Source organism: Lepidochelys kempii, chromosome 5 (genome assembly GCF_965140265.1).
Source record: "Lepidochelys kempii isolate rLepKem1 chromosome 5, rLepKem1.hap2, whole genome shotgun sequence".
In the NCBI taxonomy this organism is placed as follows: Eukaryota; Metazoa; Chordata; order Testudines; family Cheloniidae; genus Lepidochelys; species Lepidochelys kempii.
In genome coordinates, this window is record NC_133260.1 from 44,257,002 (window position 1) to 44,329,090 (window position 72,089).

Below are 72,089 nucleotides of genomic sequence, written 5' to 3' on the forward strand. Positions count from 1 at the left end.
CTAAGATTGTTGAAGAATAACGAGTGGGATTGCAGCCCTCCAATCCATCCATGGAGCCCTTCTGCAAGCAGGTCGCCATCCTCCTGTTCCAGGGCACCATTCCCCTCCTCCTCTGCACCCCTTGGAGGCCGTTGTGTGCGTCCAGGGTCAGTGCTGAGAGAGGAGGAGGGGCGAACAGGTGTGGATAGGCAAATGGGGTGAATGTTATCTCCCCTCAAAGCTCCCTGGAGAATCCCAGGAAAACACACCCTCTGTTTGATGCTGCCATGGCCTTGTGATAGTACATTCTATTGCAGCATAACTGTTTAAATAAATGGTCAATCGATTGTTAAATAGTCCAGCAGATCAGTAGGTTGCTTATAACAATTCATAATGCATTCTACTGATATGCTTATAACCATCTATTATACATGCTACTCATGTCTGTTACATACTTACAGGAGCTGTTAATCACTTATTAACCCTCTATAAACCACTGATAAATGAAGCCTTAATATTAATTGTGACTTCAAAGCTATATGGAGCACACATTCCATATCATTCTTCAAATACTGCAGTGATGAATGCTGTAGAAATGTCTATAAATAGATAAAATAAAACATGTTTGTATGTGTGTGAGAGAGAGAGAGAGAACAGAGGGAGTGGGAAGCTACAGATGGTCCATATGTGCTATAGATTCCAGGTAGGGTGACCAGATAGCAAGTGTGGAAAATCGGGAAGGGGGTGGGGAGTAATAGTCACCTATATAAGATAAAGCCCCGAAAATCAGGACTGACCCTATAAAATCAGGACATCTGCTCACTCTAATTTCAAATCCTGGCTCTAACAGGTTCTGCAGCACAGAGGTGGGCTGGAGCTGTGTGGTATGACTGAATCCTACAGCCAGAAACCCTCTGCTAAGATCCTTAACTGGGAATATCACCTTCCCAAGGGCTGGCAGCAAGTGGCTATGTGAAAACCCAGGCTTGCCCCTTCCCCAGAGATTGAATCTATGACTCAGGCTCGCCACAGTCAAGGCAACCTTTGAGGGGAAGTGGGTGGGTTTTCTGCTTAGTGTCTCCCTCTGGAGGCCTGATTTTAACCTGTAACCTTTACTCCTGTCCCTGTGTCTTCATTTATTGTGGCCTTTATTTACTTGTGGCCTGGGTTCAATGGCTCCTCCACCTCAGTTGAGGGGTTGGGCCTTTAGTTTTGGGCAGGCTTAGGTCTGCCGTCTCCCAGTAACTGCAATAGGTCCACAGTCAGGGCAGTGGAGGTAAACTGCTTCTTCCCTGGAGAGTGACAGCTGGGAAGACTGAATTTGCAATGTGGCCTAGGGCCAGTGTTCCTGACTAACAGATTTAAAACAGTTGTATGCAGTGTTGTAGCCATGTTGGTTCGAGGATATTAGCAAGACAAGGTGGGTGAGGTAATATCTTTTACTGGACCAACATCTGTTGGTGAGAGAAACAAGTTTTCAAGCTACACAGAGCTCTTGAGGTCAGGTAAACTCAAAAGCTTGTCTCTCTCTCACCAACAGACATTGGTCCTATAAAAGATATTACCTCACCCATCATGTCTCTCTGAGATTTGAAATAGAACTGTCAGCCATGGAGGGGCCCTTTGAGAGTGAAGACTGAGGAAGGCAGATGAGCGGGAAGAGTCTCCTGTGCAACTTCCTGAGACACCACGATGTGCTTTTATACAATTCTGTTAGAGTCCTCCACACAGCAGATCTGCAGAGGTTGCTGCAGCCCTTTATGGCATTGAATGGGGACAAAAAGGCATCACGATCTACAGAGGATTGCTCAAAGGTTTGGGAAATTCATTATTATGTGTTCTCTTGCCCTCCTAGTGGCTCCTTCTTACTAGGATGTGGGCCAGGAACCCCTTTACCTCCCATTCACACTATTTGACTATCTAGGGCCTGCTTATACAACACAGAGAGGCTTTTATAAAAAATTGGACCTGAGGATTTGACCCGCATTTAAGAACTATATTATGCAGACTAAAAAAACATACACAGTGTGTGCTTTGTGTGTTTGTTGCGGGGTAGGGGCTTTAATTAAAAGCAGGTGTATTTTATAACAGTGGCTGTATAAGTATTACAAAACAGCAAGGATAACATTTTCTCTCTTCACTAATTTATCAGGCATGTGCAGGGGTGAAAGTAAAATGCAGATTTTACCGGTACGGGGCCACTCTGGCCTCCCCGAAAGGGGCGAGGCCTTGGGCAGAAGGGGTGGGGCTGGGAGTCAGCATCCCCCAGCCAGTCCATCTGTGCTCCTTGGCCTGCACCGCCCGTGGCTCCAGCAGCAATTTAAAGGGCCCAGGGCTCCGGCCGGCGCAGCCGCGGTAGCGGCAGAGGTAGCCGGAGCCCCTGGTCCTTTTAAATCGTGGCCCCAGGGCAGCTACTTCTTTTGCCCCCCCACAGTAAGCAGCCGGGGGGGGCGGCAAAGGGGCAGCAATATTAAAGCACTGCCGCGGCAGCTTTTTAACATCACTGCCCTTTTTGCGCCCCCCAGCCGGGTCGTCGCTGCCCCTTTTGGGCCCCCCCATTGGCAACCCTGCTGGCAGGGACCCAGTGGGGGCGCAAAAGGGGCAGTGACATTAAAGTACTGCTGCTGCAGCGCTTTAAGCCGCGTTTTAAAGTCAGTGGTACGGGCTGGTCCTGGAGGCTACCTTTTACCAGTCCACCGTACCGGCCTGTACCCCCTTACTTTCACCCCTGGGCATGTGGCATGCACTCCTCAGTTTAAATTTAACAGAGTGCAATCTTTAACCAAGGAAAGCTCCCCTCAAACCAATTCAGCTTGTGAACTCCTTGAACTTTTAAAGAAAGAATGGGCTAATCTTCCATTTATTTTGTACCCTGCGATCCTTCCAAACACCACACTCTTACAATGTATCTCCTTCCCAACTCCCGTGTTTCCAAACTGTATTCATTCTATTTCTCACCTTTGTCTGATGCATGTCTGACAGATGTTTTGTAACATATGCCAGAGTTTTAGGAGTTATATATCATCAGGAGTACAATGATCCAGAATCCAGCGTTACAAGGATTAAGTTGCCATTCACGCTATGGTATATTGGTTGGGGTGAAACTTTGATAGTACCTGAAGAGATTAGAGGTTTTATAAGGGAGTTTGTTGAAAAGGCATGTTAAACGTGAACTATCTTCCAATAGCAATATGAAAGAAATCACACAGCATATAGTTTCACTTTTATAAATGCATTGGAATGAAGAAAACATTCAGTCCATAAAAACCTTCCCTTTTATTCACAGTTATCTCATCTTCCTTCAATGCTAAACTTTTAACCCTTTTAAAAGGACTTTTCTATTGAGATTTCTTCACTTTTTTTTGTTATACATTGTGTGTAGTACTTGCGATATTAACTGATGCATTTGAAATATGGAATCAGGTGAGTAAGTGGAATAGGTTTTAAATATTGATTTACTCTCTAGTTATCATTTCTAGAGGCTACATTTTAAGATGGCTTCTGGATATGTGCCCATAACATTGCGTATTCGTCCATTTGTATATGCAAAAGCCCCATGCATGTGCACATGCATGTGCAAAGGAATACACCTACAAATATTATGGTTACATTTTTGAAAGCTGCCTAAAAATCCATCCCCTAGGCCCTGAACCAGCAAAGCACTAAGCGCAGTGCTTAACTTTAAGCATATGAGCAGTCCCATGTCAGTAACAAAGTATGCATGGATGGGCAATTTGGCTCTGATCCAGAAAAGCATTTAACCACATGCTTCATTTGATTTTGGTGGGACTACTCCTGGGCATGGATCAGGGCCTAAGTGTCCATGCAGGTACAGTTAGCTAGTGACATGGCACTCATTTTTTTAAAAAATTATATTTCATTTAAACAAAATCTTTGCAATTTACTTTTAATTATTCATGGTTCTGATTGATAAGAGGAAAAAGCTGCACAGCAAAAAATTTCTTGAGAAGAAATAAGGTCAGTGGGCACTGTAAGGGATGTTATTAAGACAGACTGTGCTATCAGGCTAGTAACAGTGCTCTGATTCCTCGTGCCAGCCTTTCCATGCTGCAGGAAATGGTTGTGCTGTGGAGACACCAAGCTTAGCCCTTTTCTAAAGGAAGCATGTGACTTATAGTGCCCAACAGCAAGCCTTTAGGCCAATTAAGATTCAGCATCCATGGCTGCTTCAGGATTCCACCAGAGAAAGGTAATCCTCAGGTGGCAAGCAGCCACTACAATAGCTCCTACACATCCCCACCCCAATCACCAGTGCAAAAGGCACAGCCAGGCAAAGGAAGTTTAGCTGGGGTTTCCCTGTGACCTGGTGATTTCTGGCTTCTGGAATGCCTCCTTGAGCCTCTGTGACATCAGCATAAATTAGAGTAGCCTTGAGTCTGCTCTCATTTACAGTAAGAGCAGGCCTGGTGGCCAAATGGCTCCAGAACTAGGGCAGTACATCTTGTACACGTACCCGTCCTGAGTTGTGTTCAGCTGCAGCTCAGGATCTGGGCTGGGAGGTTAGACACTGGAGGATACTTGGCAAGGTCTCCAGCATCAGGCAATGGTTTCTTTAGGCCACATATGTTGGATTTTGCCTTTCAACACCTCACTGTAACTTTATACACGCTGTCTGGGTTTATTTTAAATCCCTGTATTACGGAGTGTAGTTTATAATAAGCTGTCCTAAAACTAATTTCCAGGAAAGGATTCTTACTATGTATCACCCTGCACCACTTCCATTGCTGCAGAATGTCTGTTAAGGTCATGATGCCAGAGCTCAAGCAACAAACATGTATTGCAAAGAAGCTGAATTCTCCTGTTATTTGCACTGGTGAGAAAAGCCAGATGTGCACGTGTCAAAGTCCTCTTACAGTTCACTTTCCTACCTCCACCTTTTCAGAGGAAACAAAGCATGCTTGATATGAGATTAAAACCTCATGCTGAACATGGCATCTAAACCCAGTGGTAATGGACACCTTAGAAATATGAATAGGAGGGAGGTTTTCAAAGGCACAGTTGAGAGTAGGATACCTAACTGCCCTTTTGCCTTTGAAAATCATCTCTAGATAGACTTGGTGTTGCCACCTTTCAGGATTTGCTTGCCAGTCTCTGATGTTTTTCAAAGAGCCCCAGAATCTGGAGTCATGTAGAAATTGGTGAACATCAATTTTAATTTTTTTAAAAAAGTATATTTCCATGGTTGCAGAGCAGAGCTTGAAAACCTGACCAAAGTGCCCCCTAAATGTTCAAAAACCAGAAGGCAAATAAAAGATCTCTGTATAATATATATAATATATATATATATATATATTAAGTCTGATGATTTTTATGCCAGCATGCCTTGACTCATGATTTGTTAATATATGGGGCTGGCAATACTATAAACAAGATTAGCTGGAACAAAAGCTAAAGGCATAATGACAAAAACACACTGCAGACTAAGCACAACAATTTTCCTTGTTCATCTTTAAACGTACCACTCACTGATTAGAGTCAATGGGCCTTATTTTCCTTTCACTTGTAAATCAGAACTAATTCCATTCAAGTCAACAAGGCCTCATGGGTGCAAAAGTGTTATAACTAAGAAGAAAAGGAGGACTTGTGGCACCTTAGAGACTAACCAATTTATTAGAGCATAAGCTTTCGTGAGCTACAGCTCACTTCCTCAGATGCATATCGTGGAAACTGCAGCAGGCTTTATATATACACAGAGAATATGAAACAATACCTATTCCCACCCCACTGTCCTGCTGGTAATAGCTTATCTAAAGTGATTTCCAGCACAAATCCAGGTTTTCTCACCCTCCACCCCCCCACACAAATTCACTCTCCTGCTGGTGATAGCCCATCCAAAGTGACAACTCTTTACACAATGTGCATGACAATCAAGCTGGGCTATTTCCTGCATAAATCCAGGTTCTCACATCCCCCCCACCCCCATACACACACAAACTCACTCTCCTGCTGGTAATAGCTCATCCAAACTGACCACTCTTCAAGTTAAAATCCAAGTTAAACCAGAACATCTGGGGGAGGGGGGTAGGAAAAAACAAGAGGAAACAGGTAGCAGCTGTTTTTTCCTACCCCCCCCCCAGATGTTCTGGTTTAACTTGGATTTTAACTTGAAGAGTGGTCAGTTTGGATGAGCTATTACCAGCAGGAGAGTGAGTTTGTGTGTGTATGGGGGTGGGGGGGATGTGAGAACCTGGATTTATGCAGGAAATAGCCCAGCTTGATTGTCATGCACATTGTGTAAAGAGTTGTCACTTTGGATGGGCTATCACCAGCAGGAGAGTGAATTTGTGTGGGGGGGTGGAGGGTGAGAAAACCTGGATTTGTGCTGGAAATCACTTTAGATAAGCTATTACCAGCAGGACAGTGGGGTGGGAATAGGTATTGTTTCATATTCTCTGTGTATATATAAAGCCTGCTGCAGTTTCCACGATATGCATCTGAGGAAGTGAGCTGTAGCTCACGAAAGCTTATGCTCTAATAAATTGGTTAGTCTCTAAGGTGCCACAAGTCCTCCTTTTCTTTTTGCGAATACAGACTAACACGGCTGTTACTCTGAAACCATAACTAAGAAGAGAATCCAGCCCAACGGATCACATTTGGCAGTGACATAAATGGTTGCGTAAGTGACTGTCCGGTGTAAGTTGAATGTGGCTCTTAGTGGCAAAGTAGTACAACTCACAGTGATACCTAATTCTCATTCTGGCCAAACTGTGCTCTGTGCTCTGCACGGGACTTGGGGAACAAAAATGGCTTTACCACATTTGCATTCACCAATCCTGGGGCGAGACAGGAATCTCCAGTAATGCCAGCTTTTTAGCTGCTTCAGACTCCCAGGCTGGTGAAAAACAACTGAAGGGAGGGTTGAGTATCTGGTTCCCAGTATTCATGTTGGGCTTCCATAGCTCAACTCATAAACAGCCTAATCTCTCTTTAGCTGGGAAAAATGTATATTCCTCGCAGAGACCCAGAACACCATCTCTGAGCTCCTGTTCCACTCTCCCCTGTCTAACATCACAAGCCCCTTCTCCCCAGAGTTCCATCTGTGGAAGGGAGCTAATTCTTCCGGGGACCAGATCAGTAAGACTGGTAAGGCAGAAACCCACTAACATCTCCACAGTGAAGAAGTCTTACCAAGTCTGACTGGCACAAAGCCAAGTGCCAGCCAGCCATGGAGAGCCTCATAGCGCCAACTTGTTTAAACGTTTTTAAAATAAATGTTGGTCAAGGCAGGACATGCTGCCCTGATGTGAATGGAAAAGGACCCACCCTGGGAGGAAACCAGATATTTGAAAAACAGAAGCTTTTGCCAGGTCCCTCAGCCAAAATCAAGCACCTGACTGGTGATTTGCAGGTGCGGCAGGCAGTTCATTTAACTTTTGACAGGAGTGCGCTTCAGCTCTCAAAATACGAAACTGTTTGAAGCTGAGACTTTCCTCCCATTGCTACCAAGTACAGTCCCACCATTCTACTGATGTGCATGAACAGACCAAACTGACAGCAAGATGGGGGCGCAGGTACCCACACGCACACTCCCACCTTGAAGCTGGAGTAGATTACCCTTGTACTCCTTCCTTACCCCCCCCCCATTTGCACTGTTCCAGAAGCACAAACTGGGAGGGAAGAAACTAGTTGCAACTCCCCAGCTGGTGATTCCTCCAGTGCTGGGCAGTCCCCTGCTGGTGTAGAGTACAGTCGGCAGCTCCTACGCCGCCCCCTGCATTCTGTAGTGTTGGGGGCATGTCAAAGTCCAGAAGCTGCTCTAAACTCTGCCAGTGTAAAACTGCCTGAGCGACAGTGACCCACACTTGCGCCTCTGACACTCTCTCCTCATCTGCACAGTGCAGCCTGAGTCTAGCGTTGCCAACTTTCTAATCGCAGAAAATTGAACACCCTTGCCCCGTCCCCTGCCTTGTCCCTGCCCCCCCCCCCGCTCCTTCTCTGAGGCACCGCCCCCACTCACTCCATTCCCCCCCTCCATTGCTCACTCTCCCCTGCCCTCGCAGGGGCAGGAGGTTGGGGTGCAGGATGGGGTGAGTGCTCCAGCTGGGGGTGCAGGCTCTGGGGTGGGGCCAGAAATGAGAGGTTCAGAATGCAGGAGGGGACTCCGGGCAGGGGCAGAGGGTTGAGGTGTGGGGGGGTGAGGGCTCCATCTGGGGCTTCGGGCTCTGGGGTGTGGCCAAGGATGAGCGGTTTGGGATGCAGGAGGGGGCTCTGGGCTGGGCCAAGAGGTTCGGAGTGTGGGAGGGGGCACTGGGCTTGAGCAGGGGCTTGGGGTGTAGAAGGGGGTGAGGGGTATGGCATCCAGGCAGCGCTTACCTCAGGCATCTGCAGGGAAGCAGCGACATGTCCCTCTGGGTCTGCACGCTGCCCCCTGCCCACAGGTGCTGCCCATGCAGTTCCTATTGGCTGTGGTTCCCGGCCAATGGGAGCTGCAGAGCTGGCGCTCAGGATGGAGGCAACATGCGGAGCCAGAGGGACATGTATCCGTTTCCCATGGCCCCTGTGGCCACTCCTACGCCTCGGAGCCAGAGGGACATGCCAACAGCTTCCCAGGAGCCACGCAAAGCCAGGTAGGGAGCCTGCCTGTGCCACCAACCGGACTTTTAATGGCCCAGGCAGCAGTGCTGACTGGAGCAGCCAGGTCCCTTTTTGACCTGGTGTTCTGGTCAAAAACCGGACATGTGGCAACCCTACCTTAGTCCAGTGGAGAATGTGGGCAACTGTCTATGAGGGAAATAGAGAAAATGAGAGAAAAATGTGTGACAGTGCTCCTGTGGTTTTTACACTCATGCTTAGGGCTTTACAGACAATTGCAAGCTCAAGTCCCTGCCTTGAGTAGTCTAAAAAGACAAAGTGCAGGTGAAAGAAGGGGAATGGGGTGCAAGGCGACTGACTGAACAGCGCAGCTAAGCACACGTCTTGTTAGTGCCGTGTTTTTGGTAACGATTTTTTAATGTCTTTCACTCTCAGTCTCATGTACATTTATATGACACTCAGAGGAGGCTCAGGGTTTAGAAGGCCTCCTGGATAAAAAAGTGTGTTTTAAAGGAGCCCGGGTGGAGTGCTGGCAAACAGGGTCAGTGATGCGTCTCAGACATAGCAAGTGGTGTGGAAGAAGGCGCAGATGGTTACATAAAGGCTTTATTGGCATGAGTTGGGGATGATCTTTATAACTCACTTGTGACTTACCACTCATGAGTAACATGGCCAAATGAGGGCCAGTAAAACATTTATGCCACCACAAACCATCCTGGCTTTGGGTTTATACCGCATTTGAAGGAAAAACTCTTTTAGCAATTTAAAACAATATATTTTTCATATCCACCTAAAGCCAAGCTGCTTTAATACCAAGCATCCTACTGTACAGGCACAGAGGGAGAGAAAAAAATGTACTAATGAATTTTTAAAAGCTCTAAAAATGATATAAAGCAGTGTGATTTGTAAGCTCCATCCCCCTGTTTTGGGTGGGGCTAGAAATAAATGCTTTATGCCATTAGAAAGACAGTGTTGGGGATTCCCAGCTCTCCAGTGAGATGAGGCGTGAGTTTCTAGCCCTGAAGGCTCATGAAACCTAGGACTTTAAGATGTTCCCTTGTGTAGAGCTGACTGCCTCAGTATTGGACCTCAGACCAATTTAATTTTCACATTTTATGGGAAAGCAGGAAATATGTTTGTCGCAAATACATATATTCTGGGCCAATGGGATGGGGACACAGGGAGAACTCAAGGTATTTAGACAGGAGGCAGCTAGAATCTGGCAGCAAAATTCTGAGGCATGCAAAAATGAGGGGAGAATGAGTGAGGCTAGGTGCTTGCCAGTGCTCCATGCTCTGCCCCATTTTCCCTCCTCTGCAATGACACTGTCCCCCGAGCAGCTCTCACTGCACTATTTAAAGTGTGTTCTTCCTATAATGCCTCCCTGTGCAGTGCTCTGGCACTGAAGGCACTGCCTGCTTCTTGCACTTCCTGGCTCTGAAGAGCCATTATTTAGTCCTTATTGTCTCAGACTGAATGGAAGTGCAGGCCTGAAGCATAAAGATGTGATTAAAAACAAGCTTGAGAATTTAAAATCCCAACTTCTGCCCAATGCCAAATCAAAACGAACTGGTTACCTTGAACAGCATTGTGATCTCTAACTTAATGTATGTGTATAAACTGGCTTTACTGTCTATTGTCTAAGCTGCCCTGGGGTTGTATAATTCACAGGTAATTAAGTTTGGTAGAGGTTATTGAAAAATAGAAAATGATGCCAGCCTACCTCCGTTTTATTCTCTTGGCAGTAACACCAGGGTACAATTTAAAAGGTAGCTTGGGAACTGTCTCTTACAGACACACACTGAAGGAAACTTTAGGTAAACCAAAAACCTAAAGGGACCCTGCCCTCCCTACCCCTCTGAGTGAACTGTATCATACCAGAAACCTGTCCAGAAATTCTCGAAAGCATGATTTATTGTAATTAAAGGAGCTCAAGAGCTAAGAGCTCAATCCTAAAGTCATTATTTAGGTACAGCTCCTATGAAAGTCAACTGGAAGAGTTCCAGGACATTTTTAAAGTCAATGGAAGTTTTGCCTAGATAAGAACTACAGTCATAGAGCACTAATTCTTTGATTGGATACTCGCCGGGTAAGGTACTACTCAGTGTGTTGAAGTGTGGCAGAATCCTGGCCAACATGACTTGTGCAAGACCACACTATAGATCAGTGGCAGAGCTGGTTTAAGAACTCAGGATTTGTTAGTTCAGTCTCTGTGCTCTTAACTACTAGCCAACACTGCTGCCTATCCTTTCCTAATATTTCCCACTCATATTCAATCTCGTTTTTCTCTGTTGCAGCTCAGTTCCATTACTTCCTGTTCTGACCTCATTGATTCCTGACAATAATTGATGCCCCAGCTCTCTCTAGTTTTCCTACCTATTTGTGGCCATCTAGGGTGACCAGACAGCAAATGTGAAAAATCAGGATGGTGGTGGGGGGTAATAGGAGCCTATATAAGAAAAAGACCCCAAACTTGGGCCTTTCCCTATAAAATCGGGACATCTGGTCACCCAATAGCCATCACTTAGCACATACTCTTTGAGAGCTCTGCACTGACCAGAGTGGCTTGAAATTTTCCTAACTTTGAATGTGGCAATGTTTTTCTTTGACAATTCGCTATTCAATGGAAAATAATTTTTAAAAAACTGATGAAAATGTTCATCAAAATGTTTCAGTTTTTTCAACCCACTATAACGCTGTCTGGGACTAAAAAAATTCACTGAAATTTCAAGTTTGAAAAATCAGTAAAAAAAAAAATCAAAAAATCCTGTGAAAAACATTTATAGTTTGTTTTTGTTTTTACCAGTTCTGGTGGTATTGAGGCCCAATAGGTGATTTAAGAAAGGAGCATGAGTCTTCAGTTTGAATTTTCTTACTTTAATATTTTTATAGTCAGAGGTAACCTTACTGTTAATTTCACTTTGTTTTGGGGATTTTCAGTGCCTCAATCTTTCCCTCCACCCTCAAAAAAAAAAAATTAAAAATACATTAAGAGTCTAACTTAGATGCATAAGAGATTTGACAAAATGAACTAGTGTACTTGTAACTGTGTACATGTAACAGGGTTGGCTTTTGCCAATTTTTGTAATGTTTGGCTTTTGTAATTTTGCAATTTGCTTTTGCCAAGTTTAAAAATAACTATTTACTCAGTAAATCTGAAAGTGCATTGTTCGTGACATACACTCCTGTGCAAAGAGCTAGCACAGGGTCTGCGTACGACCTGAGTCCTGCTTAAGGAATGGGCAGGCCCTGCACAGGATTGATTATCATCTTCTGTGAATAAAAAGGTATCTTTTAAAAAAACAGACTAAATACTCAAAAATCCAAGGCCTGATCTCCACTAGACAGGTGTAATTCCAGAATAACTCCATCAAAGTCAATGGAATTAGTTCAGATTTATCCCAGTGTTGCTGAGATCAGAATCTGGCTTTAAGTTGTGAACAAAACGTGTTGGCATTTTAAGAAAAATGCATCTGATTTACATAGACTGCCTGTTACAGCCTACCAATGAATGGCAGGGAGCCATCATAAGGCTAATATCTCTATACTGTGTGGCTCTTTAAAATGATCTAACAATAAATGACTCAGTAGACAGTTTTCAAGTCTTAATGGGCTGCTTGTTTTAAATTAAATTAAATTAAATGACATCAGGGGCCCAAGTCCACATCAGAGGCTATGAGCATGCAAAATTTAATTTAAAATATGAAGTCACTTTGAGTTTCTGTTTATGAAAATCACACACACATCAGCAATCAGAAATCACAGCTTCTAGTATGTAACGGACAAATAGTCATGGAAATGTGTACACAGGCCACAGCTACCCACCTGGAAAACTCCTTATTAGTATTACAGTAACAGAGGTCGGCCTGGGGTGCAATATTCTGGGGCAGTTATAGCTATGGGGTCAGAGTGAGGGTAGCAGGCAGAGATGGAGGATGGCACCGAAGGAATCAGGTTTGTAAAGTATCCAGTACTGCCAACCCCAAACATTTAACAGTCTTAAGCTAGGTCCTCCAAAATCAAGAGATTGGCTTAAAAATCATGAGGATTTGGGGGGGAGGGGAAGTTGGGTTCTTTTTATTTGCCTTTTGTTTTTGGAACCTGGAGAATGCACTTGAGTCTCTCTGCCAACATGAGGTCTAGAAAACGTTTTTAATGAAAACTGAGATTCTCATGTAATCACATGTCTCAGGGGAGAAATTTAAGTAAAACCTCAAATATCACAAGAGTTGCAACATGGTCGTGAGAGATGAACACTGCAAGAGCAAGACATTAATACAGCAGGTAGAATCTGGAAAGAGATTGACAGGCTTTTGAAAAATCTCTTTATTCATCAATATTATTAAGCAGCAAATATCAGCTTGGACTCCTTCAGTCTCCTCTGATTGTATTTCACCTGTCGCTTTTATCATCCCTTTGCACACTGACTTATCTAGCTCCCATTGATGTCCCTGAGAGTTTTGCCATTGCATTCAATAAAGCCTTGATCCAGCAGGGACTTAATCGCATGCATAATTTAAGCAAAGGAGCAGTCCCACTGAAACCAAAAAAATTATGTTTAAAGTCTTGTACTTGCTTAAATGCTTTACTGGATCATGGCTTAAAAGGAGGAGCAGGTCCCTCACCTAATGAAAACACATCTATTTTTCAACTTAATGTTCACTGAAAAGAACCCAAGCCTGTCCTCTGCACCCCACTGGGTAACTCCTGATGCAGCTACAGCATCCCATCGTGGTGACGTGTACAACAGAGGAGAAAGAGGCTCCCTGATCAGGTATTGGAGTACCCTGACTGGTGTATGCTTTCCTTAGGCCTGTCTTGAACCTGCAGCTTGTATGAATGTGCCTTGACAACATAAACACCTTAGTTCAAATTCTCCTGAGTTATACCAGTGTAACCCATTGTCTTCAGTGAACTGAAGCAGAGAATCATGTGACTGAGCGGAGCATTTGGCTCAATTCCTGCTTTTTGCCTGTTCAAAGGTGCCGAATAGGCAGGACTGTTTTTCACAGAACGTTCATTAAAAGAGTGAAAGCATAGCTAGTAACCAGGCAGCAGGGAGCTATGTGTCAGTCTCTACGCATAGCAGTGAATCCCATAACCTGAATGTATCTCTTTTGTTCTTTGTTCGCTGATAAACTAATTCTCTACTGACTAGGAAGAGGCAAACTGATTTGAGCCTGGCTTCCTGCCCTGCCCTACTGCAGAACCTTTGCCATTTCTTAGAAACAAATCCAGTTTATGGGAGTTTGGAAACATTTGGATAAGTATTTATTCAATGCAAGCTTTTAGCTGGGACAGGGCCTGGAAGTGCCAACATGCCCCAGGCAAAGTTGTTCTCATAACTTTTCCAAGTAGTGTGGGAGGCAGAAATATTATGAGACCTCCAGCCCAATTTGTCTGTCTCAATGGAGACAGAAAAATTAAAACAAGGATGAGTCTGACCCTAGATGGTTCAGATAAGCAACTACTTATCCAAACTGAATCCAAATTCTGAATCTCCCGATGTTAAACCATCCCTGTTCATAAAGTCAGCGCTTGAATGCAGCCTAAGTATGAACATTTTTCAAAAAGTGTTTGGCAGATTACTGAACTTCGGAAAGTTACAGTGCCAATGTAGTGAGACTTTTTAGCACTATTTGGCGTTTCCTGAGGGATACAATATTCTCTTGATTCATGGGCACATAACTCCCATGAACATTAATGGGAGTTGCATGGTCACACTGAGAAGTGAATATCCCTGGCATGACTAAATTAGAAAGGTTCTTTTCTTCAGATTGTGAAGTGAGTCAGTTTAATATAAGGGAATAAACTTTTAAATTTTTCAACATAATGTCTGTCAGTGTTCAGCTCTAAAAAATTTCTTTCTGTAAATTTTAGTGAAATCTTGCCCAGTCCCAAATGAAGAATGAAAAAATTCCCATCTTCCAATTGTTGCACAGAGGAGTTTACAGTACAGTGCTTTACTTAAATGTCCCTTTCAGCCAGAGAATTCACAAATTAGTGTCTGGGCACTACATGTCAATTTCATCCATAGGAATCATTAATGAAAAAAAAATTCTTCTAGTTGTTCAGCCAGTGGAACGCCAAGGCTAGAGGCTAAAATAGTGGGCCAGGTTTTTTTCTTAACACACACACACATACACACACACCTCTCCCATTGCAGACAAAGGACATTATGTGCACATTTCAGAGGGGAGAATTTATAGGCCGAATCCTAGTGCATAGGTTTTCAACCTTTTTTTTCATTTGATGTCCCTACAAAATTTTAAGTGGAGGTGTGGATCTCTGGAAATCTTAGACATAGTCTGCAGACCGTCAGGGGTCCACGGACGACAGGTTGAAAACCACTGTTCTATGGTAACAACAACCTTGTGTGGGTCTGGTCCTAATTTGTGCTGGGCTGTAACAGCTACAGGGGGGCTGAAAATTCAGCCAGGATTGATATAGCACAGGGGCATCCTGCCCATACTCCCTTTCCTCCATCCACACCCACTTTTCCCCACGACACTGGCAGCAGAGGAACTGAGTTCTGTAAGAGCTTCAATGTCGGCTGTATGGCCCCTGAGAATGAGCCTCACACTAGGATGCTGCTCCCAGGGCTGGGTAAACCAGATTTAGAGTCAGTTTACACCAATGGTGTAGCTCAGACCAGCTTCATTGCACTGAAATACCTGACACAAATGACATAAGAGAAACCAGTGATTTAGTTGTAGGGGTAAGCCACCAAAATAACCCACACATCTGTATCATCTGTTTTGCTCACTTTGACCATTTAACTTCCCAGCCAGCAGTGTAGGTATTCTCCGCTCCTCTACATGTCTGTAATATGTAGTGCCTTACTACATATTATTGGCTAAATTGCTTCTGACATACTGTTTTAGTCCCAGTTGTATCTTCAAAACTTTTGTGTGACTTCTTTCTAAACAAGAAATAAGAAGAAAACCCTTTTTCCCTGGTGATGCAGCGCTGAAAATCAGTCACAGCCAGAACACTAGTTACAATGAATAATATTTCAGTTCAGATGGGGTTATGCACTGAAATATTCTGGATTATTTATTGCTTTAAATCTGCAAGAACTGTATACATCAGGAGTTCACAGTAACAGAGGAGGTGGGAATTTAATATTTCAAAGAATCTAAACATTTAATTGTTTCATTAATATTTTACATGACTACCAATCTTTAGCCACCTGTTAGCAGGAAGTAGACAGTTCTTGTGGTTGGGGTCAACCCAAAAGTACTACAGCGCTTAGCATTCGATGCATTGCATGTGGTAAGGAGTTTAGATAAAGCTGTAACATTGCTACCACAGTCATAAATCTGCAACAGAAGGATTTTATTTTAGTCAAAGACATAGAAATGGAAGGGTTCAGTACATGCTGTACTAACGGAAAAATCTAAACCATGCCTCTGTGGCCACAAAAGTGTCCCTGTGGTAAAACTGGTGCAGTTTTACTGCATGAGGGAGGAGACTGGATTGTGTGGGGATCCTTGCACTGCAGAACTAAGGGCCTGGGGTGGGGGGCATGACCAGGCCAGGGGAAGGGCCGGCCCAAAGAATCTAGGACTGTACAGATCCTCCAGCCCTTTCCTCCCATGGAAGGGGCGTGATAACAGGCATGGAGGCTGCTCTAGTCAGATGGCTGAAATAGTCTCCATGGGTATACTCTGCAGCTTTTACGCAAAGGATTCTCTCTCCAATGTGCATTTCCTCTGCCCAGCCCAATTACTCACTCTGGGCACTGCGGTACAAGTTGTCCATGCTGCACAAATGGCAGCTGCCCAGATTGCACATATTTTTGTGCTTTGGTTGTAGTATATACACGTAGCTCTTCTCTAAAGTGTGCATTAGAGGAGGGAATTGTAAAAGGGCTCGCATAGCTTTTAGACTCCATGCCCCTCCTGAGCATGAACTGGAGAGGTGGGGCCAGATTCTCCAGTAAGAATTTTGCCCTGTGTGCTTCCATTCAACCTGTAAGATATTTCAAATGACTTGCTATTAGCAGGTACATAACCTTCCAAATATGCGCCCATTGATAAAGGAAGATCAAATACTGTTCATAGCAGTATTCTGTGTCACATTAGGCACGCTTATCTCAGGAAGAAAATAATGCCATATAATGCTGAAACTCCAGCCACCTTCGATGCTGTCAATCATACACCATAATGGCCAATATCCCACCTAGAGAGTCTTGTTTGCAGCATCTTGCTGAGCTATAATCTGTCCAGAGGTGGGATTTCCCAGGGTTTTGCCGGCTGAGCACTCTGGCTTATTTTAACCAGTCTGATTATCAGCAAATGCACTTTACAATAATAATGAGACAGCAGTTAACCCAACTTGGCAAGTCTGTAGGTAGTCAGTCACTAGTGACAAGCTTCACAGGAACCAAGACGGTATTGAAACAAGCCTCTCTTGTTTGGTGAGGATGAAATGGAACTTTTCGTTAAAGTCCCTTTTGTTGAAGCCTGAATGCTCTAGCTTGGGGTGGGATTCATAAAACACATTATGAGTCATAAAAGGATCAACGATTCCCTTTCAAGTTATTAAAGCAACTCATGCTGCTTATGGAGACTCTTTTTTTTCCCTCCCTCCCTCACCCCCCAGCTTCATGAACTATGTTCAGTTCACTTGAAGGGTGAAATGAAGCTGGATGCTGTTCAAGGAATAAAGAGGAAGGCTTAAACTCCAGAAATAGGCTGCTGTCTAGGAAGGGAAAAGAAAAACCCACCCTAGGGCAATCCTTCAATTCTTAAAGATTAAAAATAATGGCACAGTAAGCAACTCACTTGGGTTGTTGTGGACAATGATTAATGTGCTTTAACCTTTGTGCCCCCATGACCCCAAAACCTGATCCTATGGATTTCCTTTTCAAAAAGATTGGTACCTTTGTTTATTCTTCTCCAATTTCTGAATAGTGAACCAGTATTGTTATCATCCCGCGATTCATATTAATCAGCTAGTTATGCAGCGATAGATCTTTGTGAACAGAGGTGGGGAGTGTGGAATCAGAACTGGCCAGACAATTAGAATATCTGCTCCAGACAAAAAGCAAGTTTCTCCCATCTGCATGCAATGTTTACACTGCATTCTCTAGTCAGAACATGTGACCGTGTTACTGCATGCAAAATGGGGGAGTTTTGTAGTTGGTTCTATTTAACAACAAAAATAAAAGGTGCTTTTATTTCTTTGAAAGGCTTCTTTTTTATTTTGGGTGGGAAGAGATAAGGATAAAACAGCACAGATTTATACTGAGCTGCTCCACAGGCTGTTTCACTTGGGACATTATCCAACTATTCATTGACCTCAATGGGATGTCTGAGGTTTCAAACACAGCTCCACATATAGGCCCACATTTTATTGCTCCCCTTCCCCTTTGGGAGATCGTATGTCCCAAACGGCAGCAGAAATGGCATGGTAGGACCAAACAAGAGAGACCTGCATCCTCTCAGAGCTGCGGAGCTGGGTTCCATGGGGCCTTCTCCACAGAAGTATGGAGAGGATTTTGGAGGGAAGGCACAAAGGGTGAGGCAGAAGCTGTGGAAATACTGCTGGCCAGAAGTCCAGCTCTCCTGGTGCTGTGTGGCTTGAGGGTAGGATAGTTTGTCGTTACTAAAAACCTCTGTTTAAAGCCATTTACTCTTGTTTTGCATAGATGGGTGATATTTGGCCCAGAGTGTAATACCGGTTATGAATAGATGCTTTGTGACTCTTTATGCTCCATTAAAGAAAACAGCTATAAACATACCCAGGATTTACCAAAGATTGTGGTGCATTCTCCATCACCACTAATTTTTAAATCAAGATTGGATGTTTTTTCTAAAAGATCTGCCCTAGTTCAAAAGAGAAGCTATTTCAGGGGAGGTTTACGGCCTGTATTATACAGGAGGTCAGACTACATAACCATAGTGGTCCCTTCTTGCCTTAGCATCTGTGAATCTATGTCCTCACCCATTCCACACAGCACGTTCTTGAAGCCGTGCAGCTACCTCTGCCAGTCACCTACCCTACCACTGGTGTAAGTTCTCTCGCATTTGCTTCTGTTTATTGCCCCCATACTCAACTGTGCCATCGCTCTGCTCGATGCAGCTGAGTAGAGGTGGAGGCAAAAAAGGTTGTTCTACGTTAAACTTATTTGTAATGACCCCGTAGAAGGCATTATTCTGGCTTGGGATTTCCAGAGGTCAATACACTCTACCCACAGCCACCTGTCCTGGGGACCTTTGCAGGGATGTCATAGAGCTAAGGAAATCCTTGACCCTTTGTGCCAAAGGAGTGGTGATAAGGGGCCTCAGCATGGGCCAGGATCTGTCCCATAACTTTTTGCTTTGATAGTAAACTTTTTGGACAAGGATTAGATCTTTGTGTGTTTGGACAGCAGTAACATGGTGTGGAAGCTACTGGAATACGGATTATGCCACTCACATTCATATGGCACACTACATTACACATCTCCCGCTCATACTTTTTGTATATCTGCCAACAGGTGTAGATGTACTGTTGTTCCAGGTACCACTGGCTCTTAATTTAGCCCTTAAACTCTCTGTGTCACTGTGAAATCACTGGACCACATACTGCACTTGCATAGATCCCTTCAGTTCCACTAGAATCAGTAGCATTGAATGGGTATGCATCAGCACAGAATCTGGGTCAAAATCTCAGAGGATTCAAATTTACAATTTTATGTTTAAACTATCTAGTTATTTGATTTGAAAATGGACTTTTGTAACTATTACTAGAGCTTTTCTTTACTGGTCTAGTTTTAAGAAAAGGAGTACTTGTGGCACCTTAGAGACTAACAAATTTATTTGAGCGTAAGTTTTCATGAGCTACAGCTCACTTCATCGGATGCATGCAGAGGAAAATACAGGAGCAGGTATAAATATATGAAAAGATGGAAGTTGCCTTACCAAGTGTGAGGTAAGTCTAATGAGACAATTCAATTAACAGTAGTATACCAAGGGAGGAAAAATAATTTTTATACCTGCTCCTGTATTTTCCCCTCCATGCATCCGATGAAGTGAGCTGTAGCTCACGAAAGCTTATGCTCAAATAAATTTGTTAGTCTCTAAGGTGCTACAAGTACTCCTATTCTTTTTGCAGATACAGACTAACATGGCTGCTACTTTGAAACTGGTCTAGTTTTGACATTTTAAGAAATAAAAAGCCACTTATTACAATTTGAAAATCAGTATATTCAGATCCCATTGATAAACCTGCTAAATTCAATGTGGTGTCCTAGTTCACGCTATCCCCAGTTTAGCGAGGACATCTGTTTTCTGGACTGCCTGATACTTAACAAAATGAGTCATTTGCCTCCAGTCATTTTGAATGGATTGCATGTTACACAGCCTAAATCTTACAGCAATCTCCAGGCAATCTGTTCCGTATAACCAGAGCTTATTTTTTTCCATAATTCCACAGTCGGCTGAACCCTCTCTCCACAGTAGAATCTTTCTCCACGCATTTTCAGCCTCCAGAGCCATCTCCCTCTATGCCCAGGCATGTTCTACCTTCCAGCCTTGTCAGAGACTACACATTGCCCATCTCACATTATCTTTATGTGACTCTTCTGGTCTCTATAGTAATACCAGACAGGAAGCATCCATTAAAGGCTGTGCAGCGACCAACTCTGCACAAGAGACAGAAGGCAGAGTGTGAGGGCTTGCATGGTATAGATCCCTGCAGGCTGAAGAAAATGACAAGAGAGGAGAGGGAAGGGTGGGCTTGGCAGAGAAGGATGGAGGGACGGGATGACAAAGGGGCAGGGGTGGGAGAGCCGGTCTTTAATATATTTCTGCAAAGGAGCATTTTTGTTATTTTTGTTACTTTTTTATGATTTTCTTAAGAAGAAGATCAATATTCCCTTCATGGTTTCATTCATATTTATGTATCAACTACTCTAAAAATGATTCTAGGGTGTTATAGGAGAATATACTGCGGACTTTTAAAATCCTCTGCGCTGCAGAATTCAATAGTGCCTGAACTAGAAATGAGCCTCCAGGTGCTGTTGTACGCTGAAAATATCTGTGGCTTTGCTTTAGAGCAGGACTGCACCCTGATGGCATTTAATCACGTGCTCAAAGCCCTGGCATGCAGATATCCACTGTGGGCTCTGAGGAAAATATCCTTTTGTGTCTCTGCACTGGCTATTCCAGCCAAAGCAAGCCCGCCATCCTGCAAAGATTTACACATGTGCTTAACTTTTAATCCCATTGACGCCTTAAATCTTTTCAGGATCAGCACCTATGTCTACACTACAAAATTAGGTCGATATTATAGAAGTCGTTTTTAGAAATCGGTTTTATACAGTCGGTTGCGTATGTCCACACAAAGCGCATTAAGTCGGCGGAGTGCATCCTCACTACCACGGCTAGCATCGACTTACGGAGCGGTGCACTGTGGGTAGCTATCTCACAGTTCCTGCAGTCTCCACCACCCATTAGAATTCTGGGTTAAGCTCCCAATGCCTGGGTTAAGCTCCCTGATTGTCGCGGGTGGTTTTGGGTACATGTCGTCAGTCACCCCTCCCTCCATGAAAGCAATGGCTGACAATCGTTTTGCACCTTTTTTCCGTGTGGACACCATACTGCTTTCAGCAAATGGTGCAGTAGGACTGCTAACCGTCATCATCCACCGCTTCCACTGCAACTGTGCTCTGCTGCTATTGTCTCAGTAGCAAATTTCTCCATGTTGTCTGTCATGGGCTCCCGGGTACGTGTGTTCTTCCTTGGGAAATGTGCACAGTGCTAACTGTCGTCATCCACCGCTTCCACTGCAACTCTGCTCTCCTGCTCTCATGAATCCACCTTGCAGGTCCTCTCATCGTTCTCTATAAATATCTATTCTCATGGCATCCATCATCAGCCACTGCTTCCCCTGCAACTCTGCTCTCCTGCAGACGCCATACCATGGCAAGCATGGAGCCGTCTGAGATCACCGTAGCAGTTACGACCATTGTAAACACCTCGCGCATTATCCTGCAGTATGTGCAGAACCAGAACCTGCAAAAGCAGGCAAGAAGGCGACGGCAGCGCGGTGACGTGGGTGATGAGGACATGGACACAAATTTCTCTCAAAGTACGAGCCCCGGCAAATTGGACATCCTGGTGGCAATGGGGCAGGCTCATGCCGTGGAACACTGATTCTGGGCCTGGGAAACAAGCACAGACTTGTGGGACCTCATAGTGTTGCAGGTCTGGGATGATTCCCAGTGGCTGCAAAACTTTCGCATGCGTAAGGGCACTTTCATGGAACTCTGTGACTTGCTTTCCCCTGCCCTGGAGCGCAAGAATACCAAGATGAGAGCAGCCCTCAGAGTTCACAAGCAAGTGGCAATAGCCCTCTGGAAGCTTGCAATGCCGGACAGCTACCAGTCAGTCGGGAATCAATTTGGAGTGGGCAAATCTACTGTGTGGGCTGCTGTGATGCAAGTAGCCAGTGCAATCACTGAGCTGCTGATATCAAGGGTAGTGACTCTGGGAAATGTGCAGGTCATAGTGGATGGCTTTGCTGCAATGGGATTCCCTAACTGTGGTGGGGCTATAGACAGAATGGATATCTCTATCTTTGGACCGGACCACCTTGGCAGCCAGTACGTAAACCGCAAGGGGTACTTTTCAATGGTGCTGAAAGCACTGGTGGATCACAATGGACTTTTCACCAACATCAGTGTGGGATGGCCAGGAAAGGTAGATGACGCTGCATCTTCAGGAACTCTGGTCTGTTTGAACAGCTGCAGGAAGGGACTTACTTCCCAGACCAGAAAATCACTGCTGAGGATGTTGAAATGCCAATAGTTATCCTTGGGAACCCAGCCTACCCCTTAATGCCATGGCTCATGAAGCCATACACAGGCACCCTGGACAGTAGGAAGGAGCTGTTCAACTACAGGTTGAGCAAGTGCAGAATGGTGATAGAATGTGCCTTTGGATGTTTAAAAGCATGCCGGCGCAGTTTATTGACTCGGTTAGACCTCAGCGAAACCAATATTCCCATTGTTATTGCTGCTTGCTGTGTGCTCCACAATATCTGTGAGAGTAAGGGGGAGACATTTATAGCGGGGTGGGAGGTTGAGGCAAATCGCCTGGCCACTGATTATGCACAGCCAGTCACCAGGGTGATTAGAAGAGCACAGCAGGACACGCTGCACATCAGAGAAGCTTTGAAAACCAGTTTCATGACTGGCCAGGCTACGGTGTGACAGTTGTGTTTGTTTCTCTTGATGAAAACCCGCCCCCTTGGTTCACTCTACTTCCCTGTAAGCCAACTGCCCTCCCTCCTTTGATCACCACTTGCAGAGGCAATAAAGTTATTGTTGTTTCAAAATCATGCATTCTTTATTAATTCATCACACAAATGGGGGATAACTGCCAAGGAGGGGTGGGGGAGGAGGGAAGCACTGGATGGGTGGTAGATGAGGGTGGATGAGGGTAGGAGGGAAGGACAAGGCCACACTGCACTTCAAAACTTATTGAATGCTAGCCTTCTGTTGCTTGGGCAGTCCTCTGGGGTGGAGTGGTTGGGTGCCCAGAGCTCCTCCCCCCCCCCCGTGTTCTTGGGCATCTGGGTGAGGAGACTATGGAACTTGGGGAGGAGGTAGGCAGTTACACAGGGGCTGTAGCAGTGGTCTGGGATCCTGCTGCCTTTCCTGCAGCTCCACCAGACACTGGAGCATATCAGTTTGATCCCACAGTAGCCTCAGCATTGCATCCTGCCTCCTCTCATCACGCTGCCGCCACCTCTCTTTTTGCTCATCCCTCCTGTCCTCGCATTCATTTTCTGCTTTCCTGGACTCTGCCATTGTTTGCCTCCACACATTCTGCTGAGCTCTTTCAGTGTGGGAGGACTGCATGAGCTCAGAGAACATTTCATCGCGAGTGCATTTTTTTCCCCTTCTTATCTGCACTAGCTTCTGGGACGGAGATGATAGGGGGAGCGTTGAAACATTTTCAGCTGCGGGAGGAAAAAAAGGGAGAGTAGTATTTAAAAAGACACATTTTAGAGAACAATGGGTAGACTCTTTCACGGTGAATCAAGCTGTTAATATTACATAGCACATGTGCTTTTGGTACAAGGTTGCATTTTGCCTCTTATATTGAGGGCCTGCTGGTTTGGTGTGAGAGATCACACATGCAGGGCCGGGCAACAGAATTTGGCTTGCAGGCAGCCATGGTAAGCCACAGTCTTTCAGCTTCTTCAACCTTCATAACATGTGGAAATGGTTTCAAAGAGCAGTGCCCTCCTTTCCCATACCAAGCACCCGTTGGGTTGGCCATTTAACAGGAGGGGCTGCGGTTCTCGTGTTAATGTGCAGCACAAACCCAACTAATCCCCCTCCCCCAATTCTCTGGGATGATCGCTTCACCTCTCCTTCCACCACATGACTAGTATCAGGGAAGATCCCTGCCAGCCAAACATGAACAGCTCAGCGTGAACTGGCCCTACCCCACCCCACCACTGCGTGGCTAAAAGCAGGGATGATTTCTTGTCAGCCACAGGCAAACAGCCCTGCAGGAACAGCCACCTCTGAATGTTCCCTTAATAATGTCCCTGGAGGATTTCTGCTCCATCCCCAGGCATGTTAACAGACTTTTCTAGTCGCTGCACTGGCCGCGAATGCATCCCAAGTCATCAGGGCAAATTAATCATTAAACACGCTTGCTTTTAAACCATGTATTATATTTACAAAGGTACACTCACCAGAGGTGCCTTCTCTGGCTTCATGGTCCAGGAGCCCACCTTGAGAGGGTTGGGAGGGTTTTAGCTCCAGGGTGTTAAACAGTTCCTGGCTGTTGGAGAGAACGGTTTCTCCACTTGCCTGTTGCGTGCTATCCTCCTCATCATCATCATCTTCCTCATCCCCAAAATCCTCATCCCTGTTGTGTGAAACTCTCTTGCAGGTGTTCACGAACAGGGGTGGGGTAGTGGTAGGGGTACCCCCCTAGAATTGCATGCAGCTCATCATAGAAGCGGCATGTCTGGGGCTCTGACCCGGAGAGGCTGTTTGCCTCTTTGGTTTTTTGGTAGACTTGCCTGAGCTCCTTAATTTTCATGCAGCACTGCTGCGGGTCCCTGTTATAGCCTCTGTCCATCATGCCCTTGGAGATTTTTTCAAATATTTTGGCATTTCATCCTTTGGAACTGAGTTCTGATAGCATGGATTTGTCTCCCCAAACAGCGATCAGATCCAGTACCTCCTGTTCAGTCCATGCTGGAGCTCTTTTGCGATTCTGGGACTGCATGGTCACCTCTGCTGATGAGCTCACCATGCTGGCCAAACAGGAAGTGAAATTCAAAAGTTCCCGGTGCTTTTCCTGTGTACCTGGCTAGTGCATCTGAGTTGAAAGTGCTGTCCAGAGCGGTCACAATGGAACACTCTGGGATAGCTCCCAGAGGCCAATACCATCAAATTATGTCCACACTACCCCAAATTTGACCCAGTGATGTCAATTTCAGCGCTAATCCCCTCATCGGGGAAAAGTACAGAAATCGATGTTAAGAGCCCTTTAAATCGATAAAAATGGCTTCATCAGGTGGACGGGTGCAGGGTTAAATTGATGTAACGCTGCTAAATTTGACCTAAACTCGTAGTGTAGACCAGGGCTAAGGTGCACAGGAACTGGTACAGTGGTGCTCTGCCAGTATGAGGAAAGTGGAAGGCCAGCCTCCAGAGTCTGCACTTGTAGCTCATTACTGAATTTAATTTAATTTAATTATTTAGTCATTCATTATTTATATTGTGGTAGCCCCCAGTGTCCCCAATCAGGATCAGGTCCCCAGTGTTTGGACAGTGCACTAAAGTTAGGTAAAAGAAAGATGCTGTCCCGAAGGGCTTACGGTCTCAAGCCCAGATCCTACAAACACAAAGGGATCATAACCCAGATCCACACAGGTACTCAGGTGCCAAAAATCCCAGCTGGGATACCCCACGCAAATTCTCTCTCTTCCTCCAGCAGAGGGGGGAATTGAACTTGAGTCTCCTACTCCCTGGGTGAGGACACTAATGGTTAAAAGGTTACTAGCACCCCTTCCTCCTGCAGGTACCACCTCATTCCCACAAGAAATGCTTTGTGCATCTCAGCTGCCTGACGCCAGGTGGTGGGTTCCTGTTCATGGATCGCTGAGCAGATGTAGGTGCCTCTCTGCAGCTGGGACTTAGGCATTTATCTCTGTGAGAGGGGAGTGACTAAGGAGACAGCCCACTCAGTGGCATTTCCCATTGACTATGATAGGCAGCTCCTCACATGATGGCTTTTGTGGCTTGCTTTCTCTCCCCATTCATTTTACAGGGAGCTGAGGCTCCTAACTCAGGCTTTGTAGATTGCAGTGTTGGGCCTGAGTTTTTCTCGGTGCCTAAAAGTTAGGTACTACGACACTCAGCATTGCAAACTCCTACGTCTCGTTGTGGACTCAGACCCACGAGCTTACAGTTACAACACCTCCCACTGTATAAATGTTTGCAGGATCAGGACTAAAATAAAGACCAGCTGTTACAAATGGGAGTAGCACAGAATGGGGCAGGTGAAGGGAGGGGGAAGACAAGGGTCACAGGAACACATGGTTATACAGGCTAGCTATATGCATAATTCATAGAGTTCAATTTTGTATGGTGTGTCAGAGAAAATAGTAGAGCTATGAAATATGGAGGGGATCCATCTGCCAAAGTCTGAGGAGAGATTATGGGGGTGTGAGTGGTGAATCTGTAATTGTGCAGCTTCCCCTACAAACTGGGACTCTGTATAGGGTGGAGCAATGAAGTGCTGCAATTCAGCGTGCAGAAAGGATTCTTCCCACATCCCTAACACAGTAACACCCTTGAGCAAGCCAGGCTTGGAACAGGGCAGCAGACTGGGTCCTAAGGAAAGAATTTAACTGATCCTCCAGGAGCAACACTTACTCTTGTTTTGATCCGCTCCTATTTTAGCCATAGCAGCTCTCCCATCACTCAAAAGGTAGCCCAAAGGGGAATTACCATTTCACACACATCTTCACTTACATCATTTCCTCACTTCTTCTAAAAATAGTTAGGGCTTGTCATGGGATATATAGATTTCATGCAGAGATTGGCAGAGAAGAGGTTAACCCTCTGTGTAGCGGAATGACCACATTAACATGCCCTGAGTGCAGGGAAGAAGCAGGGCTGAGACAGCTGTAGAGAATTAATTAATTCCCTGGCTTACAGTATAAGGAAGATGTGTTGTACTCAGCTTGGTTTGATAGTGGGAGTCAGAGGCTTTGGTTGGGGTGGGTTCCTTTTCCTCTGGCATTTGGCTGAAGTGGGCCAAACTTTAGACTTTTGCTCAGGAGTGCAATGAAACAAACTATTCTTCAGTCCTTAACTCTCTAGACTTCTGCTGCGGGAGCCCTGTTGCGTGTGGTTCTGGTTGTTAAAGGGGCAGGACATTCTTTCCATCTATTTTATTCACTTATCAGAGGGCATATAACAAATGTATTTAAACTCCAAGATTGTAGAATTCTTTCCTGCTCACAGTAGCCAGTCGAGTATTGGCCCTGCAAAGCAATCCTCTTGCTTCTTCCTTATCCCTTTCATGCAGATGTGACTCTGGTCTAGAAAGCAGGTAGAGAATTTCCAGAAGTTGCTTTCCTACAAGATTCCTTCTGTTTCCTGGGTGTAGCTGGGAAAGCAAGATCACAAGAATAACCTTTCTCCTGAGAATTCAGATTATTGCCAACTCTCATGACCTTATCCTAAGTCTTGTGATGTCTGGTGTTCTCCATAAAGCTCCAGACCCCGGAGATCTGAGAATCTCTTTTTAAATAAGAAAGCTAAGTTTCTAACCCTCATGGTTAGAAAGAAAATGGGGAAAATGTGAGTGGCCTGTAACATAAAGTCTCAAAAACCAAAAGGTGATAAACCCCCAAATATATTAAGTCTCATGGATTTATAAGCCAAAACTGTACCATGAAGTTGTGGGAGATGGATAACTCATGATTTTTGAATGGCTGGGGTTGGCAATGGTGAGTTGAATATTACCACGTCTGGGATACACTGTGCAAGCAGGGACTACCAGCTAGGCCAAAACTTGGAAAGGGAAAAATGTACCAAACTGTCCACACACAAAAATTAAGTTTGATTTTTGTTTTGAACTTTTGTAAAAATTCTGATTGGCCCTCATTTTAACCAAAGCGGTTCTCCCATCACTACAATGTAACTGAAATACTTCTCATGATTGCGCTTTGGACTTTTACTTGTATTAAACTAAGTTTAAAATATAATCTGACCCCATGCAAACAGTAATTACAATCAATCATTTTAAGAGTCTGCTCCCTTTTGTTCCCATGATTGCAAATTAAAAAATGTCTATATTAAACGAGAGGCAAGAAAGGAGAAGCTGTGGCTCTGGATAGATCAAAACTGTATCATTTTAAGAAAAAAGTCTTTTCATTCTAAAAAACTCAAGGATAATTGTGCCTGCTTGCAGGGATACAATAAAGTTGTTAAAAGTGCCCCAGATACCCTGACTGTTTTGGATTGTTAAGGAACGTTCTTTGTGTCTCAGGAGGTGATATGCATCATGTGTTGCATGAGGCAGTTGCTGCATGTCTTATTAAATAGGTAAGTAAACAGTCACATAAACCCCACATGAATGTGCAGAGCAAAAGTTAGACTTTGCCTCTGGACAAAGCAACCTTTCCATATGTATTTTCCCTTTGGACAACTTTTCTTTTCTTTTCCAAAGTAGCCTCCCAAATTTAGATATGATGGACCTTTCTGCTAACTTCGTCTGTGGTAGGGCATTCATTTTTCCCTTTCAAGTAAAGTTAATAGAAAATGTGCAAAGTCTTGCTATTAACTGACAGGGACTTATTCCAAATGCACAGATGATTCCATTCTTGTTTAGTTTCCTTGCTTGCAGTAATGCGTGTTCATTGCTCAGCCATTACCCTGCTTAACATTTGCCAGTAAAACAGTGGGAAAGTCCAAACCTCTCCAGTGATTTTTCCCCTCAATTAAAAAAGCCAACTCTCACCCCAGAGGCCTGTGGCTGCTCATAGTTGAGTTTCAGTTGTGACTGCTCTGGCATGGGGGAGCTAAGCATAGATAGAAATGTAATTGTTCTTTTAAAAAAGGGAGATTATATTGCAAAATTCCATATAGAGCTGTGCTATCTAGCTCTCTATTTAAAGGTGTATAAAACTGGTCTACTTACACTTGTGATAATACAGCTGGTCTTAGCAATTCTATATAGTTCTGGGAAACAATTTTTCCTCCCCTGCCCAGAACAAACCAATGGTTGCTCACTACCACCACATCACTATGCATGGGGCTGGTTTAAGGCCTTGGGGGTAAGGGAAATGAGCTGATTCTTTGGGCTACACTCCAAATGTAAACTGGTCCATTTTTGTGAGTCGTCATGTGATCCAGTGGGTAGGGCACAAGCCTGCCACTCTCAAGGCCCGGGTTCTATTCCTGCCTCTTCCATTATTACTGTGTGTCTCTTTCCTCCCATCTTTTTTATTCAGCTTGTAAGCACTTTGGGGCCGGAGCTGTCTCTTACTGACTGTCCCTCCTCTGAATGCTTACAGCTAAGTAGCACTGGGGGGGGGGAGGTTTCCAAATTCAGTTGGGGGAATATTAAGAATAATGTAATAATGTGAGTGTATGGGGAGAAAAGGAGGAGTCTTTTAATTCCTTCCCCACTCGTAATCTTGTGCTGCACAAAGGGAACACTGCTGACACTGATTTACAGTTTCAAGGCTATCTTTACCAGAAAAAGGGATAGAAACTTGGGTAGGGATTTTCAATGAAAGCTTAAGATTCTCCCTCCCATTCTAGGTCCCCCAAATCAGAGCCCAGAGGCCCAGATCTTTGTTACTCACGGAAGGCAGAGCCACTGGAGGAAGCAGGGCTAAACAACTGCAGGGCTAGACTGGGTGCACAAGGTGTCGGGGGTGGGCATCACAGGCTAGTCACAATCCCAGTCTATACGTTCCTAGGGCACAAGGTTATGGGGAGTCTAGTGTGGGCAGTAGGGTAGGCTCCCCAACTGACCCAGAGAGAGGAGAGATGAAGGCAAGGCCATAACCTTGCGTCATCTCTGCACTGGCCACCAGAGCAGGGTTGACATGGGGGAAGTGCATATGGACCTGTAAACAAGTATAGCGTGGCTCACTCAGACCCATACTGATAGTCCATCAGACACTGATGGAGACCCAATGCTACTGGGAGCAGCACCCTCCCAATGCAGCCTGTGGCATAAAGCCACAATTGCACCGTGACTCAAGATACACAATTAATGTTACATTTTAAAGAGATTAACCATTAAAACTTTGCTTTAATGTCCACCCTAGCAATATGCCCCTCAGAATCCATGGGCCATTCATGGGCTCTCACTCCACTAGCCCCAGACTACAGGCTAATTTGGCTGAGATTTTTGTTTTCCAGTCTCTGGTATAGCTTTCCCCGCCAACCCCTCTCCACACTGCACCATATAACACAATTTATTTTCATGGGCTGGATTGTTCTTCATAAACAGTAGCCCAATTGTATTACACAGGAAGCCAATCACAAGCTAAAGCAAGAGTGCTGACCACAGTATATTAATCACTATGGAGTTTGAATACTAGGGCTATGGAAAGAGGCAGGAAAGAAGAAATTTCAATAGTCAAGCTGAAGTAATTCAGGCATTAAAAGCGGTTCAGAAGGGGGAGGGTCAAAGTCCTGGCAGATTATAGCAAAGTTCCAAGGATGGGAATAGACAGATTTACAGAGCCAGAGTCCTGCCTTTGGGGGTGGCCACTAAATGATGCTTCAAGGAATGCAGAAAAGAAACCCCATAATGCATCTACATTGCACAATGCTATCTGGGGAGCCAAAAATTCTCTCCTGACCTAAGAAGCAATCAGCTGACATCCTGAAGCATGAGATTTGATTATCTCAATCTCTCTGACTGTATAACAAGAAAATGTTAGCTGCTACAAAGTTACCCAGCCAATCTGGAAATCCAGCCACAGTACTTTCCTCTTTGACTGCCTGTAGCAGTGAATGCCATGGGCTGACTCCACTCAGGGAAGAAGTATTTATTTTATTGCTTTTACATTTATTTGCCATTAACTTGAGTGACCCCTCATTCTCTATTATGAGTCATCCAGGAGATGAAGCACTTACCAATGTTCTGTATTTTTATTATTCTCGTTATTACTACCATAGCTCCTAGGAGCTGTGGTCACAGACCAGGATCCCCATTGTGCTAGGTGCTGTACAAACATAGACCAAAAGATGTCTCTGCCCCACACAGCTCACAATCATTGTACAATCTTAAATATAACAGTTTGCCCCACCTCCACCCCTTCGCTCTTCTCCTTTCAAAGCTAAATAACCCAAGACTGTCTGCCTTTCATCATAGGTAAAGGTCCACATATCTTGCTGATCAGCATTATAGCAATTCATGTAAATGCAAATAAAGAAACGATCTCTGTTGATTTCTCCAGACCTCTTTCTCAAAATGAGGCAACCAAAACTGAACCCACTGCTCCAACCAACACTGTAGCCATTGTTCAGTGTAATGTCATTAGAGAATGTTCAGTTTCATGGAAATTCTCTTTTAATTCGCCCAATCATCCTGTTGGATTTTCTAATTACTTCTGCACACTGGGAAGACATTTCCACTTGGTTCTCTGTGATGTCTGCCCAGGTCTTTTCTTCAGAGGATCCTGAATGAAAAGTTTGACTGTTTTTGCTAGTGTTCATTACCTTACACTTACAATTCTCTCCTGTGTCAGAGCTCTGCTCATCACAGCAGAGATGGGGGCACTGTCAGAGACTAAGCTACAGCTCTCTAACTCTCCAGCTGATTCTGTGCCAGTCCCAAATCTGGAGCACTGTAGGAGCTGCTCTAAACTATGCCAGCTGGCAGTGGTCACCAAGGAACCTTGCACCAGTGAGAGATTGCCAGAACTCAACATATTCTGGTCACTCCCCCTCCTCTCCCTTGCCTTCTTCAAACCATTATCTAAACTGGGGCTAGAGTAATGGCACTGATGCCAACTACACCACCTCTACATCCACTGTGGATTCTCTGATGCTAGGGAAGTCCAGATCAGCTCTGTTATGTTCACGGCATACACACAGAGAAGTTAGATAAAAATCTTCAAATGCTCTTGCTGGAAGGTTGCATTGTAACACTACTTTATTTCTTAGAATTCAGAAAGACAATGCATAGTAACCCAAAGTAGTGAGAGACAAAGCAGGCTGCTCCCTAAGGCAAAGGCACAACTCACCCCACCTCACTGTCAGCTGGCTGGCTGCAGACTAACTGTGGTTAGACTGAGATCGCTCACTTCCTTGCAGAGGCCCATAGCCTGCAAGCAGGCCCCAGAAAAACCCTTGAAATTTAAATTGATAGCTTAAATTTAAATGCAATTTTCAATATACCACAGACTCAAAGGGGTTGATGAGGGGAAAAGAATGGTCCACGGTATTGTGTACAAGTTACATTTATTTTCCCATCATGATGCCTAATGACTATAATTCCATGGAGTTCCTTACAATGCTTTATGGCTTCTAATGACTAAAACAACGTAGTGTTATCAGCAACCTCCACCGACTGACTATACATTTCCACTAAATCAGTATAATATTGTAACCCTCTTGGCCCAAGCAGTTTTCCAATATTTGGGTTGTTTCTGTTAGGAGGAGAAATTGCTGATGGAGTCATGTGTTATGTTTGTTTTGTTTTTGATGCAATCTTTTTTTCCCCAAGATGTATACAAAGTCCTACTTTCTGGAACACAAAAGAAATCAAACAGGAGACAGTTTATTTGCTCACAGTTCCAAGCCTCTTCCCAGCCAGCACACTGCCCAAAAAGCTTTCTCGTTTGGCTTACTCTCCAGGCCACGTCACTAATGCCTTCTTTGCTGCCTCCTTGTCTTTCCTGCCACCTTCCTTGTCTGCCTCTGGCTGCTGTGGCTGATTCTGACTGCTTCTGACTTGTAGACACATGCAGCTTCTCCAAAATAATACTCAGTCTCTGCATTTGCACTCTGAATCCAGGGAAATTCCCTCAGACCATATGGGTCAACTCTTACTCTGCCTTGTCATGCTGGTCTGTGATTTAAGTAGCAGCTTCTATTGTTTCAGCTATCACTAAACAATGGGGCATTTAACTCTTCCCTCATTAAGCCTGAATGGAAGGTACCTATCGTCCACCAATTTAAATGAGTTTTACAATTGTCCATAGATCAAAGAGACATGCCCTGGGAACTATCCAACCTCCAATATAACAGTATTAAATAGAATGGGTCCCAAAAGAAACCCAACATTTGTTGACCTATTTCCACCATGAAGAGCAGCCATTCACTATGAGCCTTTGTTTCCTATTCATTATCAAGGTTTTAATCCATGAGAAGACTTTGCCCCTATCCCCATATTTGTCCTCATATCTTTTATGAGAGGTCTTATCAAAGGTTTTTGAAGAGCCGAGCAAATTATATGTAGTGGGTTGACTTTATCTATCTTTTTTTTATTAAACTGTAATTGATTTTCCTTTGTGGAAACCAGCCTGATTTGGTAGCACTTATGCCCACTTAGCACAGGTGTGAATGACTGTACAAGGTGTAAGGGAGTGGAAACTCAGGCACTTTATCTTTAAGTCGACACTCCATCAGATTGCCCAATACTGGGATTAGCTTTACTAGTCTATGATTGCCAGGATCAGCCTGGACTTTTTTTACTTTAAAGAGAAAGAGTTTGAATCTTGTTTCTTTTGTCACTATCTCCACTGTTTCATTTCCTGCAGGTCCCTTATGTGGATTCTATCTAGCCCCATTAATAGTATCCAGTGGGGATACTGCCTTTCTCATGTTGCTCCATAGGTTTGTTTTTAATAATATCAGATGGTGCCATGACCATCCGATCTCACAGAAAAGTGCCTCTTAAAAAGGAATATCATCCTTTACAGTAAAGCCGAATGTGCTTTCTCCGTTACTTCACTGTGCTTCTTAAATGGCCCTACCTCTTGGTAGTCTAAAAGGACCAAAGCCACACATGCATCCTTCTTGCTTCTAATGTATTGAAATCATTTTTAGTTATTACTTATCCTGATATCTCTGGATTTCTAATAGCCATATCATTTTGCCCTTTTTATTCCATGTTTATACCTAACTTGGCCTGGTTTGCTCCATTCCTGTTTATTTGTGATGTTTGGGCAGCGTTTTCTTTTTTATCTAAAAGGCTGGGGGGCTTAGTCATAATAACTTTTAATTTTCTGATTGATTATGCAAGTTATACTCTTTATGAGGTTATGCAAGTTATACTCTGTGAGATAAGAAAACTATGTGTCATGGTGAGGATTAACTCCAATATCTATGGCTTTGAGGGCAAACTTAAGGTTTGAGGTTAGTGGCAGAGTCCAACACATGGAGCAAAGGTTGTTTTTTTTAAAATTCCTGAGGAAAAGTATATGCCCAAGTACATCTGGGCATGATGGTAAAACTTTCAAAAACACCTGACTGACTTAGGAGCCAAAGTTCCACTGAAAGTCAACCCCCATGTTCTGGTGAAGCTTCTGAAAACGTTATCTGATACTGTACCACTTACCGCTGCTTCACAAGAAGTCTCTCGAGCAGCAGAGGTAAAGACTTAAGAATAGAATCTCCTTTGTCTTATACGTAAGGAGAATATCTCAGGACAAGGGACAGAGAATGAAAATGTGAGAGTGTGGCTCTCAGAACAGCAATCATATGTCATAGCAAATTAAAGAGACCCAAGCCTAGCAACTGCTAGGGGGGAAAGATAAGAAAGAAAAATGTTGAATGCATGATAGAGAGTGGAAGGTAAGGCATAGTCAGAGGGGCAGAAGTTTGCTGTAAAACACAAGCAAGAGAATTCAATATGATAAGTTCAAAGAGAAATGCCCAAATAGCTATCTCCAGTAAACCTCAAAAAACAGCACAGACAAGATCTTTTTGTCATTCAGGAGGTAAAAGGAGACGTTTGATCACTGAAAGGTGAAATGGAAGAGAAAAGAAAAGAAAACAGGGAAATTACTAAGGATTTCCATTTTTTAATTTGCTTAACCCTTTCCAAATTCAATAGCAGATGTCAAATGATGGCTATTTAATAACCACAGGGCTGGTGGCAGAAGCATTACATAAATTAGGGCAATTCAAAGCCAACAAAACATGTAAGGAATTAACCCTGATTACCAGAGTAGACTAGAAACCAAATGTCAAAGACAAGAGCGAACAACCCACTCCAGTGCTGATGAGGTTCCAAATTATTATAAAGCAAGTAAATGTGGTACAATCCCAGCCTTCCAGATGGGGAACAGGGTTAATCCATCAGAAGAGAAGTGTGTAAGTATCCAAAAGCTGGAAAAGGATAAATCAGATCACTTTTTCCCACTCAATCAGAATTAAGAATATCAAGCATAGGATTAAAATCAGAAAGCCTTATGAAGCTTAGTTTGGTCGTATGGGGTATTAAACAATTCTGTTACAGGCTTCCTACAACCCTTTTTACTGAAATCTATTTTGTGGGACAGAGAATTGTTACAGAAAAGTGGAATCTCTCACATCTGGCCTTTGGAACATCTTTTTACAATGTTCTAGTTCCATGACTAATTGCTACATATTAACCTGTCCAATCCCATCATGGTCAAGGCTGCACTCTGCTGAAGATTTCTGTTTTTACAGTGTTCCTGACTACCCCATTCCCTGAAGCAGTGTGTGTCTATAAAGCCTTCTTGTTTGCCTCTTCATTGCACATGGATTGTACGTGCAAAGGCAATCAATCAGCAAAATCAGAAGCAGAACAGGCTCCAAGGCAGAACATACAGAATGTGAATGTGCAGAGAAGGCTTCAGAACTAAGACCACTGTCGTCTTCATTCATGTAATAGCTTGGAGGAGAAGCAACTCTAAGATTGTTAAATTTTACCTTAAGATGGAAAACAAGCAAATGATACTGTGATACAATGATAACACACACACATTTTGATTTGCAGTATAATCGAGTGTCACTGACAGTGAAATGTGAGGTTGAAAAATAATCTGTTTTGGTAGCAAAACTACAAATATGCTAAGAATAAAACTGAATATATACAGGAAACCAGGCAGTTGTAATAGAAAGCATTGGCCTGGTCTATTAGTAGGATGGAAGGTCAACAAAGCAAAAACAGGTTGTTCCAGAGAACGGAATTGGTGATTTAGTATGTGGCATTCTTCTGAGTCAATATTGAACTGATGCTCCAGCATGGGATTAGGGGAAGCTATGTTGCTAGACGTGCTATAAAAGAAAAGTGTTCTTTAAAAGATCCCACTGTGCTTTGCACAAGAGTATGGGATATTAATCATGGTATCCAGAGCAAAATTTGTATATTCTATTCTATTCTATTCTATTCTATTCTATTCTATATTCAGATGGCACTTAAAATGCTCCTGTAGTTTTGGTGTTCATTTTCTCTCCTAAACTACCATGTACTTCTGCTGCTCTCTATCAGCTCCTTTGATTTCACCCCAGAGTTGGCTGCAGCTGAAGGTACATACATATATGAGTTGGAACACCGTTACTTGTAAATAAATTGTACAAATTATCCCAGATGAGACCTTTATTCCACACCATTATATATCCTGTATATACCAAATAGCAAAACCACTTTTCAAAGTCTTAGATAATTTGTAATATTTTTATTGGAGCTATTTTTTTTTTGCATTTCTCCATTTGCAAAGCCTTAGGTCCTACTTAACTTGGAGCACATGAGCAGTACCACTGATTTTGATGGGACTTCTTGTTTGTTTAACGTTAAGCACATATTTAAATACTCTGCTTTAATCTCTCCTCATGTGGAAGCATATCGCGGTGCTGACCATTTTTGTTGTCTTTCTCTGTACCTTTTCTAATCTTTAATATAACTTTTTTGAGATAGGGCAACCAGATCTGCATGCAGTATTCAAGGTATGGATGTACCATGGATTTATATGGTGGCATTATGATATTTTTTGTCTCGGTATCTATCCCTTTCCTAATGGTTCCTAATATTGTCTTAGCTTTTTTGACTGCTGCTACACACTGAGCATATGTTTTCAGTGAACTATCCATGATGACTCCAATTTCTCTTTCTTAAGTGGTAACAACTAATTTAGTCCCCATCATTTTGTACATATAGCTGGGATTATGTTTTCCAATGTGCATTATTTTTCACTTATCAACATTAAATTTAATCTGTCATTTTGTTGCCCAGTCACCCAGTTTTCTTAGATCTTTTTGTAACTCTTCACAGTCAGTTTTAGACTTATCTATCTTGAGTTATTTTTTATCTGCAAAAGTTGCCACTTTGTTGTTCAATCCCTATTCCAGATCATTTATTCATATATTGAGCAGCACAGGTCCCAGTACAGATCCTTGAGGGACCCTGTTATTTAACCTCTCTCCATTATGAAAACTGACCATATATTCCTATCCTTTGTTTCCTATCTTTTAACCAGTTACCGATCCATGAAAGGACATTTCCTCTTATACCATGACTTCCTACTTTGCGTAAGAGCCTTTGTTATGGGACTTTGTCAAAGGCTTTCTGAAAGTCCAAGTACACATTATCCGCTGGGTATTCTCCATATGCTTCTCCATATTCTAGCTTGCACACTCAAAAATTCTAATAGATTGGTGATGAATGATTTCCCTCTATATAAGCCATTTTGACTCCACCCAAACACATTGTGTTCATCTATTTATCAGATAATTCTGTTCTTTACTGTAGTTTCAACCAATTTGCCTGGTACTGAGGTTAGGTTTACTGACCTGTAATTGCCAGGATCACCTCTGGAGCCTTTTTTAAAAATTGGCATTATATTACCTATCCTCTAATCATCTGGTACATAGGCTGATTTAAATGATAGGTTACATACCACAGTTAGTAGTTCTGCAATTACATATTTGAGTTCCTTCAGAACCCTTGGGTAAATACCATCTGGTCCTGGTGACCTATTACTGTTTAATTCATCAATTTGTTCCAAAACCTTTTCTTTTGACACCTCAATCTGGGACAGTTCCTCGGATTTGTCACCAGAAAAGAATGTGTCTGGTGTGGGAATCTCCTCCACATCCTCGGCAGTGAACACCAATCCATAGAATTCATTTACCTTCTCCTCAGAGGCCTTGTCTTCCTTCGGTGCTCTTGTATAACCCTGCACCAGAACTGAAGGTGTTAAGGACCAACTCTGGGTCCAGATGACCCCAAGTACTTGCACCTTCAAAGCATGCTCCAGTGGAAGTAGAGTTCAAAAGGAAGCTAGACAGCTTAGAGAGGGAGTGACAAAGCAGTGAGAGGGATCTGCCCTGGGAGTTCCTAAGAAGGGATGTTGCAGAAGCCTCTCTTGAGAAAGTGAAGTCTACCTGCTGGGCCTACACAGACTGAAGGTGAAATTAGTAACTTTTTCTATTACCTTTTCGCTACAGACTGCAAAACTAGGTCAATAGTGTTGGGGTAGGAAGTGTCCAGGGGCAGGCCAGCCTTAAAGTGCTCCTGGGTGTTGGACCATTGGTAACCCTAACAGGACCCTGGGCTGGAGCCCTATGGAGTGGGAGGGCTTGGATTCCCCTACATTCCCCTTCCAAATAAGAAGGGACTGAACCCCTAACCACTAGGTCATGCTTCCAACAAGTACCAACCATCACACTCCTTTTGTACCTTGATCATCCAGTGGCCCCACGGATTGTTTGGCAGGCTTCCTGCTTCTGATGTACTAGAGAAAAAATGTTGTTAGTTTTTGTGTCTTTTGCTAGTTGCTCTTCAAATTCTTTTTTAGCCTGCTTAACTATACTTTTACATTTGCCTTGCCAGAGTTTCTTCCTTTCTATTTTCCTCATTAGGATTTGACTTCCAGTTTTAAAGGATGCCTTTTTGCCTCTAACTGCCCTTTGTACTCTGTTGGTTAGCCATGGTGGCATTTTTTGGCCATCTTACAATTTTGTTTTGTTGTTCTTTTTTTCTTTGGGGTATATATTTAATTTGAGCTTTTGTTGTGGTGTTTTTAAATAGTTTCCATGCAGCTTGCAAGCATTTCACTCCTTTTCACTCTTGGGTACAGAGGAGCCATTCGAAACCTCTAAAATGACTCAGCTACTCTGGGTCATTTAATCAAAGTGACACATCTTTAAAGCCTGATAGCTAAACTCCTTCCAGGAATACAAGTGAGTACTGGACCACATTGAAAAGCAGGGAATCTACCCTTTCCAATGGTAAAATATTCTTCTTTCTAGCATGCAGAGTCACTCAAAACTTGTGCCATAACCCAGTTTGTGCCTGGGATTGTCTCTAGCTACTAGAGTACAAAATATCCAGTACACAGCTAGACAAGATAGCTCCCGCCTCACTACTTTTTGTGCAATAACAAGGATAAACAAACAAATAAATTGGTTAGTCTCTATGGTGCCACAAGTACTCTTTTCTTTTTGTGAATACAGACTAACATGGCTGTTACTCTGAAACCAAACAGATCTAATGGAAGTTAACATTGTGCTGCTGCTGTTACAAACATTAGGACAATGGGACTACTCACTTCAATAAGGCCAACAAGATTTGGCACATTTATGTCTTAAAGAGACCTATGGTGAAATCCTAGCCCCAACTGAAGGCAAGGGAGTTTTGCCATTGCGTTCCATGGAGCCAAGACTAAACTTCCAAGTTCCAATGTGTCTATACATTCTTTTTGTTCTGTTTAATACTCTCAGGTATTAATTTTCCTCAAAATATATAAGACTGAATTTTCCCTTCAGTTTGGGATCTTCATGGAAGATCCATTTATTAGACTTTATCTTTAAAATAGGGTTTAATCAATCTGTCTTTTTGGTCTATGTTAATTATCATCACTATTTCAAAAAGAAAAGGAGGACTTGTGGCACCTTAGTGACTAACAAATTTATTTGTGCATAAGCTTTCATGAGCTACAGCTCACTTCATTCACTCTTTAAATGTCACATCAAAGTCATTTGGAACACTGTGGTAGTAAGAGCAGTTGATGATGATAACTGGAGGAATTCACTCATACTGTGGATTAATATAATTTTGATTGCAGGGGCCTTGGAGAGTAATTTACAAGGGTTTTTATAATTTGTTCAAGGCCCTTTACAGCCTAACCCCACCCTAGCTATCATCTCTCATTTACTGTTGAGATGTTGGCTCCCACCTCTGATCAGCCCAGGATGCCAGCCTGCATTGCTCGCTTGTTACATTTTCAAACACGCACCTTCCTGCTTTCTTCCATGCTGCCCCTCCCCATTAAATCTCACCCTGGCTTCCTGATTATCCACCTTCAAATCTCTCCTCAAAACTCTCTTTTGCTGTGATGCCTACAAAAAACTTGACAATTAAGCAGCTGGTTTGCTGAGATCACTGCCTGTCATGCTGACCAATAGCATCTCATTGGTTTTTCATAGTCCCTGTTTGTCTGTCTGTCTCCATCTGTTGTCTCTTTGAGGCAGGGACCATTTTTGTGTTCTGTCTTTATACAGCACCTGGCCCAATGGGGTCTTGGTCTACAACTAGGGCTGCAAGGCACTATGGTAATACGAATAATAATAATAGTAGTAATGAATCCTAAGGGATATTAAGGAGGGTCAATTAAATAAACGTTGTTTTTATGGGTATGTTCTGAAAATGAGACGTGACCCCAAACCTCAGCTCCAGATGCTCCTAAACTATATGGGGAAGGGCCTGGAACTTAGTGACCCACAGGAAGGAAGTTCAGGGGGCGGTTAACGCTCTCCACACAAAGTTCCTCACCAATTTTTCCATTGGACCATGTGGGTTTAGGGGAACCACTGGGAGGACAGAGTCATCTGTATAGAAGCCCTGTGCCTCCATACTAGCTCTGTGCTGCCAGCTGTTCCTCCATCCCCACTCTGACGGCACAGAGCCAATATTCAATGGTGATGGGCTTCCAGGGACACCCATGGCTCCAGCTGTCCCAGGGAATCACAAAGTCAGCTAAAGACATGCACTTCAAGGGTTCTGTAGTAAAGAGAGCACATCTGGGGGTGCCAGTCTGACTCTGGACTGTCCACTCCTCCATCACCCCACCCACTAACCTCTCCCTCGGCTTCTGCCTGGATGGAACCTGGACCAGAGGAGCGCCCCTTGCAGGGCCCAGGAAAAGGAAAGGACAGCACCATGGTGGCTGATCTCCCTTTCTACCTCAGGAATGAGGAAATTTGGGTATGACAGAGTCCCCAAATGTGTCCCCAAATGTCTTTGGATCTGGGAGCTGACCCTGCCTCTGTAATAATCTGAACAAAGACCCTGGTCTGAACACCCCAGACTTTGTGCAGTGGTTGAAATCCTGCTATGAATTTGGCAGCTTGGGGGCAGCTATGTTAAAAATGCCATAATTTGTTGATGTCATATCCTACGTCCTTTTTCAGTAGTTGGTTTAGACCAGCTCATAGCCCATTCACTCCAACCTGGCTCACCAGAAAGAGCCCACAATTCACCAAGCATTGATGTGAATGTGTTGCTGTCAAATTATAAAGTACACCTCTACCCCGATATAATGCTGTCCTCAGGAGCCAAAAAATCTTACCACGTTATAGATGAAACCATGTTATATCGAACTTGCTTTGATCCACTGGAGCACGCAGCCCTGCCCCCCCCCCCCCAGAGCGCTGCTTTACCACATTATATCCGAATTCGCATTATATCGGGTAGCGTTATATCGGGGTAGAGGTGTAATCTATATTTTTGGTATGCTGCATTCTTGGGTTTATGGACACAGTACCATTAATATAGGGTTCCAGAAAGCAGAGTCCAGCCAATGCAACCCTGGTTTCAGTAGCATGAGATGGTTGAATGGTTTCCAGTAATCTCCCCACTGTATGTAATCACTCCAAGAGATGCTGGAGAAGTCATGCTTGCTGCAGGCATGGATACTGTCCTAACCTCAGTGGGCACTCTGGGAATTTCAATCACTACATCTTCCTCTATGTTAGCTCTAGCACCGGTGGTGCTGGGAAGTTGCTGAAATGACTTATATTGTGAACTCTGCACTGTTTCATATTTCTGAAGCTGTTTCTCTGAGATGGAAAATCTTTTGTTGATGACCCACTTCTTCCCCTTATCAACAGTGCCATTTATTGAATCTACATTTCTAATTGCATGGTGAGGACTATCCGTTTACTATCAGTGGTAGCGAAAATTCATGCTATGGTTAAGTTTACTGATTGATTGCCTTAGCTTGAATGTCCAAAAGACTCAGGGTAGATTGCTAAAAGGAAATGGATGTTCGGCAGCTCCCCACCCAATTACAAACAAGAACAACAACAATAAAAATTACCATCTGTAAGGCAACCGTTTCATGGCCCCGAAGCAATAACCTTGCTGCTGTTGTTAAATAGAAGACATGAATGGAAAATCGATTCCAGATTTATCCCCGCAGGGAATTAAGTATATTTTTTTAGCTATATTGAGTTATGAGGTCATCGTTGCTTATGGCCCATTCTCAATTCTTGTCTTCCTTGCGGAGACATTTTAATTTTAGAAGGAAACGTGACTAATGGGTAGGACTTTGATTCGAACTGTGTGCTTTTCCCTATACTAATGTTAACTGAACCACCCTACATTTTTTCACAAGAGCAGAAGCAGGAATATTTTTATTAACTCCCCCCCTTAAAAAAAGCCCTATTAAAAAGACAAAAACAAAACCGCAAATCTGGGGTCTTTACTGCACAAAGCATACAGTGCTTTTGTTAGAGGTGGCATAGCAAAGAAGGGACAGTCACAATGCATGCAAAACTCTTCAGAGCTGGTTTTGCACCAGGCACAGTGGTGGTCAGATATCACACAGAACATTTAACCCAATTTCTTTCAAATGTTCTGAAAAGATTCTCCTATCTACCAAGGTTTTATTGGCAAAATCTGGGGCATGTTACCAGTTTTATTTCTGAAGAGAGAGGGATGCTGAAAATCAGCCTTAAAAAAGAGCAACTTTAACTATGGAGAGACTAACTTCTCTCCATAATACCATTCTTAACTTTGTCTAAAGAGTTACAAGATCTAGTAATTACACACACAGCAGACACAAATCAGGTAACTGCATATAAATTACCATAATTATACATCTGCAGTTTCAGTAAACCAATCTGCATGTGGCATTGCAGTAACTGTGCAAACCAACTGAGTATACAATTTGCGTGCACATTTTGTAAGTTCAATTGAATGCAAAGGCTCAGATTTTTAAAGGTATGTGAGAGCTCCTCCACTCAACATTGCAAAGCCTAAGTCCCATATTCAGAAGTGACAGGTACCTAGGAGCCAAGTCCCGTTCACTTTCAATGAGACATAGGCTCCTAAGTCACTTTTGAAAATGGGATTTGTAAATCACTTGTAATGGTGAGCAGAGCAGCATCTAAATACTTGGGCCTAGCTGCCAGTTTCTCTGATTCGCCGCGTTTACACCTGGCAAAGGGGAGATGCTGGGAAGCCTCTTACAGTTTCCTGATTCTGTGCCTGCCCAGGCCTTGGTACTAGTTAGAGCAGCATAAGGACTGTTCTAACCTACACTAGGGAGCAATGGTCCCCATGAGACTACCTACTATCAGGACACCCAGTGGGAGGATAAAGTAGTATGTCTACACCTCTACCCAGATTCTAGGAAGCCCCCTGGGCTGGGGGAAAGATGGTGTAGAAGCCAGCTATGCCAGTTCTATGGCAGCTGGAGAGATGCCACTGTTTCTGCTCCTTTTTTGCTGCTGGGGCATAGCAAGGTAGAAAATCTGCTCCTTACATTTGAAAAAAAACCTCTTTCCCACATTCTACAATGGTTGGGAACCAGCTCTGGAAAAACTAGACAAGCTTTCATGACTATCTGGCCTCCCTCAACCAGATGCAGCTGCTTTAAAGCCTATATAGAAGCAGTTGAAAGTAAAGGCACTTAAAGACATGCTTGCATTGTTAAAACATTTTAATTATATTGTAGAAATATTTTAGCAAGGATTCTCTTAATGATGTTTTGGAGTCTCTTTATCCTCTTCTCAAGTTTAAATTATTCACTGTTTCGTTAGGCTAATTGTTGTTAGAGGTTATAGAAGTATGAGGGCCCACATTCCCTAGCTTTTATGATTGCACACACATTTGTTGTATTGTAGGTTTTTACTCATTCTTTTTCCTGCGGTTGTATTCTGCGAACATCGTTCTTTTTAACGAGCAAGATGGTTCTATTTTTTAAAGTCTGAATAATGGGACACAATCGAATTAGGAAGCATGCCTTATGGCTGGTCGCTCATCTGACAAACATTTTGCTTGCAGGGCCATAGAATAAATTGTAGCCCTAGGATTTGAGCAGGCCACTGCAGAAAGATATGCCAGTTGTGCTATCTTCTTCCTCAGTTCCACCACCGTTGCTCTTTATTCCTTGCTACAATAGCAAATGATGGGAAGGAAATCATGATCCTCACTTGAGTTTGGCTTTTGTGGCCCTAAGCCAACCCTCCAGTTGCCCCTTCATGAATGATCCAGGCTGCATTCAGTTACTGTACCCAATTATCCTGGGCTGAGTATCTCCATATTTCATAACATGGCAGTCACGTCTACATTTTTAGTTCATGCTGAGATAAATTAAGAATGTTCTAGCTAGAGGCCCAAAATATCCTGCCATGCACAAACTAGTAGGTTCAGCTGACTGAACCAGAGCCTTGATTTCTTTAAGTGCAATTCAACCTTAGTCTGTGGACAACTCCATCCTTGATACTTTTTCCAAATAGATCCCATATCAGCACAAAGGCAAAAGAGTGTGTTACTCCAGGTCTGACAGCTCTTCAAAGTCATATCTACTGTCACCAAAAGGTTACATTTAAAACAAATCAGGAAAACCCCAACAACCAGTACAGGTGGCAACATTTGTTAGCATGAGCCATGAATGTCTCAGAAAGGAAAGGCAAGTCTCAGCCCTGCTTTTTGGCTGTGCCATTTCAACTCCGCTAACATTTTTTGATAAACCATTTCCATCCTGTTTGTGTTTACTCATACATGATGCTCCAAAAAGATGCAATTTAATACAAATACCCATAGAACTGACCTTGACATCTGAATTCAAAAGGTAATACCTAACTAATTTTCATTCTCATCTATCTCTCAATTTAGCATAATAATAATCATTAATACCTAGCTCCTACATAGCACTTTCCATCAGTAGATCTTAAAGTGCTTTACAAAGGAAATCAGTATCATTGCAGAGCATCATGCATAACAGAGCCTCTGATCTTTTGGTCTTTGATTCCCTTTAAATTACATCAGATATGGAATGAGGATTACATCAGTCAGAAATGACAGCAATGTCTTAAATAACACTGAAATCCTTTAGGAAATGTAACAGTAAAGTTTGCCTGGGGGCCTTTATATTAGAAGAAATGTGTAAAAACACTTATATCCAACCACCTGCCTAACAGCGCCAGGTTTGAAGGTAAAGGTGCTCATTGTATATTCCACGTGAAGGCTGGGTTAACATTTTTACCCAGGTAGTCTTTTGCTGAAGCCAGAAACGTTGTTCAGAATAAAATGTCTTTGAATTGCTTCGATGTTGTGTGTTTGCTGCCATTTTTTCTTTAATATGTCTTTATGGCTTAATATGTGCTTTGCTTCATATATGGGAGCGCATGATATCACTGATGCAGTATCTGAACCTTTGGAGAACCCTAGCAGTCCAGACTCCACATGGCAAACTGGCACTTTGGATATAACATGATAAATCCAACCACTCCTCTGGCATGACTGGAAAAAATAGGCCTTCTGTGAAATAGCTCAGTGTTGGGTAACGCTAAGGAGTGGCACTCCAGAGGCTAATAGCCCTTGCAGAGAACGGAGACTATGGCTATAAAACCATGGTGGATTTTTTTTTTATGCTACAGTCATTTAAAATAAAAGGAGTACTTGTGGCACCTTAGAGACTAACCAATTTATTTGAGCATGAGCTTTCGTGAGCTACAGCTCACTTCATCGGATGCAAGTGAGCTGTAGTTCACGAAAGCTCATGCTCAAATAAATTGGTTAGTCTCTAAGGTGCCACAAGTACTCCTTTTCTTTTTGCGAATACAGACTAACACGGCTGTTACTCTGAAACCTGTCATTTAAAATAGTGTGGCTTTTTAAGGTTAAGAAAATACTTGTAATGTGTTCTCTTCTGAAGACAAACCCTCCCAAAAAGCCTGAATGTTTCAATAGCCTTTCACCAAGTATCATAGCCCACTGGGAACTCAAATTTGAGTGATCACCTGCTTCTAAAGGCCACATTTTTCAACTGTGGTGCTTACATTATGCCCATGTTTGTGCATGCTCCCATATCAGTAGTAAATCATATTTTCACCCACAGGCTTTTATGCATAATTGCATAAGCAAGCTGACCCTTCAGTATACGAGCTATCATGCACAAATTCAGGATCTGTGTGAAGAGATTTTGCAGTCTAAACATAGGCACCCACATTTAAAAATGGTGACCTAAAGTGTGTTCTAATAATAGTTAATACTCAGTATGTAGATAGAACTCTTCATCCATAGATATCATGGCCAGCATTATCAACATCCTTGGAAATGATACCATAGAATTATAATCCATATATTTTGCTCAACCCCAGGATTAGAAATTCGACTTGTAGCATGCCAGGTTCTAATATGAACAACTCCTGAATTCAGTCAGCTAAAAACATTATGCTAGGTCCTATGCAAAATATTTTCTGACCAAATCCACATAGCTAAGTCAATTCGAACATTGGGATTAGAATATAAAAAGCTGAAGTTGGTTATTAATTTTATATATATATATATATATATATATATATATTAACATAACAAAAAGGAATACTAACCCTCAGTACAAAGTGTACTGGGGATGCCAAAGGGAGTACTAGGTAATTGCTGCCACAGCTTTGTGCAGTATGAACAGACAGAGCTCCATACGGAGGCCAGGAAAGGGAACTAGTGTAACTAGGGCATGCAAGAGTTTTGAAGTGTTTTATATAACATGACAAGCTGCTATTCTTGCTGATTTAATGATGTGCAGAAGAACAAAAGAACTAACTCAATAATGAGCTGAGCAAATATTTCTGCACCTCCCAAAGTACCTGATGATTAGACGGACAATGAAGATAAAAACTGGTACCTAAATCTCTCTCCCCGGGGCTGTAAATACCTCTGGATCCAGCCATTTCCCTCTGGAAATCTGCTTTCCAGGCCTGATTAGCTCAAAAATTACAAACGAATCCTAGTCTCCAACTGATGTTTCCCCAGTGCTTCCGGAAATGGTAGCCACTGCTCCAGAGGTTGCGATTACACCGCAAAAAAGGATCTGTGCCAGCGAGTCTCAGAGCTTGGGTCAACTGACTTGGGTTGTGGGGCTCATGCTGTGGGGCTAAAAATAGGAGTGGAGATGCTCAGGCTTGGGCTGGAGCTTGTGCTTTGAAACTCAGCTGCCGGGAGGGTCTGAGAGCCCAAGCTCCAGCCCAAGTCTGAATGTCTACATTGCTATCTTTAGCCTCGGTTGCTGCCGAGGGGTGTGTTGCTTTAGAGATGGGGGTTGTTTTGTTGTATTGCTGTGTAGATGTACCCAGAGTGGCCTACCAGTGTAATAGGTGTATGGCAGACCAACACTGAGCTGCTGTGTGGTAGAAGTGCGCGAGGAAGCGTAACGTAACACCTGCCCAGATGATGGACACAATCCTCCTCTACAATCCAAAGTGCAGAGCTCCATTTCCCTGCATAACCTGAAGCAAGTCACTGCACTCCTCTTTGTCTCAGTTTCCCATCTGTATAATAAGGATACTGGCAGTGCTTAATTTGTAATGAAAGAGGTGCCGGGGCTCAAGCAATTTTTTTTTATATTCATAACTGATGCAGCAATTCCAGAGGTGCTGGGGCTATGAACTGCCAAGCCTAGAGGTGCCGGGCTAAGCCCTGGCAAGTCCTGGCACAAATTAAGCACTGGATCCTGGCACTGCTCTACATAACAGAGGTATAGTGAGGATAAATACATTAAAGAACACGCCGCACAGTGGTAATGGGGGCCATAAAAATACAACAGATAGTCTGAAGAGGAAAGCAGTTAAAATTATTAGTAAGACATACAAGTAGAAGAGGCCTAGGGTATGACAGCATGTAAATCATAGAATATCAGGCTTGGAAGGGACCTCAGGAGATCACCTAGTTCAACCCCCTGCTCAAAGCAGGACCAATCCCCAATTTTTGCCCCAGATCCCTAAATGGCCCCCTCAAGGATTGAACTCACAAACCTGAGTTTAGCAGGCCAATGCTCAAACCACTGAGCTATCCCTCCCTGAAAACAGCTGCTACTACGAGTGGGGTGCCTTGTAAATGAATGCCTTGTGATGTTCCTTGTCATGCTGAGTTAAACATGCCATGCAGTGCAAAGGGACTGAAACACACAAGTCAGTTTTGTTGTTAACGCAACATGTACTGCGCACAACTCCCTATGCACCACTTCCAAATGTGCCTGCCCTTGTCACATGGCCTCACATACAGTGAGCCAAACTATTTAACAATTATCTATCTTTCCCCGTTTCACAGGTCACTGCTTGTCATAAACAGTCAGTGTTTTCCCCAGAGATTTATTGTGAAAGGCGGCCTGGAAAATATTTGAACAACATTAAAGACTAGCATTTTGCTTCTGTGCAGGAGTAACTGTACATATGATATAGAAGCCAAAGAATTTCAAAATTTAAAATACATGCTTTATCTGTGTGGCAGGATCCTGGTCCCCATAATTCATTGCAGCATTTTCAGTATGAGTTACACAGAAAGTGGCTTGTTCGCTGACAGAGAGAGCAATACTATGAAGTTAGCTGTGTTGATTCCAAACAGTATTTGTCAGTTCAGACTTGTGAACTCTCAGCAACCAAATGCTGTTCAAGTTTATAGAAGTCAAAAAGCTACTGCATACCAGTTCTGGTCATATTCCTCAAGTTCAGCCTGAGGTTATGTGCTTCCACTTGACCAAGTCCCATGTATTTTTACTTTCATTAACACAGGAAGCTTGCTGTTGGCAATAACTCCTTGGAATTAACATTTTGGCACTTTTTGCAGTGCCTGTTGACGTTTCTACTGCATGTCAGTCAAAGCTCTTTAGTGCTTTCCTCATAGAAAAAACTGGGTGGAAGTATCCTCCTGCAGACCCCTACCAATACAAACAATGCAACAGTAACAGTAAAAAAGAATAGGGTCTGCTATAAATACTTTTATAGCTGGCATGCGTGATTTACTGCCCACTTAGTTAATCCCTATAAAATGGCACAGCTGAACACCTTTAAATTATATGCATACAGATGACTAATTAAATACACAGTTAAATGGCTTGACCTGGCACAATTCTGACCATTAAAACCATTAAAGAAATAGAGCTTGCGTTTCCCTCTAGGCAAAGCCTTTTGATGAATAATTTTTGTGTTGCGATGGGCTGAAGCAGTTTGGAAGAGATGGAGTCTAGTCACTGGCAAGCAAGAGGGATACACTGCTCCTCACAAACAGCTACCTGCCACCACCTCTGACTTCACTGCATTGTCAGCACCCATGACTTTGGTCTCTAGGTTTGAGACAACTGTAACAAGACAATGGGGATGGGGGTAGCTGGGGGAATAAATCAGAAATGTTAAAAACTTGCCAAACATTTTATTACAAAGCTCAAAAGCCGAAGTTAAATAAAAAACCTCTTATGGTGTCTCAGTCCAATTCCAAGTGGAGAGGCACCAACATGACAAAGGAGACACGCCTGTGTTTGGCACGCCTCGATCTCAGCAGTCTCTGCAGAGAGATCCATGACTGCATGGGCATGGAGACAGGCATGGCACCTTCTCACTCCAGAAACCCGTTGCTCCAGAGCTCAGGCTCACTGATGAGGCAATGTGGAAAAGCTCATCTTGCCAATAACGTATATGTCCAGGTAAACAGTGGGCTTCTTTTACGTTGCTGGGATGTCAGTATGGCTGGGACATCAGTATGGCTTCTTTCACGAGCACTCAAATCAATATAAAATATTAAACATAAAGGTTCTAGGCTTTGCTTTGGACCCTGCACGCTGACTCTGAAGGCGCAAAGGGGCCGCATAGCTAGTGATGATTCCCTACTGCTGCAGAGCCAACTAGATGACCCTGAATCCCACTTCCTGGTGGCCCCTGCGGCCAGAAGAGAGTGTGGTCAGAGCTCACCGCACTCTGACTGTTCTGGGCAGCTGCAACATTCATTTCTGGGATGCAGGAGGTTCAAAGCCATCTTTGCCCCTTGCCCCAAGTTCATATTAGCTAGCATGGAGAATTGGGAGAGGTTAGAACAATCGTTGTAAATTCATTTTATTTCAAATGTCAGGTTTGTGGCTAGATCCCCTCCTGCTTCTGCACTGAGCAAACACTCAAAGTTGACCTCCCTCTTTCTTTAATTATCTTTCTTCTTCTAGCTTCTCCTCTATGTCCTGGCACTGGTGCTGACCTATGGGGGGCAACTCCAGGTAGCCAACTTTGGGAGTCACTTAATTCAGTCTAGCCTGAACTTTTTGGGGGGCTGCATTCTGGTGGCCAGGAAGAGGACTTCAGCCGACATTCTGATACTGACTGAACTGGATTACATCAGAAACAAAACAATCCGAGAATGAGAGAGTCAAACCTGTGCTTTCCTTTGAAAGTTTGCTCAGCAGTTTACGTCTTCAAGAGTCTGCCACTTGCACTTCTGTTTGCTGCGGTTGTATTCATGTGCACTAGACTAGAGCAGATATCCCTTTGTCACCAAGCGCTGTTTAGGCCCTGAAATTACTGTGCTTCTACTTATTTCAACAGACCTAATTCTCCAACAGAAGTACTATTTCAACTGAAGTAATTAAAAAGCTTTGCCATTATGGCAAGGCACCTGCTTCTATCAAAACCTCATTTAGCTTATCGTTCTGCTTGACTTTCTGTAATAATTTCTGAACAGACAAGTTTTTTGTTCTACTAAGAACATTTTTCTTTGAGAAATAATTATATTAATTATATATGTTCTCGGGCCATGTAGGCTGTAAAATTGAGCTGCCAAGAATTGTCAGGGGGGAAAGAAACATAGCATATGTAAAAACGATGCTGAACTTATAAAAAAGGAGAGTGAAGTATTTCATGTGAGGGTGATAATGAGACTCAGACAGCTTGCAGCCAAAAGTTTTAGCAAAGTTACAGTAACTAGAGCTCAGATGCAGCACAGACACCTGGGCTAAGGGAAAGGCAAATAGAGACTGATTTATGAATGCCAAACCCAGCCCAAGTTTGTAATATGATTTCATATGAAGCTGACTCCTTTCACAAACAGTCCAGCTGCTTTATAAGGTATATGCTGAGACTGTGATTGATAGCAATTAACTTAGTGAACACAGACCATAGGCAACTGCATTAAATATAACTTCAGTTGTACCATTTCCATTTACTCACTAATCTGCTGTGCTCAAATTGTGGGGGCATAGGGGGCTATGCCACACTGTACCTCTCACTGCTGTTGCTTAAGGGAAAATGTTAAAAAGTATGGAGGGGGAGGGCGGGTATTACTAATATTTTTATTCCATTGCAAGTATTTCTTAGTACTGGATAACTTATTAATGGTGAATATTTTTCTTTGCAATTTGACTGTTATGACTTCATAATGCTTATGAGCAATTTTTCAGAATGTAGATATGTTTTGATGAAATTTTAAGCAAAAATATTTGTGGTAGTAGATAGCCTGTAAACATTTTGCTACAAGCTTTCCATTGCTCTTTCAAATTTCAAGCTGGGCTGCTAGGTTGTGACTGATCACATAAGTCATGTGGTATTGGTGTTCTGTTTTCCTCATTGGTTGAGCCTATCCGACATGCCAAGAGGATTAGAAGGAGCCCTTTTGACTATTTCTTTGGCAGTGATGTCTGCATTTGAGACCAATAACTGTGTGCTCTCCTAGTGTGAGGTGTGGGGGCAGAGAAGCAGATTCTGGGTTAACTTGGGCCTACACCATCTGCGGTTTTACAAACGGTAACTAGTACTTTGAATTGCATCCAGAAGCAAATTGGTAGCCAATAAAGAGTATATGGAGCAGACATTTTTATGCCCTTGTTGGTCTGCCCTTTCTAAAGGGCAGCAGCCAGATTTTGCTGTAACTGAATATTCTGGGCTCGAAGCTCAGCTTTGCCAGTGGAATATTCATTCCCTCCAGCTTTGACACTGCTCCGACAACTCCAGAGACATTGCTCCAGACATGCTCAGTCTTTTCTGTGAAATATAATGGAAGGTGCCTCACAGAAGACACTTACTTACCTCTGAAATCTGGTGAAGGCAGCCTGGTCTAATCATTAGCTTAAAGAGATCCACTCATAAGAACCTTTCAGACACAATAGCTGAGACTAACAAAGACATCCTAGTCTACTCCACAGCCACAGCACAGAACCACAAAAACACCCTGTAGTACAATCAATTGGATTCCTCAGTGGTCTTCTCTCAGTTAACACTGTGATCTCTTCTCTTCTTAATTCATCTGTCACAGGTCACTAGTGAACTGTAGTGACCTGAGGGAATGCTCATGGAAAGTGGATTTTGAGCTCAAACACTTGATTACTCCAGACATTCTATATGGAATGGGTCACTGCTTGAGATAGCATAGGGTCTCGGTTCCTGACACAGAGGTACAATTAAATAAGCCAGACAAGCATTGGACCACACCTTTCACCTGGACATACAATTACCTTGTGTGAAGGTGACAAGAGAAAATTAAATGTAAACTCTGCACTCAATCAATAGATATCACACTAGTCTAATGTTTGAATGAATGAAGCCTCAGATAGGGAATTTTCTTTCTCAGATGCCTGGCTGGTGGATCTTGCTCACAGCTGGGTCGAACTGATCTCCATTTTTGGTGACAGGAAGGTTTTTTTCCCCGAGATGAGACTGGCAGGAACCACACGGGGCGAGGTGCTTTTGCCTTCCTCTGTAGCATGGGGTGTAGGTCACTTGCCAGTTATATTTTCCCAAATCAATTCCTTGCCATTTCAGGACCCTCAGTCATTTGTGCACCTTGAGTGCACCCTCCTAGTCTCTGCCTGTCTTGCATAATAATTTAGTCTCCCAAGGGCTGTAATACTTTAATCCAGTCCAGGTTATTAGGTTCAATACAAGGGTAAATGGGTGGGAATTAATGGCCTGTGATGTGCAGGAGGTCAGACTAGATGATTTTTGTGGTCCCATTCTGGCCTTAAACTCTCTGACTCAAACAAGGCTTGAGTGACAGAGAAAAGAGAGGGTTTACAACTCTTCAATCCAGGTGATCAACTGTTTGTTCCTAACCTCGCCCACAAAATCTTAGTGGGTTCTTCAAGTCCTTTGCCTGATTAGAAGAGTTTATCTATTTATCACTGTAATCCCCAGGTCCTTACTTGTCCCTGCTCACCATAGTATCGAAGTGCCTTTCAATCACAAATGGATGCTATCCTCACAAAGATAGCAAGTACTATTTTATAGATGGGGGAACTAAGGAAAGGGGTGGATTAAGTGCCATGCCCAAGGTCACACGGGAAATCTGTAGCTGAATCAAGAATAGATCTCAGGTCTCTTTATTTCCTGTCTAGTGCCTTTCCACTAGACTGTCCTTCAGGCTGACTCTGATTGACTGAGTTATGCTTGTCCAGCCAGGAAATAGAAAAAATATCATTACTTCTGTGACCAATAACAATTGAACACACATCATTAACCATGTGAGTCAGCAAAACAGTATGAACAAATATTTTTTGTGAATATAACCAGATGATTCAGCAATCCTTTTATTTACATATTTACAAACATTCTAATAAGTGAGTTTTATTCACAAGGATATTTATAGAAAGCAAAAGCATTGTGAAACCATTGCAATAAATGTTTGCAAGAGTATTTACATCAGAAGTGCACCTGAGGCAGTTTTGAAAAGCCACATTTTATCGTTTGCACAATGGATCAGTCAAACAATTACAAATATTAGCTGATAATTCGTGACTGGAAGACATTCTTTCTATAGATAAAGCTTGTCAATCAGGGAACGAAACCAAAACCAATTGGCTTAGATGTTCAGTGTGAATACTGAAGATTCATACTTACCATTCCATGAAAAAGCTATTGGTTGAAATTGGTTCACACAAACTATTCACAGAATATGGTGAAAAATAAGCAAATTCATAAAAATCATAACATGTTGCTTGGATAATTTGCAAACAGAAAATACTATATTTTTGTTAAATAGATTGTCTAGTTCACTGTGAATAGTCTGCCCAGCTCTAATAACAACTCACCAACACAGTTTAAATACCAAGTACAAATTCACAATCATTCATAGAATCATAGAATATTAGGGTTGGAAGAGACCTCAGGAGGTCATCTAGTCCAATCCCCTACTCAAAACAGGACCAACACCCACTAAATCATCCCAGCCAGCGCTTGGTCAAGCCAGGCCTTAAAAACATCTAAGGATGGAAATTCCGCCACCTCCCTAAGTAACCTGTTCCAGTGCTTCACCACCCTCCTAGTGAAATAGTGTTTCTTAATATCCAACCTAGACCTCCCTAACTGCAACTTGAGATCATTGCTCCTTGTTCGGTCATCTGCCACCACTGAGAACAGCCAAGTTCCATCCTCTTTGGAACCCCTTTTCAGGTAATTGAAGGCTGCTATCAAATCCCCCCTCACTCTCCTCTTCCGTAGACTAAATAACCCCAGTTCCCTAGGCCTCTCCTTGTAAGTCATGTGTCCCAGCCCCCTAATCATTTTTGTTGCCCTTCGCTGGACTCTCTCCAATTTGTCCACATCCCTTCTGTAGCAGAGGGACCAAAACTTAATGTAATACTCCAGGTGTGGCCTCACCAGTGCCAAATAGAGGGGAATAATCACTTCGCTCAATCTGCTGGCAATGCTCCTACTAATACAGCCCAATATACCATCGGCCTTCTTGTCAACAAGGGCACACTGCTGACTCATTTCCAGCTTCTCGTCCACTGTAATCCCCAGGTCCTTTTCTGCAGAACTGCTGCTTAGCCCGTTGGTCACCAGCCTGTAGCCATGCATGAGATTCTTCCATCCTAAGTGCAGGACTCTGCACTTGTCCTTGTTGAACCTCATCAGATTTCTTTTGATCCAATCCTCCTATTTGTCTAGGTCACTCTGGACCCTATCCCTACCCTCCAGTGTATCTACCTCTCCCCCCAGCTTAGTGTCATCTGTGAACTTGCTGAGGGTGCAATTCATCCCATTATCCAGATCATTAATGAAGATGTTGAACAAAACTGGCTCCAGGACAAACCCCTGGGGCACTCCTCTTGATACTGGCTGCCAACTAGACATGGAGCCATTGATCACTACCCATTGAGCCCGACAATCTAGCCAACTTTCTGTCCACCTTATAGTCCATTCATCCAATCCATACTTTTTTAACTTGCTGGCAAGAACACTGTGGGAAACCATATCAAAAGCTTTGCTAATTCAAAATATATCACATCCACTGCTTTCCCCACATCCACAGTGCCAGTTATCTCAACATAGAAGGCAATCAGGTTGGTCAGGCATAACTTGCCCTTGGTGAATCTATGTTGACTGTTCCTGATCACCTTCCTCTCCTCCAAGTGCTTCAAAATGAATTCCTTGAGGACCTGCTCCATGATTTTCCCAGGGACTGAAGTGAGGCTGACTGGTCTGTATTCCCTGGGTTCTCTTTCTTTCCTTTTTAAAATATGGGCACTATATTTGCCTTTTTCCAGTCATCCAGGATCTCCCCCAATTGCCACCAATTTTCAAAGATAATGGCCAATGGCTCTGCAATCACATCAGCCAACTCTCTCAGCACCCTTGGATGCATTAGATCTGGACCCATGGACTTGCGCATGTCCAGCTTTTCTAAATAGTCCTTAACATGTTCTTTCACCACTGAGATCTGCTCACCTCCTCCCCAGACTTTGTTGCCCAGTGCAGCAGTCTGGGAGCTGACTTTGTCTGTGAAAACCAAGGCAAAAAAAGCATTGAATACTTCAGCTTTTGCCACATCATATGTCAGTATGTTGCCTCCTCCATTCAGTAAGGGTTCCATACTTTCCATGACCTTCTTTTTGTTGCTAACATACCTGTAGAAACCCTTCTTGTTATCCTTCACATCCCTTGCTAGCTGCAATTCCAATTGTGCCTTGGCCTTCCTGATTACACCCCTGCATGCTCTAGAAATATTTTTATACTCCTCCCTAGTCATCTGTCTAAATTTTCACTTCTTGCAACCTTCCTTTTTGAGTTTAAGCTCACCGAAGATTTCACTGTTAAGCCAAACTGGTTGCCTGCCATATTTACTATTCTTCCTGCACATTGGGATGGTTTGTTCCTGCACCCTCAATAAGGCTTCTTCAAAATAAAACCAACTCTGCTGGACTCCTTGTCCCTCATATTAGCCTCACAGGGGGATCCTGACCATCAGTTCCCTAAGGGAGTTTAAGTCTGCTTTTCTGAAGTCCAGGGTCCGTATTTTGCTACTCTTCTTTCTTCCTTTTGTCAGGATCCTGAACTCAACCACCTCATGGTCACTGCTGCCTAGGTTGCCACCCACTTCTACTTCCCCTACCAATTCTTCACTGTTTATAAGCAGCAGGTCAAGAGGAGCATGGCCCCTAGTCAGTTCCTCCAGCACTTGTATCAGGAAGTTGTCCCCAACACTCTCCAGAAACTTTCTGGATTGTCTGTGCATTGCTGTATTGCTCTCCCATTAGATGTTAGGGTGATTGAAGTCCCCCATCGGAACCCGGGCCTGTGATCTGGAAACTTCAGTTAGTTGTTCAAAGAAAGCCTCGTCTACCTCATCCTTCTGATCCAGTGATCTATAACACACATACACCACAACATCCCCCTTGTTGCTCTCACCTCTAAACTTAACCCAAAGACTCTCAACAGGGTTTTTTCCAGTTTCAAATTGGAGCTCTGAGCAATCATACTGCTCTCTTACATAACAGTGCAACTCTTCCACCTTTCCTCCCGTACCAGTGCTTCCTGAACAATTTATACCCATCCATGACAGTGCTCCAGTCCTGTGAACTGCCCCACCAAGTTTCTGTTATTCCTATCACATCATAGTTCCTCGACTGTGCTGGAATCTCCAATTCTTCCTGCTTGTTTCCCAGGCTTCTTGCATTCCTGTACATGCACCTAAGATAACTAGCCAATTGCCCTACTTTCTCAGTATGAATCAAGAGGCTTCCCATCTTGTACCCTCCTTCTTGTGTTTCCTCCTGGTATCCCACTCCCCCACTTACCTCTGGGCTTAGGTCACCATCCCCCGGTGAACCTAGTTCCAGACTAAATATAATATTCTCAAAACATTCTGGAAATACATTTTGAATAAAATATAGGAAATCATAATTGGCTGTTGGACAATTTTTGAGCAGAAAATGAGGCAAAATGTGCTGAGTAAATTATTCACTGTGAATTATCCTCTCAGCTCTATAACTAACTTTGACAAGATGTTTCTTAGGAAAGTCCCTTTAAAGAGACAATGTACAATTATAATATGTTAGAGGAAAGGGACATCTTAAGTGCCTTTCCTCGATAATAAAGAGCACCAAATATGTCAAAATTGAATATATTTAATGGGTATTTCAAGCATGGGGCAGGAGGGGAATACTGAAAAAATTGACTCTTGTGCTGAATAATTTACATTATTTCACCTCCCCTCTTGATTCTCTGCCCTCCACCCAAGGCTTTATATTACTGGTTCTACTGGTTTTATGCTGGTCTATGTTCACAGTTTTTTACCTGTCAGTTTTGTCTTGTCTCCCAAATGATTTGCCATCTTTTCCTGCAATTGTTCTGATTGTAATCATCTAATTCTCTCTGGATACCAAAATCCCTGGGCTGTGGATAGCATTACCACAGGAACATCCATTCACATACTTCCATTATTTCCCACAAGTTAACTGTGTACCAAGAATGGGAGGGATCGAGATGAAAAGGCCTCATAGCTGACTACTATCCAATCCACAGGTCATTTTAATTCTGTCATAGAATCATAGAATATCAGGGTTGGAAGGGACCTCAGGAGGTCATCTAGTCCAACCCCCTGCTCAAAGCAGGACCAATCCCCAACTAAATCATCCCAGCCAAGCCTTTGTCAAGCTGGGCCTTAAAAACCTTTAAGGATGGACATTCCACCACCTCCTTAGGTAACGCATTCCAGTGCTTCACCACCCTCCTAGTGAAAAAGTTTTTCCTAATATCCAACCTAAACCTCCCCCACTGCAACTTGAGACCATTACTCCTTGTTCTGTCATCTGCTACCACTGAGAACAGGCTAGATCCATCCTCTTTGGAACTCCCTTTCAGGTAGTTGAAAGCAGCTATCAAATCCCCCCTCATTCTTCTCTTCCACAGACTAAACAATCCCAGTTCCCTCAGCCTCTCCTCATAAATCATGTGTTCCAGTCCACTAATCATTTTTGTTGCCCTCCACTGGACTCTTTCCAATTTTTCCACATCCTTCTTGTAGTGTGGGGCCCAAAACTGGACACTACTCCAGATGAGGCATCACCAATGTCGAATAAAGGAGAACGATCACGTCCCTCGATCTGCTGGCAATGCCCCTACTTATACATCCCAAAATGCCATTGGCCTTCTTGGCAACAAGGGCACACTGTTGACTCATATCCAGCTTCTCGTCCACTGTAATCCCTAGGTCCTTTTCTGCAGAACTTCTGCCTAGCCATTCGGTCCCTAGTCTGTAGCGGTGCTTGGGATTCTTCCATCCTAAGTGCAGGACTCTGCACTTGTCCTTGTTGAACTTCATCAGATTTCTTTTGGCCCAATCCTCTAATTTGTCTAGGTCCCTCTGTATCCTATCCCTACCCTCCAGCGTATCTACCTCTCCTCCCACTTTAGTGTCATCTGCAAACTTGCTGAGGGTGCAATCCACACCATCCTCCAGGTCATTAATGAAGATATTGAACAAAGCGAGCCCCAGGACCGACCCTTGGGGCACTCCGCTTGATACCAGCTGTCAACTAGACATGGAGGCATTGATCACTACCCATTGAGCCCGACAATCTAGCCAGCTTTCTATCCACCTTATAGTCTATTCATCCACCCCATACTTCTTTAACTTGCTGGCAAGAATACTGTGGGAGACCGTGTCAAAAGCTTTGCTAAAGTCAAGGAACAACATGTCCACTGCTTTCCCCTCATCCACAGAGCCAGTTATCTCGTCACAGAAGGCAATTAGATTAGTCAGGCATGACTTGCCCTTGGTGAATCCATGCTGATTGTTCCTGATCACTTTCCTCTCCTCTAAGTGCTTCAGAATTGATTCCTTGAGGACCTGCTCCATGATTTTTCCAGGGACTGAAGTGAGGCTGACTGGCCTCTAGTTCCCAGGATCCTCCTCCTTCCCTTTTTTAAAGATGGGCACAACATTAGCCTTTTTCCAGGTGTCCGGGACCTCCCCCGATCGCCATGAGTTTTCAAAGATAATGGCCAATGGCTCTGCAATCACATCCGCCAACTCCTTTAGCACTCTCAGATGCAGTGCATCTGGCCCCATGGAGTTGTGCTCGTCCAGCTTTTCTAAATAGTCCCGAACCACTTCTTTCTCCACAGAGGGCTGGTCACCTCCTCCCCATGCTGTGCTGCCCAGTGCAGTAGTCTGGGAGCTGACCTTGTTCGTGAAGACACAGGAAAAAAAGCATTGAGTACATTAGCTTTTTCCACATCTTCTGTCACTAGGTTGCCTCCCCCATTCAGTAAGGGGCCCACACTTTCCTTGACTTTCTTCTTGTTGCTAACATACCTGAAGAAACCCTTCTTGTTACTCTTAACATCTCTTGCTAGCTGCAACTCCAGGGGTGATTTGGCCTTCCTGATTTCACTCCTGTATGCCTGAGTAATATTTTTATACACTTCCCTGGCCATTTGTCCAATCTTCCACTTTTTGTAAGCTGCTTTTTTGTGTTTAAGATCAGCAAGGATTTCACTGTTAAGCCAAGCTGGTCGCCTGCCATATTTACTATTTTTTCTACACATCGGGATGGTTTGTGCCTGTAACCTCAATAAGGATTCTTTAAAATACAGCCCGCTCTCGTGGACTCCTTCCCCCGTTATGTTATTCTCCCAGGGGATCCTGCCCATCAGTTCCCTGAGGGAGTCAAAGTCTGCTTTTCTGAAGTCCAGGGTCCATATTCTGCTGCTTTCCTTTCTTCCTTGTGTCAGGATCCTGAACTCGACCATCTCATGGTCACTGCCTCCCAGGTTCCCATCCACTTTTGCTTCCCCTACTAATTCTTCCCAGTTTGTGAGCAGCAGGTCAAGAAGAGCTCTGGCCCCAGTTGATTCCTCCAGCACTTGCACCAGGAAATTGTCCCCTACACTTTCCAAAAACTTGCTGTATTGCTCTCCCAGCAGATATCAGAGTGATTTGAAGTCTCCCATGAGAACTAGGGCCTGCGATCTAGTAACTTCTGTTAGTTGCCGGAAGAAAGCCTCGTCCACCTCATTCCCCTGGTCCGGTGGTCTACAGCAGACTCCCACCACAACATCACCCTTGTTGCTCACTCTTCTAAACTTAATCCAGAGACTCTGAGGTTTTTCTGCAGTTTCATACCATAGCTCTGAGCAGTCATACTGCCATCTTACATACAGTGCAACTCCCCCACCTTTTCTGCCCTGTCTGTCCTTCCTGAACAGTTTATATCCATCCATGACAGTACTCCATTCATGTGAGTTATCCCACCAAGTATCTGTTATTCCAATCAGATCATAATTCCTTGACTGTGCCAGGACTTCCAGTTCTCCCTGATTGTTTCCCAGGCTTCTTGCATTTGTGTATAGGCACTTGAGATAACTCACTGATCGTCCCTCTTTCTCAGTATGAGGCAGGAGCCCTCCCTTTTCAAGTTCTCCTGCTCACGCTTCCTCCCGGTATCCCACATCCCCATTTACCTCAGGGCTTTGGTCTCCTTCCCCCGGTGAACCTAGTTTAAAGCCCTCCTCACTAGGTTAGCCAGCCTGCTTGCGAAGATGCTCTTCCCTCTCTTCATTAGGTGGAGCCTGTCTCTGCCCAGCACTCCTTCTTGGAACACCATCCCATGGCCAAAGAAGCCAAAGCCTTCTCTCCGACACCACCTGCGTAGCCAGTTTACAAAACACCTCCTTTTGCAAAACAACCAACTCCCAGTGCACGCTGAGTGTTCTGACCTTGTTTCAAGCTTGGGAGGGAGCCGAGCAGTGATTCTCCTCCTGGCAGCACCAGGCACCCCAGGTTTCACTTGAGTTCACCTTCAGTTCACTTCACTCTCTGAGTGCTGAGTTCAGACATTTGAATTGAACCTGAAAGAACGTTTCCCTTCCTCCTGACATTCTGCAGTGACTCAGACTATACATTGGCTGCTTATATCATGATATTGCTCAGCTTTATTCCAGCCTACATTACAATTGTGCCTGTCTGTATGGCTGCTGTCAATGGGTCCAAAGAGGGAAAAGCACTGGGTCTAGTATTTTTTTCTTTGAAGTTGTGGTACTTGAGTAGTGATGGAAGGCATGAAAATGACGGTCCTAGGAACTGAAGACATCAATTTAGCTATACAAATAAATACAGCAAGGGCAGCTGCTGTGCCAGCTTCTCCACCCCATCCACGCAATCCTGGTTTGGGAAGCTCTCCTCTAGAAGTGAGACGTTAATTACTTTTTTATGTCCACTGAGTCCTTAACATCCTTGTCAGCAGTCCCAGTGAGGCCAATTTGTACTAACAGTGCTGAAGTAGGCACTCAGTTATAATGCTGAAGACCTTTACCTACCATGGTTAGGAGAGCAGTAAATGTCAAGATTAGACAGACTAATTGATTTATTTTTGTGAGGTGAACACCACTCTGGGAAAAGGCAACCTATTGTTCACTTACCTCAGATGGGATGGAGAGAGAGACAGAGTGGTCAGATGGTCAGACCCAATCACAAGGAATTTAAGGTTACAGTTTGGTCACAGTAAAACATCCAGAGTGTGGGGTTTTATTTTAATGAAAAGTGTTGTGTTTGTACTCTCTGCCACCCCAGCAAATCATTACCCTGACCAGAGGAAAGAAATTTTGTAAAGATTCACTGGAAAAGAGAGAGCATGCAGTGAATGTCATAGTAAATGTAATCGATTCTAAGGCCACAAGTGACCGTTAGCTTATCTACTCTGACTTCATGTATAACAGGCCACAGAATCTTACCCAGTAATTCCTGCGTCTAGTCCAAAAAGTGTGGCTGAGCTAGAGCTGCAATCCTCAACCTCTTCCATACCAGGTCTCTCCTCCCATCTAGCTGAGTTCTAGCCAGGACCCACAACCCATTTAGAAATATAGGAAAGGCAGGATAGTCATGATCCACTAACCTCTGTTTGTGGCCACTCCAGGTTAAGGATCTATGAACCAGAGCATACCATGAGAACGGGGGAAAGGAGCTAGTTTGCTATTGTCACTCTGTCTGGAGTAGCTCACCACTGTGAGTGACTATCTCAGGGCAGACGGTCAGAAAACAAGGGCAGACACCCCAGACTGGTGGTATGTTCTATAATTAGATTTCACCAAGCCAGTAACAAATGTGAGCTCCTGGATCACTATACCAGTCTTACCATGAAGAAAAGGAGGACTTGTGGCACCTTAGAGACTAACCAATTTATTAGAGCATAAGCTTTCGTGAGCTACAGCTCACTTCTTCAGATGGCATCTGAAGAAGTGAGCTGTAGCTCACGAAAGCTTATGCTCTAATAAATTGGTTAGTCTCTAAGGTGCCACAAGTCCTCCTTTTCTTTTTGCGAATACAGACTAACACGGCTGTTACTCTGAAACCAGTCTTACCATGGAGTCACAGACAGTCCCCTTAGCCTCTCCAGCCTATCTTGCTACCCAGACAAACTGAACTTTGTGATAAAAGGTTACTTAAACCTAATATCACACCACATCAGGTTTCTCCCAGTTGCAAGAGACCAATCCCAGATCAATCACTCATCCCAGATCAATTGGTACTCCAAAGACAACACTAGCAGCCAATTCTGTACTAAACTAGCTATAGGTTTATTAGCTAAGAAAAAAGAATGAGAGTTATTGAGAGGTTAAAGTGGGTAAAATCTGATAGCAGGTAAATTACTGTTTGTAACTCCAAATGGTGGCCCTGTTGTAATAAACACCAATTTCCCAAAAGTCTTTTCTAGGGTTACCCAGAATAACTCTGGGGATCTCCATCTTCTCATTCAGTTATTCTGCCCTGTTAGAATCCAAACAGTCTAGAGACAAAGGATCTTTCTTTGAATCCATATTTATATCTTCTTCTCACAGAAGACAAGCTGACAGTTTCTCTAACCACGTGGGCTTTTCCTTTGATGACGATGCATGAGGAATGCACTTAGACTTTTGACCTCCAACCATATACATAATGGCCACTGGCTTTGAAACTAGCATTTTCTGTTAAAGTCCTTAATCCTTCATTAGCATTTCACAAAGTTTCTTTGGCGGGTAATTTAGTTGCAAAGGTATTCACCATATAAATGTTTGCTATTACATTATTACAGGAATAGATAAGTAAAGCCCATTCATTTTATGAAGTTTAAACACCCAAAACATTTATACATTTACAATCGCTTTGATTTAATATACAAGTGAATGGACCTGAATACACTCTACCATGACCTGGTCAGCTAGTGTCACAGCTACATTCACAACATTTCATTTATTTAAACTTATCTTCTGTGCCTATTTCATATTCTAGGCACATCATACCCACTGGACTTTAATAAAACACATTAGGAGATTCCTAGAGCAAGGGTTTCAAGAACAATGTGATGACTACAGTTTGTACATTTGTTATTCTAGTTACTTGCATAAATTATCATCCAAAACAAGACTGCAAATTCTCCCTTTGAATAATGTAGCCAAATTGGAGCCATAGGTAATACAGTGGTGGTGGGTGTGCTGTGGAAGAAGCAGTAATGCATGCTGTTTCTCCCAAATCAGAATGACAGGGCAAGTTGTTTAAGCCAATACCATTCTAATCTATGAGATCAGTTACATCAGTAGTTCCTTAGGCACTGACAGAGGGGGAACATTTACAGCACTGTATCGTCTCATTCAGAATTATCTCATTCTGATAGAGCATCCAGAGCTGCCTGTTTCTCTCTTCCCCCTGCTTAACCACCAGTGACATTGACAATTGCCTCTAGTGCATAGTTTGTCTGGCTGAAGAAGCAAATATGTCAATATATGCTGTAAACCCAAGATCTCTGCTCCAGGCACATGCAAAGAAGTTGCTGCTAAAATTCAGGTTAAACATTAGGGTCAGGATTCTCAACGGGCGTAAATCAGCATGGCTCCACTGAAGCCAATACAGCTATGCCAGTTCACATGATCTGGAGCTAGGCGCTTATGAAGTTGGCAGCCTGCCTCAAACTAGTTGATCTTAATTTTTTGCCCCTGCTGTCTTTTCCAAATAGATTTCTACTAGAACTGTCTCAACAGGCTAGTTCTGGCTCAGGGTTACCTCTGTTATAGACACTGACATTTCCTTATGATTTGTATTATTCCAGTCATGAGCCCAGTCATCTACAACATAGCAGGAATAAAAATCACTCTGTTTATCAGTTAATATAGCCTAAGCTCATGTCATTCTGTCACAACAAAAGAAATAGTCTGAGGGTTTTTTTTCATTCATTCAGTCATTCCACTGTACTACACACTTTTCATCAGACCCAACTGATATTTTTAATAACTATTGACTTAACTATGAGCCAGAGCTACTACAAAATTTTGCAATTTTGACTCAACTTGCCTCATAGCCATAAAATTCTAGGTCAGATATTTGTGGCCCAAATTCATTCCCCAGAAATGACTACATACCCAATGGTTCTCAACTTGCGGCCAATAGGCCGCTTGTGGCCCAATCAGCACAGACCTGCGGCCCATGTGAGATCCTCAGAGCCATACAGGTATTATTGAATGCAGCCCACATACCATACTGTGGGCTGTATATGCGGCCCACAATGGTAAATAGGTTGAGAACCACTGATATAGCATATACCAAGTATGGTCTCTTCAGGATTCAGCACCATGGCCCAAGATATAAAGGAGAGAGCAAGAGAGAGATACAAGGAGGGTCATGGGGATGGTTGGCAGTCACTGTTGGAGACTTTCTCTGTGTCTATTGCATCATTTTTCTGACTCCTCCCCTCAGACCAGAAAGTGTCACATATGTCACATATTCGGTATTAGCCCATAGAAGCATCCGGTTGGCATATAGCTTAAGCTTGATTTGTTTGACCGCTGTCAATCCGCCTGATTTTTGCTCACTAACATTTTATTATGGATAAACTGAATTGTTGACAGCACATCAGATTGATCTTTACTTTTTGTTATTATTTTGGAAGGGAATGGGATTGCACATAGTTGTCCAGAAAGAGTTAGTGAATGTGCTGTCCATGTCTATCTGCAACAATCACTCTCCTTTGTAGATGACTTTGTAGCAATTCCCTAGACTGTCATTTCCTCATGCGTTCCCTTATCCGAGTCAACTCTTTAAAAAGTTGGCTCCAGTCACATAATTGGTGACACCAACAGCACAGGAATAAAACACAAGGAGGCAGAGAGAGGTAATCTTTACCTGTTTGGTTTGAATATTGAACATGAAAAGTCCGGAAGGTACACCAGTATTACAGCAGAGTAGAAACTGCTTTACAGTCTGACACTGGGCAGCCGAAAGCCTGATGTGACAAATGATGTCACTGTGCAGCATGATAGAAAGCTCACCGAGCCAAGAAAAATCAGCCAAAAATACGTTGGTGGTGGTTTTCCTTTTTATATCTTTTACACTTTTTTCCTTCTGTTTGTTTCCTAGTTAGGCAGCACCTCCAATATACCAAGCTGCTGCAACATTCATTTTATCCTGCATTCCCTCTTACAGCAGATGCACACCTCTTAAAATATCAGTGTAATTAGTTACATCTTCATAGAATAGTTTCGTACCAATGGAAGATGCTAGAGTGACAGTCTGAGAGACTGAGGTCTTCTTTCTTTGGAGTAGTTGCAACACGGCAAGCAACAATGCAAATGTTTCCTCACCACTTCATCAATTCACCTCCGCTCAGCCACCTCTGAGGGTGACAGCCCATTCTGGCCTTCAGCCCATTCAGTTCTTGGCCTCTGGGACTGGTAACAAAGGTGATAAATGTAATGATAGTCTCTGTGAGGTAATGGCACCTTTCATTAGCCAAGGGACTGTGGTCACCTGCTCATTTCTTGAAGGCCACTGAAATCACCAAAACAAGTTTTGTTACATTGTCTGCATCAGTCAGTGGCAAAAGGAAAAGGGTGCTTTCTTTCCGGTGATATGGGATATCTTTAAATGTGTGTTTGTTAATATTTTGGAGGAGACAAGTGCCTTTGCATTTGCAAATGAGGTTTCTCTAACCTTTCTGACCTGGGGTCATATGCCCCAAGCAGGAATTCAAGATTACTGGCTGGGAAGATCCAAGTAGCCTGGCTTTCCACTCCTCCTTTACCATTCTCCTTCCTGTGTCTTCCCTGAACTCATGGCCCACTCCTGTAGGCAGGGGGAGGTACTCCCAATATGATGCCCAGCTCTTTCTCAAGATCAAGAATCTTATCTAAGCAATCTTCTGTCCCCTTTTGGCTAAAAACTAGTGGTGCCACTGCTGAAGTGAATCATTTAGGCACACGCCAGTCTCATTTATACTTGTGCAAATTCTGATTAATTCTGTTGGAATAAATTGAGTTCCTCTAGGCTTGCACTGGAGTAAAGAGGACAGACTCTGGCCCACAGTGTTACACTAGCTTCACAAAAGGAGGGTTTTTGTATGATTATGTATAGAGTGATGTCCAGAAACTCTGGATCTCTGTTTTCAGGAAGTGTTGAATGAGGAAGGACACTATGTAAATGGAGGAAGGAATAGTGCCTGAATGTTACAGTGTCTTGGTTCTTTATCTCTTTTTATGTTCAAACACTGAACGGTCTCTAGAATCATAAAAGATTAAGTTACTGATATAGCTAGTTAGCTGCTTTCTGTAAAGAGTAGATTAATAATCTCTCTCTCTCTCTCCCAGTGTTTATGTTGTTACATTGTCAGTGACAACAATAAACCGATACAGAAAAATCCAACAAATAATCTATACCAATGCCCCACCCAGTACTAATGAGAATCCAGTTCTTCTGGGCCTTTGCATTATGCCATAGGGTAACACAGATACTTCAGAGTGGTGCTGCAGATTACCCTACTTTCTGAAAAAAGCCAGACAGCGATTAGGGCACAAACAAAACAGAGCTATAGTATTAACATGGTTAGCATTTCCAGTAAAAGCTGACACAGTTCTCTTCTCTTCTTTCAGAGGCAGGTGGGCCGTCCTCCTTATCATGGGAAAGTCCAAACCGAGATGTATGTCTTGCCCTGCAACAAGTAAACTTCTGATTTTCTTCCTTAAAATATCAAAGTTATCTTTGCGGGGTAGGCATGATAAATCTCCAAATTTCCTGTGCAGTTCACACCCACTGTATGCTTAACCCATGAACTATTCCTTATGTATAGTTTACTATGTAAAACTTACCACCAAATACTCATGTGACTCTCTCTCTCTCTCTCTGTGTGTGTAAAATATAATAGAATACTTCAGTTAGATAGCTGTCTGAACAATTAAGTACCTCCATTGTGATTCTGAGTAATACTCCACAAGGATCTACTGATACAGTGCTTTCCTAAATTGTGAACCTCCATGCTGCAATGCTATTACTGGAAATTTGCTCTCAAGTAATTCCCTATAAATCTTTTGGGATATATATACAAAAAAAGGATTGGTAAAGAAAAAAAAATATTCTTAGATGCTGCATCCCTTTCTCCCCATTTCTTCCTTTGTTTTCCAATAATGCCAAAAAAAAATCAGTCCTTTATTGTCCTCCGCAGCTCAAATCCACAGGCACCACAGGAACAAGGCTCCTAAATCAAGATCTCATCACTGTCTCCAAATCAGATGATAGTGCCATTGAATCCATCTTTTTTTTTTTTTTTTTTTTTTTGCAGAATAACTTCCTTATCAGAGTTCAGGTGATCACGGGGCAGATCCACCAGCATATCAGCTTTGCAGGCTCACAGAGCTTACCCCCGACCTTGCCACCCAAGGCTGCAGCCATCTTGGTAGTGAGATCTCTCTTTGCCTCTCAGTATGTTTGTAGAGCTCTACCAATGTATTGTAATCACACCTTCCTTCCTTCCTGTCTCCAGCACTTGTAACCACATGAGCTGTTGTGACACTGACAGACCAGCCAACCTGTGCATGATCCACAACAACTTAACGGGAGGCATTACAATTGTAATCAAGACACTGTGAATTTTGGAGAGATGTACTAGACTAGCAATCATCAACTAATTCATTTGAAGTAATAGAAATCAAGGATAGTTGCTAAGTGTATTTGTCTGCATTTACCTATATCTTGTTAGAACTTTAACAATGTAACCAGATTAGCTTGTAGATGCAAATTCCCTTTCATGTCTTAATTGCCATAAGTGTATGCGACTGTGTCCAGTTAACCTTAAGATCAAAAATGTAAGATATTGCAGGAAACTAATAATAATAGCTACATTGTCTTCAGCTTAACTATCTGTGTTATAATGGGTGAATGAATGTAACTAGTTTATCTGTATGTATGTATGTATAATGGGTGAATGAATGTAACTAGTTTACCTAATAGTTTACCTAATAGGAAATACAAAATTAGCTCCAAAGCAACGTTCCACAGGCAATCTGCATTGCCTGTTCTTCCTCAGGGAAGGCCCTGCTGTGACAATTTCTGTGAGGAGGCTTGTCTGACTACTAGAAGAGCTATAAAAGAGAAGCCTCGCACCTGATCCTCCCATCTCTAGTTTGCTTAAACTTTGAACAGGGAAAGTATAAGTCATAAGATGGAGATCTTGCAAATAAATATTTGGAATACCTGGAAAATGCATGGAAGAACTGAAATAATCTCTACACCTGGACTGCCATTTGGACTATAACCTTTTTAATTGTTTCCGGAAAGATGTTTACAAATCAGCATCCTCACCATCTCTGCTATGAAACTGACCAAAGGACTTTACACACCTGTATATTGATCTTTTAACCATGTGTAACTTTCTTCTTTCTCAAAAAGAAAAGGAGTACTTGTGGCACCTTAGAGACTAACAAATTTATTTGAGCATAAGCTTTCGTGAGCTGCAGCTCACTTCATTGGCTCCTTTTCTTTTTGTGAATACAAACTAACACGGCTGCTACTCTGAAACCTCTCTTCTTTCTGTCTTTCTCCTTTTATTATTAAACCTTTAGTTACTAAAGGATTGGCATCCTTGTGATTACTGGGTAAGATCTGAGACTCACAGTGACCTGGGGATAAGTATCTGGCCCTTTGGGATCATTGAACCTCACATATGGTGAATCAGGTCTTCAGTAGCTCCTCGCTATATTTGACTTGGCTGTCTAGATGGGGGCCAACGGCTGGAATGCCTAACAGGGGACTCGGTTTTGGCTTCTCATTAACCAGTGTGGTAGTACAGAAGCTCTTTGTTACTGGCTTGGTGAATCTAATGATAGAATAAACCAGCAGTTTTGGGGATTGTGTGCCCTATTTCTTGCAGTCTGCCCTAAGTGTGTCATTCTCAGTGCAGCCCATCCAGGCACCTGGTCACAACTCTGAAATAGTGTAAAGCCAGTAGCAGTGAGATCAAAATTGGGCATTTGTCCTCTTTGTTTCCATGGTTACTAAAACATAGTCATAAATTCAATCCTAGTCTTCCAAATTGCCTTTCTGAATGCAAAATCATCAGCATTATTTACCCAACAGATTGCTCGTTATCACTTCCGCTAACTCCGGGGAAACAAACTATAACAGAAACAGGGAGGAATCTACATCATTAGCATCTAGGAAGAAATGATGTCTCTTTTTCCCAAAATGGGGGGAAATGCAATGACTTTATTTTCTCTAAATAACTCAGAACCAACCTGAGATCAGACATTTCTGAACTTTGGAAGAATGTGGATCTGAGTCCAAACATTGTCCCACTGGCCCATCTGTATAGTTTGTTCAAAATATGTCACCCTTATCACCTGCTCTCCATTGCTGCTGTCTCGCTGTTCTTCGGGGGCGTTGTGCCTTCTAGGACTTCCTCCTTTCTCTGTAGGCTTCTGCTGCATGCCCCATGTCCGAGCATCTCTCTAATGTGAGATCACCTTCCCGGACCAATTCTCCTGCAGGTGGTGAGCCCAAGTGCTGCAGACTAACCTGTTCTGAATGAAGGAGTCTGTTAAAGTCCCGCAAATTATACAAAAACAAAAGCAATGAGGAGTACTAGTGTTACCTTAGAGACAATTTGTCAGTCTTCATGGTGCCACTAGTACTCCTTTTTGTTTTTGCTGATACAGACTAACATGGCTTCCACTCTGAAAAAATGTCTATCTCCTGCTCTTCAGACTGTTCTCTAGTGAAACACCTATGCCACCTCCATGGTTTCGTTCTGCATTGGAGACCAATAGATTACCAGGGCTCCTAGGACTGTGACACCCCAATGGCCCCCTCCCTCAGGGAGTCTCCGGGGAAGGCAGATGAGCATTGTATGTGGCTAACATTGTTGCAAGCATTGCAAAGCATTTGGGGAGGGTTAAAGGTGTGTGAGTGGAGAGTGGAAGTTTCTTTTGCAGAATACAAGAGGCCGGGGGGGCGGGAGCAGAGAGAGAAAGAAGAAGAGTAGAAAATGGGTTAACTCAACACTTCAGCTAGCTCCATGTGAAGATAAGATGCTGACCCCGGCCCAAGGTCATGGGCTCAACAAGAAATCAGCAGCTGCCCAGCTGTGAGAAGAGGAGAACTAAGTTAAGCAGAGCTGCAGAAATAGCAGCAAAAACAGTAAAAACAAATAAGACAGCAACAGCGAAGGCCAATAGAAGGGAAAACAAAGTCTCCAGAGCCAGGATGTTTTGGGAAACCGAGGAGGCCACTGCAAGCTGGTTTGGACTGGCACAAAGAGCACCAGAAGCAGAGGTCCCTGAGTGGAATACCACCCCCCACCCCCCAGGACTTAAAACCCTCCTGAGAGCTGAAGCAACCTGGAGATTTGCAGCGGACCTTGGACGACCTGGGTCCAGGACAAGAACTCCCATCCACCCACCCTTCTCCTTACATTACACCCAGGCCTGGCCAGCTTCTGGTAGTACGTGTGTGAGTATGAAAGTGGGTTAGGGCTTGGGGCACTAACACTTCCTTCCTTCCTCTGAGTGACGTGGGGAGCACCCATCACTCTCCGCTGTTGTTTTATTATTTTATTAATAAAGCTTTAAAACTTAGACACTTGGTGTGCCTCGTCATCTCCTCCCCCAAAAAAATCCTGTGGCCCCAGCCTGATCAACAGTGGCCTCAGGCAGACTGGTAACAAAAATCTGTCACAGTTTTGGTGGAGAATTGTGGAGGGGGGATCCCTGCGGAGGACACCAACTGTTTTGCCCTTTGTATTTCATGTTTGCTTTGTCCGGCACTGTTGATTTTACATGTTAAAAATTTTATAATTAAAGGTGTGCCCACTCTCAGCCGTAGTAGGTCTGAGAACTGGAGAGAGGTTTAGCATTCCTCTCTCCACCCCGGTTGGCAGGGATAGGGTGCAGGTGGGTATACTCCTGGTTGTAGAAGTCCGGGTAATAGGAGGGGGGGAATCAGGGTGTCTCGCTCCATACATATAATCTTTGGTGCATACACTCCCAGTCGTAGTAGGACTGGGCATAAAAGAAAAACAAAAGGTGTCTCGTTCTGCCTGGGAAGGGTTTAGGTGTATGAACCCTTGGTAATATTGAACCAAGTAATACGGAGGGAGGCTTAGCATCTCTCCCTCCGGCCTAGGAAGGGTAAGCATTGTTAGCCCCAGTGCAGATGTAAGCAACATAAAATCTCAAGTAATTAAAAAATCTTAAAAGTTATACTAACAAATTGTAACAACATGATCAGGAAACAGAAGGGTATAGCTGCATACTTGGGAGTCCCGCAGTCGTGAGCAATTGCATCAACGATGGGTTCAAGGCCAGACGTACAGGCATTAGGGAGCACAGACACGGTAGTCCAGCTGCCCGGTCAGCTGGCATCATAGGAGGCAGGTGAACCTGATGCCCGAGCCATGGGGGAGGCAGCAAAGAGGGATGGGACCCTGCTGCCTCTTTCAAAGGGAGAGGACTCTCACTAAGGTGGGATACAATCCCTGGGTTCCATGACGGAGCTTCAAAGCAGTGTGCATTCTTGGCAGGATTTGTTAAACCTGTATGCCGAGTATGAAAAGCAGAAAGGGCAAAAACCTAGGGGCATCTGTGGAATTAATTTGAACTGCAGCAGCCATGTGGTATCAAATGTTGTTGGGACAGAAAGAGGAGTTGGGAAGAAGGGAAAAGGTGTGTACCCGATGGCTGGGGGGGAAATTAAGCAACTAAAAGCACAAATCACTAACCAGGCGGCAACCCAGGCCTATGCCCAGGACAAGTTGCAAGCCTTAAAACAGGACTTCCAGGTGAAAAAGGCTGCAAAGAAACCAACAAAGAAAAAGGT